Below are 72089 nucleotides of genomic sequence, written 5' to 3'. Positions count from 1 at the left end.
TAAATACCCCTCTCATCCCTGGTAAAAAGACACAAGCAAAGAGAGTTTAAAAGCGAAGAAACGCTATTGCAATCACTTGAGAAATCCCTCCTCTAGATCTAACCTTAGAGTTCTATTTAGGAGGTGTGTGAGTGCTTGTAAGGGTTGTCTCCTAAACCCAGTAAAAGGAGAAGAGGGGTGTAAGAAGGAGGTTGATCTTCGCCTATTAAAGGAAGATCGATAGTGGATGCCGGTGGCATCGACGGAAAAAGAATCGGCGAAGTGGATGTAGGTCACGATGACCGAACTACTCTAAATTCTGGTTTGCATTTTACTTTGAGTAATTTATCTTTATTGCAAACTGAATTCCTCCTTCACTACGTTTCCATACAATTTCAAGTTGACATCTTTACGAAACCGATTTTATCGCAATGAAGTTTTTGAAGAAGAAAGTTTTCCGCTGCACTAATTCACCCCCCATCTTAGTGCCGCTCTTGATCCTAACAATCAAGCTCATCCGAAGACGAGGAGAAAATCAACAAAGGCAAGGTGGCAAACTACGCTTTAACGGCTTTCGATGAAGAGGTAATCAAAACTCCTTTAATTTATTTTAAAATTACATGATGCTTTTCATGATGTATTTTTTTTTAATTTAGTTTAGAATTAAGTTTTTAAAAATTACATGTTTAATAATAAAAAAACAAAAATTAGGAATCATGCTTATCATTCTATTAATTTTGAAAATAATCATGAAAATTACATGTTTATGATAAATAAAATGATTTTGATTAAAAATGCCTTATGAAATCATGTTCAATGATATCATGCCTAATAAATTCATTTTTCTAAATTATGCATGAAGATTTTTGTGATTTATGAATTATCGATCTTTATCGTAATGAAAGTTCTTTTTTTATTTTAAATGTTGATGCATGTATTTACTTGGCAAAAATGAAATAAATCACATGAATTGAAACAACTAAAAAGAGGATAGCTTTCTCCTTGAAAGATTTCTTTATCGAGTTTTCCAAAAAGGAGATTAATGAATCTATTTGTATCACTTTTGTGAATCTTTTGAAAATGATTTTGATTTAATTATTTAAATTTAAATGAGCTTTATCTTGATTTTTTCAGATTTATAACTTGAGATTTCCTACGTATGAATCAAGATATTTTATCATTTGATCTCTAATGTTTCTTTTTGCTATTTATAAAAAGAAAAGATTTGATAAAATAAATCATGTCTTTTGTAATTCAAGATGTCTTATCTTTCATGACATGATGTCTTTGTATTTATGGCTTGTATGTCTTGAAATGATTGAAATATTTTATATTATTTTGTTCTTCCCTTATTCTTTCCTGTTTACAATGATAAAAGAGAGAAAAGTTATGATCATGGATGGTATGACGTAATTTGACGTTTTGATACCATCATGATTTGAAATATTTATGATTTGGAATGATGCATGCAATACTTATGCTTTTTATTATGATGATGTATGTGATGTATTGCATATAATGTATATCATGAATGCTCTAAATGATAAATGTTTGGTATCATGATCAAAATATTGATAAATACTTAAAAATTTTAATGTTTTAATATCATGTATGATATGCTCATAATGATGATTGAATTATTTTTCGATATTGTGCATGAAAAATGAAATGTAAGCTTTTGAAATTGTGCATGTTTTAATTTGAAAATATAATGATGCACAAATAAGATTGATACTTTACCTTTGTCATGATTTGAAAATTGATGTAAAGGGTCTTCCCTTCTATTTGACAATAAAAAGGGGGAGAAATGTTACTAGTTCAAGATGCAAAACATGCTAACTTGCACTTTGCAAAGGAAGCAAAAATGACTCATCTCAAAAGAGAAGCAAAGATTGCTAACTTGCATATTTCAAGAAGCAAAAGTTGCTTTCTTGAACATCTTAAATATTGCTAGCTTACATGATGTAAAACTCAAAATTTCTGCTAGCTTGCATGATGATTAAACTTGAGATTTATTATGCAATGATTTGAAACTGTTATGTCTAAACACATGAGGATTGAACTTCTCCTTTTTGTTGATGACAAAGGGGGATAAGTATGATCATGATGAAGTGTTACAAATATTCATGATGAAATTTGCAATGACTTGAATTCAACTTGAATTCAAGGTTCTATCAATATGGCATATTGATAGGGGGAGTTTGGTTAAACTCCGGGATTTAAGGTTAACTCCGTCATCAATTGGTTGTCATTATCAAAAAGTGAAAGATTGTTGAATCTCGTATTTTGATGATAAAACCAATTGATAATTGTTTATGATTTGATTTATGTTTTTAGTGATGCAGGATGCTTCAATCAGGATGAGACAATTAAAGCAGAAAGAATCATGTTGTGCCAGGGGAAAACATGTCAAAAGATTGGATGTCGAGCTAGAGGATCAGTCGATTCATCGATATAAGGCTTTAGGAGATTGATTCGGATATCGGGCCAAGAAGAATGGATGTTGTACCAAGGATATCAGAGTTGCGGAGTCAACTGGCCAATTGGGTAATAGGCCGTAAGAGAGGACGATGCGCCGAAGAATCGGACGAAGCGTCGAGGGACCAATGACATACCGGACAACATGATTAGTGCTTAGTATTAATTGTCTAGATTGAAGTGTATTTTATATGTTCAGAATTAACTACGATAGCAAGACATGAAGCAAAATGAAGTCCCGGAGTCAAGGACACGATTTCGTTGGGAGTTCGAGATATCGTTGGAAGTCCGGATGTTCATCGAAAGTTCTGACGGAACCAACTGAGAAATCTCATAGCTTGCCAGAGAAGCTCATCGAAACTCACCAAGAAGATCGTCATGAAGTCTAGGAGCTTGCTGGGAGTCCACTAGAACATTGCCGCGAGATCGTCGGAAGTTCACCGGAAGCTCGCCGGAAGAAACCAAGATATAGTGACTTATTTAGCTTAGCAAATGTCTTAGGAATCGTAGTTAGCACATAATTGGGTTTGGATTTATGCCAACCCAATTAGGGGCCGGCTAGGCCCATGTAAGGACTATGTTGGGCCCAATGAAAGGCCCAAACAGTGTCCTAAGAAGTGGCACCGTCATGGCATAGTCTTCGAGATTGTGTTAGGCGATGGTACCGCCAGTCTGGGCAGTGTGGTAGAACCCTTGCAGATTCTAAACTTGGGGTTGATCTCTTTAGGGGATCGGCCTCCTTGGAACTCTATAGGGTTCCTCCCTCCAAGTTGCTGCTCAAAGGCTGCAGAAAAAATTCATCTATTGCTTAAGAAAAGAGGAGGAATACATGGCTATTTATTGGGCTTCTAAACCCTAACTCCTAATAGGACTCCTACTTAAGACTCTTACTTCTAACCAACTCCTAATAGGACTCCTACTCAAGACTCCTATTCCCTTACAACTCCTAATTCTTCTCTAAGAAAAAACCTCCTACATGAATGTCCCTCTCAATTAGGACTCTCCTAACTAGAGTCCTAACATAATGTCCCTCTCAATTAGGACTCTCCTAGCTAAAGTCCTAATAGTTTTACATGAATGTCCCTCTCAATTAGGACTCTCCTAGCTAGAGTCCTAACAAACCCGCCCTCTTCAAATCAGCCTTGTCCTCGAGGCTGACGATTCATGAATTTTGGGAATTTGATCTTCAAGTCATCATAGTTCTCTAAAGTGGCATCTTCTGTTAGTAGGTTTGCCCACTGTATTAGCAATTCAGTAGTGGATCGTCGTCGTCGAGTCATAATCCGTCGATCAATAATGGCACTTGGCTGAGTCTGAAGTCCTCCTTGGGTAGTCATATTTGGTGGGTGGCTTTGGGCTATCTCCAAGCACCTATTTACAACTTCTGTCTGGCCGTCGGTTTGTGAGTGATATGCCATACTCCTTTTCAATTTAGTACTCTTATATTGTAATTCTTTTGAGTCCCAATTGTAATGAGCTACGGAGCTTGGTGCTTCCTGCCATTCCATCTTAATATCCTCAAGGAAGTCGCTGGTCGGAAGTGAAATGGCCAAAACTTCAGCTTGCTCGGGTAGCTGCGAAAGCGCATCTGCAAGAACATTCTCTTTCCCCTTTTTGTAAGTTATTTCATAATCAAATCCAAGAAGTTTTGTTACCCAGTTTTGCTGCTCAGGGGATGATATCTTTCGCTCCAAAAAGTACTTGAGGCTTTTATGGTCGGTTTTAATTTGAAATCGTCGACCAATCAAGTAGGGTCTCCACCTCGTTGCTGCGCGCACAATGGCGAGCATCTCCTTATCATATGTTGACTTATTTTGATGGGAGGGAGATAATGCCTTGCTAGTGTATGCGAGTGGTCGACCATCTTGCATTAGAATTGCTCCAATTCAGACTCCAGATGCGTCGGCCTCAATAATGAAGGGTCGGTTGAAATCTGGTAGTGTTAGCACCGGCGTCGTCGTCATGGCTGCCTTAAGTTTGTCGAAGGCAACGGAGGCTCTGTCCGACCATTGGAAGACATCTTTTTTCAGAAAGGAAGTAAGTGGTGCATTGATCTCTCCATAGTTTTTCACGAACTTGCAGTAGTAGCCTGTTAAACCCAGAAAGCCATGTAGCAATTTTATGTTCCTCGGGGTCAGCCAATTTTGCATTGCTCCAATTTTGAAGGGGTCTACTGTCACACCTTCCTCTGATATGATATGCCCAAGATATTCCACCTCTTTTTGAAGAAAGCAAAAATTCATAGTGGTTATTGTGTGTTCAAAAGGTGGTTTTCGGTATGTCTTCTTCGCATAATCGTATTTGATGATACCCGGATCGAAGGTCCAGCTTTGTGAAGATTTGTGCTCCCTTTCATCTTGCAACTCATCTACTACTGGAATAGGGTATTTATCCTTGATGGTTATGCCATTGAGAGTTCGGTAATCAACACATAATCGCCATATTCCATCCTTCTTTCGTATGAGGAGCACCGGTGAAGAGTAGGGGCTACAACATGGCCGAATAACTCCTGTTTTGAGCATCTCTTTTATAATCTTTTCTATTTCATCCTTCTGGAGATGTGGATACTGATATGGCTGAGCATTTGCTGGAGATTGGCCTGGAAGAATCGTTATACAATGATCATGCCGACGGGTAAGAGGTAGGTTGCGTAGTTCGTCAAATATATCTAAAAATTTAGCAAGCAAAGGAAGTAGATTTGGATCTTCCAATTTTGTTGGCTCTCCCTTAGTTTGCTGCTCAAGTTGTACCAAAAAGCCACTGCATGCTTTATGCAAAATCTTCTTCATTTGTTGTGTGCAAATCATCGTTACGTCGCCCCCACGTTTCCCGTGCAGTATCACCTGTTTCTCCTTACTATAAAATTTCATAATTAGTTTCATAAAATTTCAAGAAAAATCACCTAATGTTGTCAACCATTTAATTCTGAGCATGGACTCATGATCATCAAGAGGGAGAAGGAAGAAATCTGCAATTATCTGTTGGTCCTGCAGCAATAGTTTCTCCTGCGGGCGCCTACGATCACACTTCAAAATCCGTCTATCGGTGACCTTAACATCAAACCTGCAACAATTCTTGATAGGTAATGCCATTCGGATAGCAACCTTACTATTTAGGATATTATTAGTGCTGCCCGTGTCGATGAAACCAGTGATCAGTTGTTGTTTGAGAAGGCCTCCAACTTTCATCATTTGCGGGTTTGAGTAGCCGGCTAGTGCATGTACCGTAACTTCGGTCGGTTGTGGCTCTTCTTCTGCATCTTCTTCTTTATGTTCAATGCTCTCTTCTGGATGTTCAATGACCTCTTCTTCTACTGGTTCAATGATAAAAAGTCTCCCTTTACTACAGCGATGCTCATGGCTCCACGGCTCGTCGCAATGCCAACATAACCCCTTCGCAGATCGCTCCTGAAGCTCTTCTCTTGTCAACCTTTTTGGTGCAGGGACTCGGTCAACAGTAGGGGGGGCTAAGGGCTTCAATATTACTGGTTGAGGAGTGACCCTAGTCCTTCGAGCTTCATGGTTCAATTGCTCCTCTTGATGTCGTGCGAAAGAGATGGCTGCCATAAGCGTGTACGGTTGTCGCGCTTTAACTTCTCCTCGGATCTCCGGCTTCAAGCCCTCAATAAAGGTCCTCAATAGCTGTTTTTGAGACCAATCAAGAGTTTGATTAGATAACCTTTCAAACCTGGTTTGGTACTCCTGAATGGTGGAGGTTTGTCGGATCTTTGCTAGTTGTCCGTCAATATTCTCGTAATCGGTTGGTCTTAAGCGGATCAGCAGTCCTTCTTTAAATTGTTGCCATGAAAGGACTCCATAAGTATGTTCAAACCAGTCAAACCACTGTATAGCATCCCCTTCAAGATGTATAGCTGTAATTTTCACCATAGATGCATCCGCGGTTTTGTGGTACCGAAAATATCGCTCCGCATGCAAGATCCAACCAATCGGGTCTCCTTCTTCCCATCTAGGGAAGTCCACCCTTTTGTGTGGATAGTTGGGATCGATTATAGAGCCTCCCCTCCCTTGGAACTCATCTCTTCGGGCCTGGTGCGATTGGGCAAAGCTCTCTCCGTGATATGATTTTTTCGGGCTTAGTAGTCGGCCCAATCTGAGTTCGGTAAAGAGCGTCCAAATCTTATCCTCCATTCGCGCCTCCAAGGCTTCGAATTTAGCATCGATTGCCTCCTTAGATGCCATAGTATATGCCTCCAAATCTATGATGTTAAGATCTCTCTTTTGTTATCAGGTTAAAGGCATGTATAGGTTGAGAGAAGTGATGGTCGAAAGGGTTGGTGGATCGGTGGATGTAGGCTATGATTTAGGCTTGTTTTGTGGCTGTTTTGGGTGCAGTTTGAGGGTGTGGTTTGGTGACATTTTAGGGCTGTGGATGAAAGTTTTGGATCTGTGGTAGATGGCAGCAAAGGTTTGAGAGAAATCAGTGGAAGTTGCAGCAAGTATGTGCTGTCTTGTAAGAGCAGAATTGTCGTCGAAGAAACAGCAGTTTCTCGACGTAATTTCCACCAAAAACTTGAGAGAATTGAGGAGAGAATTGATAAAAAAATCACAGTTTATATGACAGCAAGGATGACTAATTTAATCAAGAAAATTTCGGCAGTATAATAGCAAGGAAATTGGTGCAAGTTGCGATAGCAGAATTCTCGTCGAAAAATTTCAGCAGTTTACGATGAAAATTTATAGCAACACAAAAATCGGTTTTAGAGATGAATTCCTCAATAGATCAATGTTAGATGGAAGCCAAGATGATCTATAAAGTGTATAAGAAATTTCATTCAAAAAAGATTGCAAATAGATGGGTTAAGGCAACAATATGCGGCTGAAATTTTCTGCAGCATAGATTTTTAAGTATAGCAGATTGGACGTAAAAGATCAGAAGTTTATATTGAGAATTTTTTGATGAAACCAAAGGGAAATCTACTACTAGGAAGTGTCAAAGCTATCATAAAAATTTCGTAGAGATTTGGATAGAATCAATGTAGTATCAAGATCAAACAAATAGTGCTATGCGGCTGAAATTTTACAGTGCAGATTTTCAAGTATAACAGATTTGACGTAAAAGATCAATGGTTTATATTGAGAATTTTTTGAAAAAACCAAAGGGAAATCTGCTGTTAGGAAGTGTCAAAGATGTCATAAAAATTTCATAGAAATTTGGATAGAAAAAGCATAGTAGCAAGATCAAACAGATGATACTATGCAGCTGGAATTCTGCAATGTATCTTTCGTCGTAGAGATGAAAACTTTGTGACGAAAGGTTTATGCAGCAATATAGGAACAGTTTTTTTTTTTTTTTTTGATTTTTGAATAAGGATAACTAAATTGCAGCAGCAGTAAGGTAGGAAACCAGAACCTGTTGCAATTCACGGGGAGATCAAAGGATGATCCGCGGTGGTGGAGATGATGGCGGAATTCGGCGACGATCTTTTAAGCAATTGTGGGAATTGCTTTGGGTGGTTGTGGAGGGCTGATGGATGGCTGTGGAAGGGCAGCGAGACGCCAAGAACGCTGCTCTGATACCAGGTGGTAGAACCCTTACAGATTCTAAACTTGGGGTTGATCTCTTTAGGGGATCGGCCTCCTTGGAACTCTATAGGGGTTCCTCCCTCCAAGTTGCTGCTCAAAGGCTGCAGAAAAGATTCATCTATTGCTTAAGAAAAGAGGAGGAATACATGGCTATTTATTGGGCTTCTAAACTCTAACTCCTAATAGGACTCCTACTTAAGACTCTTACTTCTAACCAACTCCTAATAAGACTCCTACTCAAGACTCCTATTCCCTTACAACTCCTAATTCTTCTCTAAGAAAAAACCTCCTACATGAATGTCCCTCTCAATTAGGACTCTCCTAACTAGAGTCCTAACATAATGTCCCTCTCAATTAAGACTCTCCTAGCTAAAGTCCTAACAGTTTTACATGAATGTCCCTCTCAATTAGGACTCTCCTAGCTAGAGTCCTAACACAGTGGTACCGCCCAAACACAGCCTCCAAGAGGTTGCAGGCGATGGTACCACTAGTATGGGTGGTGGTACCGCCCAGTGTCAGGTAATGGTACTACCAGACTAGGCTGTGGTACCACCCAATGCAGTGTTAGTGTCAAACTGACACTAGCAGGCGATGGTACCACTAGTATGGGTGGTGGTACCGCCCAGTGTCAAGCAATGGTACTGCTAGACTAGGCAATGGTACCGCCTAGCGTAGGCGATGGTACCGCCCATGCCCGGGAAATCCGGGATAAGATGTTTCTAGGCTCCAAGTTTGAATCAACTTGAAGCCTATAAATATCCTTCTCATCCCTGGTTAAAAGACATAAGCACAAAGAGTTTAAAAGTGAAGAAACGCTGTTACAATCACTTGAGAAATCCCTCCTCTTGATCTAACCTTAGAATTCTGTTTAGGAAGAGTGTGGGTGCTTGTAAGGGTTGTCTCCTAAACCCAGTAAAAGGAGAAGAGGGGTGTAAGAAGGAGGTTGATCTTCCCCTATTAAAGGAATATCGATAGTGGATGCCGGTGGCCTCGACGGAAAAAGAATCGGCGAAGTGGATATAGGTCACGATGACCGAACCACTCTAAAATCTGGTTTGCATTTTACTTTAAGCAATTTATCTTTATTGCAAACTGAATTCCTCCTTCACTACTTTTTCGTACAATTTCAAGTTCATATCTTTACGAAACCGGTTTTATCGCAACAAAGTTTTTGAAGACGAAAGTTTTCTACTGCACTAATTCACCCCCCTCTTAGTGCCGCTCTTGATCCTAATAGGGCCTTCCAATCCTAACTTAATTTACACTCTAACAATGACAATTAAGACACATTTACTGCACTTCTTATTTTGGTGTGTCAATTGCTCTTCCGATGAGCTTCCAGCGTACTTCCGACGAACATCCGACGAACTCTCGGCAATGCACTGGCGGACTCCCAGCAAGCTCCTGGACTTTGCGATGATCTTCTTAGCGAGTTCTGATGAGCTTCTATAGCAAGCTCCTGGACTTCTCGGTTAGTTCTCGCAGAACTTCCGACGAACGTCCGGACTTCCGATGAACTCTCGAACTCCCAATGTGATCTCGATCTTAACTCCAGCACAACACCTGCTTTATGTCTTACTACCATTGTAGTTAATCCTGCATACATTTCTCAATATATAGATTAGATCAAATAAATTACAATTGATATTATCATCAAAATCCGAGATTCAACAATCTCCCTCTTTATGATGACAATCAATTGACGACGGAGTTAACCTTAACTCCCCCTATCTATATGCCATACTTGAGAAAAGACATTCTTGAATTCAAGAGACATATTGATAAGTTAAGTTCATTTAAACTTATCAATACACACATCATGATTCCTATCATGATCTAACATTCTCAAAATGATGTCAAGGCATGACATCCATTTTCAAGTATGATATTTCAAATATGAAAAATGACAAAGATAGCAATTCATCATTCTATGGTAAGATATCAATTTGTAAAATTACAAGTTAAGCTCTAGATATCTTATCGTAATGAAGAAAATTTATCAAGCAAACATTTCAAGTGTATATGATGAAATACATTGCATACATTTGTCATCAATTTACCACATTTTGGTATTATTTCTCCCCCTTTCTCATCAACAAAAAGGAGAACGATTCAACAATATACGCAAGTGCGGTAAAAATTCATGCCACATATCAATTTGTATACCAATCATATTTCAAGCATTCATGACATGGTATCATTCAAAAGTTCTCAACATTAAAAGTTATAAACATTAAGGAGATAGCTTTCATTAACTTCTTCCCTTTTATTTATCATCAAAACGTTGCATGAAGAAGGAAAAAAAGGAGGAAAATCCATTGAGAACCAACTTTGAATGAAGTTAAAAATGATAAAAGAGTTTCATTAAACCATGCTTCAATTTTCACAAGGATCAAAATATTCATGTGAAATCAAATCCTCATTCTTGCAAGTGTTCATCTCATAAAAAAATCATAAAAATTCTTCCTTCATTAAGAAAGAATTCATGTGAAAGAATCATCATATGAAGGATAAAAGAAATTCCGAGAATTAATCTTCATAATGAGAGGAGCATTACATCATAACCATTTCTCAATAAAAATTCACAAGAGATAAATCCAAGAGATGCATTTGTCAATGACTTCCATGAATCAAACATCAAGATATGTTTAAATACTTCATGCATTTATAAAATATTTTGTCATAGCTTTTCATCACTACTTGCATGAGGCAATATTTGTAGTGCTTTGTAGTACTCAAGGATTAAGAATCCGATGTATGATTAAAACTTCTCAATATTCAATAGAAATCATAGTCATCAAAGTAAATTTCATGCTATTGCATCATTATATGATAACATGCTCATAATCATAGAAACTTTTAGCATCAAAGCACAAAATTTTCAACTTCAAAGTAGTCATGTTATTGAGGCACACAACCTTATCATCATGTAAAATTCACATCATAAAATTATCAGCATAGAATATAAATGAGTGATCAAAGAATTAAGAAAATCCAAAACCAAAATTTAACAGATTCATGCATTCGGACACATTAACATTCGTAACTCCGCAAATGCTCATCAAATAATACATCAAGTCATATATACCAATAGTTAAATATATCAAGGACTTTATCCATTCAAAAGATATATCGAGTCTAATTCTTAGAGTGATATATTCATTAAAGTAAGCTTCGAATTTAACCATCAAGGTAGTTAGCACAGAATTTTATTATCAAAGTAAGTAGCATAAAAGCACAGCATTACGATCATCAAAGTGAGTAGCATTTTAAGTTTACAACATTAAGGTAAACAACATAGTATTACAACATAACTTGGAGGAATTGTGTCCACTTTTTCTAAATACATACATAGCTTATTCAGGTGGTGGAAAGTTAAAATGTCTAAACAAGGTATCAAACTATCGGTGAATCTACTACAGCTCAGTTAAGATTTGATCTTGGTGTTGTTCAAGTCGATCTTGTCATTGTTCAAAACGATCCATCCGAATCCCTATTTCTTCGATAGATGAAGGAGGTGCTTGCTCTACTAGAGGTGATTCCTCAAAGGGACCAGTTGGAGGAGATTGATTACCCCTAAATATTGGTGTTTCCGGTTCTGGTTCTGGTTGGAGGGGATCGGTCCTTCTAGGCAGTCTAATCCACATACCATTTCCGAATGTACATCTCATCTGTCAAAGTATATTTTTATTTATGATACTAAATCTATCTAGTTTTATAACTTCTTCATCGGGTGGAATGGTAATATTGTAGGCATTGAGTATTCTTATGATTAAGCCACCATATGAAAGCATTATGTCCTTTTCTGATATTTCAATCATGTTTTATTAGATTAGGTAACCAAAACAATTGTTATATCCCTTCATGATCTAATACATGGTACCTAGTTCCATTTGGCTTACTTCATCATGATGATATTGCTTTGGGAGAATGATACTAATTAAGATGTGATGAAGTATTTTGGTGCTTAAAGATAGTAAATGTTCATAGTTTATTAGAAGTATCATTAAGTTAGGATTAACAAAAAATATTCCTAAGGCATCAACGTAAGTTGTCCGAACTGTTTCATCATCCCATTGTCCTCTATAATAACAACCTCTTTCTTTTACTAGGATTCCTATGATGTCATAAATTAATCTATCCGTAATGGATATATGATGTCCTAATAGATAGGTAGATACCCTTTCTTCTTCATCTACATGTAGATTGTTATAAAATAACCTAACAAGTCTAGGATAAATAGGTTCACTTATTTAAAAAATTGGGAGAATGTCTAGATTTCCAAACCATTGAATAGGTTCCAAATCATTTAGTTCATCTAAATCAACATATTTTCCCTTATGAGCATGTCTAGATTCTATGGATGCAAATTTTATGGCATATTGATTAGAATCGAAAAGTAGGGAGTCATAATTTTCTTCTAATCTCCTCTTCCCTTTATCCCTAGAGGATCCTCTAGAACCCATAAAGACTACTATTATGAAGATAGATAATGAGCAAGAGTAGATAATACAAAAGAGAAATCAATGCCATTTAGAGAATACCTTAGTTGTGATCTTCAAGAGGATGTAGGAGATTGATCCTTGATCTAGTAGGAAATAGGGATTTTTTGGGCAACTAGAGGGAGAGAATGATGTTCAAAGGGGGTTTGGAGTTGTTTGGAGGAGTGGAGAATGAATTGGGGTCAGTTCTACCGCTGACCCTAGCTTGGATTTATAAGGGGGCAGGTTACGGACATTGGCACCGCTGGCTGGGCGGTGCCATCGCCTACAGGTAGTGAGTACTGCTCACAAGGTTGTGTGGGGCTGATGTGGGTGATTTCAACGTGAAGGAAGTTTTGGTTTGTGAAGCACACAACCTTATTTACATCATCATGTAAAAATTCACATCATAAGAGGAGAAGATTTGTACTTTCATGATTAATCATATAACATGCATACCATACCCAAACATTATATAGAACTCATATGTTTAAAATAAGTTCATAATTCATCATATCAAATTTATACGCTAGCATCGTAAAACTCATATGGAAAAATGCATATGTCTCATTGCGCACACTATAAGATCATGATTCATATGAATGATCCAAAGAAGGTCCGAACACAGATTCATGATCTTGTTAGATAGAATTTGATCCGAAAAAAAAAAATTAAGGAATGTATCCAATAAATTTAGAAATCCAAAAGATGTGAGAAGGGGAATTCATGCATAAGAGTTCACAAGTTTCAAAATTTAAGAGATCAATGTTAAGTGTTTATAACACAAAATTGCATCATGAACTTTTAAGTATCATTTTGTAATTGATAGTTTTAATTCTAATGATCCCCTTTTTTTTGTTATTTTGGTTAGAGAGCTTTATGAGTTATTTTGGATCTCCGGTCATAAACCTTGAGCACCCAAAAACAAGATACCATCTCTTACTCCTAGCTTATGATGGTATACATTTTACAAAAGAGGATGATTTTTAATTATCCATTTGACCTTGGGTGCCTCAAAAATCGATCAGCTTAACTTATTATTTTGTATGGAGTTCTTTACTGTTTCTTTAGTAACCCAAATCAATTTGTGTAGACTACACTTTTTAAATGGACAATGATAAACTATATGTCTAAGTTTACAATAAAAGTTGTCTTTCTTTTTGGGTGAAACATGCAAGGTAGGGCATTTAACAAAGGTGGTTGGATTATGGTGATCGCTACGCATAAATCCGATTTCGCCTTTTTTATGAAAGTGACCCTTGTTGGCAAGGATCATGTTCAAGGATTTGCTACCAACCTCAAACTTCTCTAAAGTTTTCTTAAGTGGCACATTTTTCATTTGAAGAATTTCTAGTTTATGGCATTTTGTGCATGAAGCTAAGCTACTTTCATGCTCAATTTTTACTCTATCAAAATTGCTAATAAGAGAAGCATGTTCCTTTTTTAATAATTTATATTTTTTACTAATTATTTTGTATTCATCAAATAAATCATGAAATACATTTAATAGTTCATCAAATGATAAATTTGCATCTACTGAACTTGTTACCTCATCTCCAATGGCCATTAGCACATAGTGAGCAACTTGCTTGGTGTTGGTTAGCTCCTCTTCTTCGGATGCACTTGAGTCGTCCCATGTTGCTTTAAGAACCTTCTTTTTTTGTGTCATCTTCTTGGCTTGGAGACATTTACTCTTGTAGTGTCCCGGCTTCTTGCATTCATAGCATATTACTTTATCTTTCTTAGGTTCAAATTTATTTTTAGTGTCGTTTTTAAATTTATTTCTTTTAATAATTTTTTTTAATTTCCTTGTTAAAAGTGCCAAGTCATCATCAAAGTCTTCATCACTTGAGTTTTCTTTCAAGTGGTCTTCTTGTGTTCTCAATGCTATATCATTCTTGTTCTTTGGAAGGGTGTCCTCAAGCTCTTCATGAGTTTTGCATGTAATTTTATAGGTCATTAGTGACCCAATTAGTTCTTCAAGAGGAAAATTATTTAAATCTTTGGCCTCTTAAATAACCGTGACTTTAGGGTCCCAACTCTTCGGAAGGGATCTTAAAACTTTATTAACGAGTTCAAAATTCGAGAAACCTTTACCAAGTCCTTTTAGACTATTGATGACATCCGTAAATCAGGTGTACATGTCCCTAATGGCCTCACATGGTTTCATTCGAAAAAACTCATAAGAATGAACTAAAAGATTAATTTTTGACTCCTTCCCTTTATTAGTGCCTTCATGAGTCACTTCGAGTGTGTGCCAAATATCAAAAGTCGTTTCACAAATCGACACTCGATTAAACTTGTTTTTATCTAATGCACAAAACAAGGTATCTATAGCCTTAGCATTTAAAGTGAAAGTCTTCTTCTCCAACTCATTCCAATCATTCATTGGATGAGAAGACTTTTGAAAACCATTTTCGACAGTGTTCCAAAGCTCAAAATCCATTGGAATTAGGAAGATTCTCATTCTAGTCTTCCAATATGTGTAATTCATCCCATTGAATATGGGCAGACGCATAATTGAATAGCCCTCTAGGTTGCCAGCAAATGCTATCTCTCTTAGGTTTAAAACCAACTGAGAGTAAATCTTGCTTTGATACCAATTGTTAGGATCAAGAGTGGCACTAAGAGGGGGGGGTGAATTAGTGCAGCGGAAAACTTTTACAATTTTAGAAAATCTTTCGTACATTCGAAGGAAATCGATTCAGAAAGATAGTAACTCTAAAACATAAGAGAGCGTAAGTGTAGTGAAAGCAAGATGAGGTGAAGAAGCACTTTGCTATGAAATGATTTGCAGTTAAAGAAGATTGCTCAAAACGAAATGCAAACCAGATTTAGAGTGGTTCGGTCAATGTGACCTACATCTACTTTCGGATTCCTCCTTTGATGAGGTCTCCGACATCCACTAAGGGCCTTCTTTCAATGGGTGAAGACCAACCACCTCTTTTACAGTGCTTTCTCCTTTTCACGTGTTTAGGAGAAAACATTTACAAGTCTCACACCTCTCTTGAAAGATTTCAACACTTAAAAAGGGATGAGGAGAACTCTAGCACTTTTACAACTATTTAACACTTCAAAGACTCAAGAATATATCAAGTTTTCGTTCCCTTTCTTGCAGAAAAGGGTGGGGTATTTATAGACCCTAATGACTTTCAAAAATGGAGCTAAGAAGTGTCTCATCCCGGATTTCCGGAGTACTAGCAGTACCACCGTCATTACTGGGTGGTACTACCGCCTAACACCTAACACTGGGTAGTATTATCACTCAGTCTATGCGGTACCACTACCTGATAGAGCTCGGAGACCGAGCTCTGTTGGTACCATCGCTGGCAGCAATAACTGTCGACGGTGCCACTACTTAACAGGGGCGGTACCACCGTCCAGAATTCTTGGGAGACCGAGTCTCCCAGGTGGTGCCACTATCGGCCAGGAATTTAGGGGTTGAATAGGCTGCTCTATTCAACCCAATTTAGCTCTATCAAGGGCCCAGTTGCCTCCTAATTAAGTTAGTGGGATTACCTCCCAATCCTAACTTAATTTACACTCTAACTATGACAATTAAGATATGTTTACTGCACTTCTTGTTCCGGTGCGTCAATTGCTCTTCTAGCGAGCTTCCATCGTACTTCCAGCAAACATCCGACGAACTCTTGGCAATGCTCTGGTAGACTCCTGGCAAGCTCCTGCACTTTGGGATGATCTTCTTGGTGAGTTCCGACGATGAGCTTCTATGGCAAGCTCAAGCTATCATAGTTAATCCTGCACATGTAAAACAAAAGTTTGATCTAGATAATTACTCCTAAGCAATTAATCAAGTTGTCCGGCATGTCATTGGTCCCTCGACACTTCGTCCAATTCTTCGGCGCATCGTCCTCTCTTACGGCCTATTGCCCAATCGGCTAGTTGACTCCGTAACTCCAATATCCTTGGTGGAATACCCACTCTTCTTGGCCAAATGCCTGAATCCATGGCCCGAAGCCTTCAATCGATACGTCGATCGATCCACCGGCCCGACGTCTAATCTTCTAACATGTTCCTCTAGAACAATATGATTTTCCTGATTTAATTGTCTCATCCTGATTGAAGCATCCTGTATCACTCAAACCGTAAATTAAATCATAAACACATATGAAGTGGTTTCATCATCAAAATATGAGATTCAATAATCTTCCCCTTTTTGATGATGACAACCACTTGATGACAGAGTTTAAACAAACTCCCCCTATCAATATGCCATATTGATAGAACCTTGAATTCAAGCCAAATTCAAGTCATTACAAATATTCATCATGAATATTTGCAATACGTCATCATGCATAACATGATCATACTTATCCCCCTTTGTCATCAACAAAAAGGAGAAGTGTCACTTTCTATGTGTTTGAGAGATGAATTCAACTTATTGCATAAAAAACATAATATCAAGTTTTATCATCATGCAATTTGTAAGCTTGAAAATTTAGCAAATGCTACATCATGTAGGCTTGCAAAAATTTAGCAAATGCTATATCACATTAGAATATGCAAGCTATCAAGTTTTAGATATGCAAGATAGTAAAATAGCATGTCCTACTTTACAACATTTTAGAACATGCAAGCTTGCAGTTTTAAGATGTTCAAAAAGCTTCTTGAAATATGCAAGTTGCAAGCTATCAAATTTTGCTTCCTTTGCAATATTTGAGCTTGCAATTTTGCTTCCATTGCAAAGTGCAAGTTTAGCATGTTTAGCATCTTGAGATAGCAATTGTTTGCTTCTCTTTAGACTACAAGCTAGTAATTTTTATGATATGCAAGTTTTACTACATACAAGCTAGCAAAAATTTCGAAAGCAAATGCAAGATAGCTTTCTTGTGTAAGCTCATGATTCTTGCTTCCTATTGCAATGTGTAAGTTGTAAGTTTTGCTTCTTGAGATAGGTAAGATAGCACATTTGCTTGAGATTACAAGATAGCATTTCTTGCTTTTGAGATAAGCAAGCTAATAAGTTTTGACCCTTTTTGCGATGTGTACATTTGTAATTTTTTTTTGCTTCTCTTGTCTTGTGCAAGCTAGCTATCGCCCCCTTTGTCATTGTCAAAAAGAAGGGAAGACCCGACAAAGGTAAGTATCAATCTTATTTGTGTATTATTATATTTTTAAATTAAAACATGCACTTTTTCAAAAACCTTATATTTCATTCATGCACGATATTGAATAAATCAATCAATATTATGAGCATATCATACATGATACTAAAATTTTTAACTATTTATCAATATTTTGATCATGATACCAAACATTCATCATTTAGAGCATTCATGACACAAAGCATTAAATCAACATACATCATTTTAGCAACAACTCATAGCATTTTAAATCATGATTTACATCATATGCAATACATCACATCATAATTAGAAAGCACAAGTTTTGCATGCATCATTGCAAATCATAAATGTTTCATATCATAATGGTATTAATTTGTCAAATTGCATCCTACCATGCATGATCATAACTTTTTTCATTTTATCATTGTAAACAAGAAAGAACAAGGGAAGAACAAAATAGTGTAAAATATTTCAATTATTTCAAGGCATACAAGCCATAAATCCAATGGCATCATATCAAGAAAGATAAGGCCTCTTGAATTACAAAAGACATGATTCATTTTATCAAATCTCTTCTTTTTATAAATAACAAAAATTGTAGGTGTACAAAGAAGAGATTGTGATTAAAAAAGAATCTCAAGTAGTAAATCCAAGAAATCAAGATCATAATTTGAATACAAACTCATTCAAATTCAAATCGTCAAATTCATTATAATCTCAACATTACTTTCAAGAGATTCCAAATGGTATACATAGATTTATCATAATAATCATCAAGATCAATAAGATAGAGAAAAATAATTTTTCAAGGAAAAAATATTTTCCTCTTTTTAGTTGTTTCAATTCATATGATTTTATTTCATGTATGCCAAATAAAAACATGTATCATGTTTAAAACCAAAAGTGTGAGATTTATTACAACAAAAATCAATAAGGCACTTTTATTATGGTAAAAATTAATAATCCATAAATTACAAGATTCATCATGCATAATTTCAAATTTTATTAAGCATGATCATTGTGCATGACACGAAAACATGGTTTCAAAATGTTTAATATTTTCATTACACAATTTCATCATTATGCATCATCATATTTTCAAATTCGAACATGCACAATTTCAAAACTATATCTTTCATTTTTCATGCATGATACAAATAACTCAATCATCATTATGAGCATATTATATATGATATTCAAGCATTCATGATACATTATTTTGGCAACATGATCATAGCTTTTCAAATGATGGTATCTAAATGTCAAAGTTCATTACATCCTATCATGCATGATCATTAACTTCTCATTTGTATTTCATACATTATTCAAAATATCAAGAGAATTTTGGTGATGAAATATACATTTCTACAAGAAATTTTACATAATAAAATTCAAGTCATAAATTATCAAGATGTTGAGTAGTATAGGTTAATTTGAATAAATCATTTTTAGTGAATACCAAGAAGAATCACATCATGAAAGAATTTTGATTCATGGAAAAATTTCATGTATCAAGAAATGAAGATGATAATTAAAAAAAATATATTACAAGTTATATTCAAGAGAAAAAATCATCATTCGTTTTCAACTCATTCAATTTGTCAAATCAATATCATGATTTTGATATAATTCATTTCAAATTCAAATCATCAAATCAAAATCATTTTCAAGAGATTCATATAAATCAATAAGATAGAGAAAAATAATTTTCAAGAACAATGCTAGTTATTTAAATTCATGTCATTTATTTCATTTATGCTAGATAAATATGTACATCAACATTTAGGATCGAAAAAACCATCAAGATCAATAAACCACAAAAATTATTATGTATAACTTTACAATCTCATGTATAAAATCATCAAATCATAGTATCAAAATTTCAATATTTTCATTCCATCATTTTGCATTGGTTTCATTGAACATAATTTTGAATGATTCTTATAGACAACTAAAACTTATTTAGTTTTAATTTATGTGATTAACTTTATATTAGCATGCTCAAATTTTGTTCTTAAGTTAAAACCATACATCATGTTTGACAACTAAAGACAAGGTTCGAAAAGATCCTCAAGCCTTCCATTCAAAAGTCATACACCGTCATTGAAAATCAATATGGAAATCATTAAAATACACATTCTTGCTTCTCAAGCACATACATAAGATTAATCTTACTAGGTGTACAAGCATTAGATTTATATCTTATATTTTATTGCATTAACATAGAACATGCAATTTTCATTGTCATTTTTAAGATTACGAGCATGATCATATTTTTTACATTTTTATTTTTGAACATTTAATTTTAAAAAAAATTTGATTCATAACTAAATTACAAAAAGAAGTGCATTATGAAAAGCATTATGTAATTTCGAAGTAAATTAGGGGGATTTCGATTACCTCATAATTGAAAGTGGTTAAGGCATAGTTTGCCACCTCGTCTTTCTTGATTTTCTCCTCGTCTTCGAAGGAGCTCGATTCATCCCAATTCTTGTTCCTTTTCTTACGTTTAAAGCAAGTAGTTCCGTTCTTTTTGCTTTTTAATTTTTGTTTCATTTGTAGTTTAAGTTCAACATCACTTGAGCTTATGCTCGAGTGGTCTTCAAATGTCCTATGTCCCAAATCCTTCCTATCCTTTCGAAAGTTATTCTCGAGTTCCCTTTTTGTCACATTGTTCATTTCGTAGGTCATTAGAGACCCAATTAGTTCTTCGAGTGGAAATGTTTTAAGATCCTTGACCTCTTGAATGGCCGTAACTTTTGGATCCAACTATTTGGAAGGGATCTTAGAATTTTAGTTACTAATTTAAAGTTAGAAAAATCTTTACCAAGAGCTTTCAGTCCATTGATGACATCCATGAAACAGGTATCTATATCTCTGATGGACTCACTTAGTTTCATCCAGAAAAGTTCATAAGAATACACAAGAATATTGATTTTGGATTCTTTCACTCGGCTAGTGCCTTCATGAGTGACCTCAAAAGTTCTCTAAATATCAAAAGTCGAATCACAATTCGAAATGCGATTAAATTCATTTTTGTCAAGTGCACAATATAAGGCATTCAAAGCCTTTGCATTTAGAGAAAACATCTTCTTCTCCAAATCATTCAAATGGTTCATTGGAAGAGAAGAAATTTCAAATCCATTTTCGACTATGTGCCATAAATTCAAATCCAAAGAAAGTAAGAAAACTTTCATTCGAGTTTTCCAATAAGTATAGTTCATCCCATTGAAAAAGTGAGAACGAATGAGAGAGTAACCCTCTTGAAGGCCGAAAAGAGCCATCTCTATTTAGGTGTTCAACCAAAGTAGAAAACCGTGGCTCTGATACCAATTGTTAGGATCGGAGCGACACTAAGAGGGGGGGGGGGGGTGAATTAGTGCAACGGATTAAAACTTGTATATTTAAAAATAATTTTTTAAATGCGTAGATATTTCAATTCAACAATGAGTAGCTCGAGTAAAGTGAGAAGATGAAAACTGAAAGCTTCGTTGCTATGTAATAATGGTTTCAGAAAGATAAATACTCACACATTCAAGGGACACACCAATTTAAAGTGGTTCGGTCAAAATGACCTACATCCACTTGTGAAGCCTTCTTTGATGAGGCTCCCAACTTCCACTAGCAAATCACTTTGAAGGGAAAGGACAAATACCCCTCTTACAACCTTTTACAAGTGGTTCACACTCTTACAAATTTTCAATGAGAAAGAAGGAGGTGAACACTCAAGCAATTGAAAACAAGGCTTGCCAAAAACTTTACAAAGGCTTTTGTCTCAATCTAATGCTTCTCAAAAAGTTGTATTCTCTGCTAAGAATTAAGGGGTATTTATAGACCCCAAGAGGATTCAAATTTGGACTCCAAATTTTGAATTCTCTTGGATTCCCAAAGCTGGCGGTGCCACCGCCTGTCAATGTCACATTGACCGTATACTAGCAGTGTTATCGCTTGTCAATTTTCACATTGACAGTGTTCTGGCGGTGCCACCGCCGGAACTCTCGGGCTTTGGGCGGTGCCACCGCTGGAACTCTCGGGCTTTGGGTTGTGCCACCACCCAAACTCTCAGGTGTTGGGTGGTGCCACCGCCCAGTCCGGCAGTACCACCGCTTGATCCTTGGGTTCTGGGCGGTGCCATCGCCCAGTCCGACAGTTCCACCGCCCGACCTTACCGATCATTGGTTGGGCTTCAAATCCGGTCCAAACCAAGTCATATTTGGGCCCAATTAGCCCCTAACCAAGATATAGAATTATCCCTTAATCCTAACCCTAATTATATGCAAACTACGCAACTGAAAACATAGTCTTAAGCAAGTTTTTAACCAGCAAACGTTGAGTCTCCTTCCGGCGAGCTTTCCGTCGATCTTCTGATACACCCTCGAATTTCTTCCGGTGGACTCCCAACAGTCTCTCGATATTGTGGCAAGTTCAGTGAGTAGTTGAGCCTTCTCGGTGATCTCCGTGAACCTCCAACAATCTCTTCGATGAACTTCAGAAAACTCTGACAAGTCCCCGATTTTTTCTCGGTTGGTTCCGACAACATCTCCAATGAATCTTTGGACTCTCGAACACCCATCGAACTTGACTCCGATAGACTTGCTTTATGTCTTCAAGCTATCATAGTTAATCTTGCACATGTAAAACAAAAGTTCGATCTAGACAATTACTCGTAAGCAATTAATCAAGTTATCCGGCATGTCATTAGTCCCTCGACGCTTCGTCCGATTCTTCGGCGCATCATCCTCTCTTGCAGCCTATTACCCAATCGGCAGTTGACTTCATAACTCTGATATCCTTAGCGTAATACCCGCTCTTCTTGGCCAAATGCCCGAATCCATGGCCCGAAGCTTTTTGTCGATATCCACTGACCCCACGTCTAATCTTCTAACATGTTCCTCTAGCACAACATGATTTTTCTGCTTTAATTGTCTCATCCTGATTGAAGCATTCTGCGTCACTCAAAACGTAGATTAAATCATAAACACATATCGAGTGGTTTCATCATCAAAATACGAGATTCAATAGTGGTAAATATTGGTTTTTGTGTTATATAGAATCCCACACTTGGATTTAAGAGGTGGTTCTTGTCTTGGTGAGTTGGTTTCAGATTTTATGATTTATAGAGTGATGTGGTATATGAATTTGAATTGCATAGGTTTTATGAATTGGGAAATTATGGATGTGAATGACTTGAATGTTTTCTCAGTAGCCTCAAATATGTGATTGGATCCTAGAATGGAGTATTGTTGAATTATAATATTATCGATTCGATGGGGGGCCATGACACCAATACAAGTGGTGGTACCGCCAATACCCCAAAAACCCGGGATAAGATACTTTTTGACTTTAATTTTAAAGTCATTAGGGCTTATAAATACTCCCACCCTTTTCTGCATGAAAGGGCAACAAAGAGATATCTAAGTGTGGAAAAATCTTTAAGTGTTGGGGTGCAAAAAGTATTGTAAAAGTGCAAGAGTTCTCTTCCTCTTTCTCTTTAGCTTTGTAATCATCCAAGAAGAGGTGTGAGGCTTATAAGAGTTTTTTCCTAAGCCCATAAAAAGGAGAAGGCACTCTAAAGAGTGTTAGGAATGAGTCGGCACTAAGAGGGGGGGTGAGTTAGTGCAGTGATAAAAATTACGTCGGTTTGAAATCTCTCATTTGATTAAAACCGATTTTGGAAAGATACTTAAAATTGAAAGCATACAGAAGAGCATAGTGGATGTAAAGCAAGTAAGTTTGCAGTAAAGGTAAATTACACAAATAGAAATGTAAACCGAGTTTATAGTGGTTCGGTTGTCATGACCTACATCCACTCCACCAATTCCTCTTTGGTCGTGGTCACCAGCATCCACTATCGGTCTTCCTTTAATAGGTGAAGACCAACCACCTTTAACAGCACTTTCTCCTTTTACCAGATTTAAGAGATAACCCTTACACCCCCATTTACTCCTCTCTCAAACTATTCTAACACTTAGATTTTTTAGAGGAGTTCACACAAGATTACAATAGCGTTTCTTTTTCACTCTCAATTCTTATGTATGTTAACCAGGGATGAGAGGGGTATTTATAGGCTTCAAGTTGATTCAAACTTGGAGCCTAAAAATGTCTCATCCCATGTTTCCCAAGTCCTGCCAGTACCGTCGCCTGTGTTGGGCGGTACCATTGCCTGCAGCATTGATGCTAGGCAGTACCACTGCCTAGTCTGATGGTACCATCGCCTAGGAGACTATGTCTGGGCGGTACCACTACCTAGACTGGCGATACCACCACCTGACACGGTCTCGGAGATTGTGTCACGACGGTGCCACCTGTTGGATCACTATTTGGGCCTTTCATTCGGCCCAACACAGTCTATACATGGGCCCAACTAGCCTCTAAATGGGCTGGCCCAATTCTAATCTCAATTATGTGCTAACTATGAAATTTAAGATATTTACTAAGCTAAACAAGTCTGTAAGTCTAGGTTTCTTCCGGCAAGCTTCTGGCGAACTTCCAACGATCTCTCGGTAATGTTCCAGTGGACTCTCGGCAAGCTCCTAGACTTCACGATGATTTTTTTAGCGAGTTTCGATGAGCTTCTTTCGCAAGCTCTTGGACTTCTCGGTCAATTCTGATAGAACTTTCGACGAACTTCCGACCAACTCTCAAACTCCCAACGAAATTGCATTCTTGACTCCGGGACTTTATTTTGCTTTATGCCTTGCCATGTAGTTAATCCTGCACACATAAAACCTACTTCGATCTAGACAATTATTACAAAGCAAATCAAGTGTTGTCCAGCATGCCATTGGTTTATCGACGTTTCGTTCGAATCTTCGATGCATCGTCCTCTCTTGCAGCCTATTGCCTAATCGGTCAGTTGACCTCTGCAACTCCAATTTACTTAGCGTAATTTTCGCTCTTCTTGGCCCGATGCCCGAACTCATGGCTCGAAGCCTTCTATCGATATGCCGACTGATCATTCGGCTCGACGTCCAATCTTCTGACATGTTTTTCTCTGGCCCAACATAATTCTTCCTACTTTAATTTTCTCTCCCTGATCGAAGCATCCTACATCACTCAAAACACAGATTTAATCATAAATACTATCAATTGGTTTCATCATCAAAATCCAAAATTCAACAATCTCCTCCTTTTTGATGATGACAACCAATTGATGACGGAATTTAAACAAACTCCCCCTATCAATATGTCATATTGATAGAACTTTTAGATTCAAAAATCCAAGCAATATGTTATCATAAACTTATGCATAACATCATTCTTCTCCCCCTTTGTCATCAACAAAACCGAGAGGTTCAACTATCAAGTGTTTAGACATACAAGTTCAAATCATTGCATAATAATTATAATCTCAAGTTTTATCATCATGCAAGCTAACAATAATTTTGAGTTTTGCAAGTTTGTAAATTTTGCTAGATGTGCTAATTAGCATGTTTTGCTTTTTGAGATAGGCAAAATAGCACTTTTGCTTCTCTTGAGATTGTAAGCTAGTAATTCTTAGTGATGTTCAAGATAGCAAGTTCTACATCATGTAAGCTAGCAAATTTTTATAATATTTTTTTAAAAATAAGCTAGCAATATTTGAGATGTTTAAGAAGGCAACTTTTGCTTCTTGAAGTATGCAATTTAGCAATCTTGCTTCTTTGCAAGTTTTTCTCCTAGCAAATTTAGCAAGTGTTACATCATACGAGAACATGCGAGCTAGCAAATTTATATCATTTTAGAGTATGTAAGATAAACTATTTTTGCATCTTTTTGAAATATGTAACTTAGTAAACATTGCTTCTGTTGAGATTTACAAGTTAGCACTTTTTGCTTCTCTTTTGAGATGAGCAAGCTAACAAGTTTGCCTCTTTTCATGATGTGCATGCAAGCAATTTTTTTTCTCCCCCTTTGTCATTGGCAAAAAGAGGGGAATAATAATACAATGGTGCAATTCATTTTCCTTTATTTCAATTTATAAATTATGACAAAGATAAAGTGTCATTCTTATTTCAAAATGTCATAATTGAGATAAACCTTAAATTCAAATCAAGGTAATTTTAATCATGATTCACATCATATGTAATACAACATATACATCATCATAATAAAATCATAAGTATTACATGTATCATTCCAAATCAAAAATATTTCACATCATGATGGTATCAAATCTCGAGAAATCAAGATGATGATTCATAAAAAATATCATAATTTATAATCAAGAGAAAATTCATCATTCATTTTCAACTCATTCAATTTGTCAAATCAATATTTCTTGGGTATGCATGATATCAAAACATGATTTCAAATCTTCAACATATAACATGCATAATTTCAAACCATTACAAACCATTATCATGATCATAGTTTGTTTGTACAAGTCTCTTATTTAGTAAATGATAAGATGAAATAATCGAAGATAGAAAATTTTTTATTCTCATAAAAGATAGCTCAAGTAGAGAAATCAAAAAGAAAGTTCATGATTCGGTTGAAAATTTTTCATTCAAATTCAAATCATCAAAATCACTTTTCAAAAAATTCAATAAAGGCAACGTAAATAGATTCACATGAGAACTCGATTCATATATAATATCTCAATTTTTCATTAATGCCACAAGACATGATTTATTTCAATAAATCTCTTCTTTTATAAATAGATAAAAGAAACATAGGAGATTAAATGAAATAATATCTTGATTCATGCATAAGAAATCTCAAGTTATAAATCTTAAAAAATCAAGATAAAGCTCATTTAAATTCAAATCATTAAATCAAGATCATTTTCAAGAGATTACTTAAGATAGATTTATCACTAAGAATCACTTGTTGAAAAATCAAAAAGCTTTAGAGGTATTTTCAAGAAAACATGCATTCTCCTTTTTTGTTTTAATCTAAGTGATTTGATTTCATACGAGCATGCCTTTATTTTTTTATGCCAAACAAAAATATGCATCATCGTTTAAAATGAAAAAGAACTTTCATTATGGCAAAGATCAATAATCCATCATCATACATAATTTTGAAAGATAAACTCATTAAACATGATCTCAAATCATCATTACATTATTTTTTTAAAACATCAAGCATGGTTTCATTGAACATAAGGCATCTTCAATCAAAATAAAAAAATAATACGAAAATCAACATGATTGTATATTATTGCATCTTAAAAACATACATACGATTATTCTTATTAGGTGTACAAGCATTAGATTTGTATCTAACATTTTGTTATATTTTCATAAAACATACAATTGTCATTATTATTTTCAAAATTACTAGTATGATCCTAATTTTTTAACATTTTCATTACATCATTAAACATGCAATTTTCAAGAAAAATTTATATATAATTTTTCTAAAATAACTCATGAAAAACATCATGTAATTTCGAAATAAATCAAAGGAGTTTCATTTAAGTTATTTACCTCATCGTCGAGAGTCATCAAAGTGAAGTTCGTCGTTTCATCTTCATCTGTTTGCTCCTCGTCATTAGATAAGCTCGATTCATCCCAAGGTACTTCCTTCTTCTTGCATTCATAGTAAGTAGTTACGTACTTTTTAAACTTATTTTTGTTCTTTAATTCTTGTTTCATGAACATTTTAAACTTTAAGAGTTCAAGGTCATCATCATCATCACTTGAGTCATCACTCAAGTAGTATTCTATTGTTTGAAGTGTCAAATCAATCATGTTCTTTGGAATGTTGTTCTCAAGCTCTTCATGAGCATTGCAAGTCATTTTATATGTCAATAATGAACCGATAAGTTCTTCGAGAGGAAAGTTATTTAAATCCTTGGCCTCTTGAATGGTCATTACTTTATAATCCTAATTTTTAAAAAGAGATCGTAAAATTTTGTTCATAAGTTCAAGGTTCGAAAAACTTTTACCAAGAGCTTTTAAACCATTGATGACATCTGTAAAACGGGTGTACATGTCAATAACAATTTCGCTTAGCTTCATTCAAAAAAGTTCAAAATCATACATTAAAATATTGACTTTAGACTCTTTAACTCTGTTCGTGCCTTTATGTGTAATTTCAAGAGTGTGCCAAATATCAAAAGTCGTTTTACACATAAAAATTCGATTGAATTTATTTTTGTTTAAGACGTAAAATAAGGCATTCATAGCCTTTGCATTTATAGAAAAAGTCTTCTTCTCCAACTCATTCCAATCGTTCATTGGAAGAGAAGACTTTTGAAAACCAAATTTGATTATATTCTATAAATTGAGATTCAACGAAAGCAAGAAATCTCTCATTCGAGTTTTTCAATATATGTAGTACGTCCCATTGAACATGAGAGGACGAATGAGAGAGTGACCCTCTTAAAAACTGAAAAGAGTCATTTCTCTTTGGGTGTTAAACCAAACAAGAAAAATGTGGCCCTGATACCAACTATTAGGAACGAGTGGGCACTAAGAGGGGGGGGGTTAATTAGTGCAGTGGTAAAAATTACATTAGTTTAAAATCTCTCGTTTGATTAAAGCCGATTTCGAAAAGATACTTAAAATTAAAAGCGTACGAAAGAGCATAGTGGATGTAAAGCAAGTAAGTTTGCAGTAAAGGTAAATTACACAAATAGACATGCAAACCGAGTTTATAGTGGTTCGATCATCGTGACCTACATCCGCTCCACCGATTCCTCTTCCGTCGAGGCCACCAGCATCCACTATCGGTCTTCCTTCAACAGGTGAAGACCAACCACCTTTTACAACTCTTTCTCCTTTTTTCGAGTTTAAGAGATAACCCTTGTACCCTCACTTACTCCTTTCTTGAACTATTCTAACACTTAGATTTTTTAGAGGAGTTCACATAAGATTACAGTAGTATTTTTTTCTTTTTCACTCTCAATTCTTGTGTATGTTAACCAGGGATGAGAGGGGTATTTATAGGCCTTAAGTTGATTCAAACTTGGAGCCTAAAAATGTCTCATCCCGGGTTTCCCGGGTCCTGGCGGTACCACCGCCTATGCTGGGTGGTACCACCACTTGTAGCACTAACACCAGGCGGTAACACCACCTAGTTTAACAGTACCACTGCTTGAGAGACTGTGTCTGGGCGGTACCACTGCCTAGACTAGCGATACCACCACCTAAACTGATGGTACCATTACCTAATAATCTCGGAGACTATGCCACGACGGTGCTACCTGTTGGGTCACTATTTGGGCTTTTCATTGGGCTCCACCCATAATTGGGTTGGGCTAATTCCAATACCAATTAAGTGCTAACTATGAAATTTAAGATATTTACTAAGCAAAATAAGTCCGTAAGTCTAGGTTTCTTCCCGCGATCTTCTGGTGAACTTCTGACGATCTCTTGGCAATGTTCCAACGGACTCCCAATAAGCTCCTAGACTTCATGACGATCTTCTTGGCGAGTTCCGACGAGCTTTTTTGGCAAGCTCCTAGACTTCTCAATTAATTCCAGTAGAACTTCCGATAAACGTCCGGACTTTCGACGAACTCTCGAACTCCCAACGAAATTACGTTCTTGATTTCGGGACTTCATTTTGCTTTATGCCTTGCTATTATAGTTAATCCTGCACACATAAAACCTACTTCAATCTAGATAATTATTACAAAGCAAGTCAAGTGTTATCCGGAATGTCATTTGTTTATCGGTGCTTCGTCCGAATCTTCGGTGCATTATCCTCTCTTGCGGCCTATTGCCCAATCAGCCAGTTGACCTCCACAACTCCAATTTACTTGGCGTAATTTTTGCTATTCTTGGCCCGATGCCCGAACTCATGGCCCGAAGCCTTCTACCGATACGTCGATCGATCCTTTGGCTCGATGTCCAATCTTCTGATATATTTTTCTTCGGCCTAACATAATTCTTCCTACTTTAATTGTCTCTCCTTAATTGAAGTATCCTACGTCATTCAAAATGCAGATTAAATCATAAACACTATCAATTGGTTTCATCATCAAAATCTGAGATTCAACAAAGAGGTGGTTGGTCTTTGCCTATTAAAGGCGGACCATTAGTAGACGCTGGTGACCTCGACAGAGGAGGAATCAGAAGTGGATGTAGATCACAACGACCGAACTACTATAAATTTCGATGTGTTCTTTCCTTACTATTTGTTCTCTTTACTGCATTTACTTTACTTCATTGCAAATTGTCCAATCCCCTTTTCTCTACTCACTAATAAACTTATTCGAGTCTAATTAACGGTTTTCGTTGAACTTAGAATTTTATCGAACGAAGTTTTTTGAAATCGTTGAAATTTGTCGTTTTTATCCGCTGCACTAATTCACCCCCCCTCTTAGTGTCATTCTTAATCCTAACAATGGTATCACTGCCTACAGTACTGACACTAGGTAGTATCACCACCTAGTCTGGTTGTACCACTGCTTGACACACTAATATTGGGCAGTACCACTACTTGACACAGTCTAGGAGACTATGTCTAGGCGGTACCACCGCCCTGTCTAACGGTACCACTGCTTAACAACTTGGAAAAGTGTGCTCTTAACTTTTCCAGCTCATAGGTGGTTTCACCTAACCTTAGGTGACCGAATGAGCCTTCCATTTGACCCAAAATAGTCTTAACTCAAGCCCAATGGGCCCATAATTGAGTTGGCATGGTTATACATGAAACCAACTCAATTTGCCCTTTAAATTACTTTGATCTAGATAAATTATTACTAAGCTTGAATCCTTTATTGCCCGGTATGTCATTGGTTCATCCGGTGCTTCGTCCAACCTTTCAGCGGATCGTCCTCTTCTTTAGTGTATTGCCCAATCAATATGTTAACCTCCACTAAATCCGATCTCCTTGGTGCAATGTCCGATCATTCGACTCGATACCTAAACTAATGGCATAAAGTCCTTCTACCAATATGTCGACCGATCCTTTAGCTCGACTATTAATCTCCTGACATGTTTCACTCCGACCCAACGTTTGATTCTTCCTGCTTCAATGGATTTGCCTTTTCTAAATGAAGATAGTCCTGCGTTACTTAAACATACATTAAGATAGTAACTTTATCAATTGGTTTCATCGTTAAAATCTGAGATTCAACATAGATCATCGCTAGAAAGGAGGATGCTTGACCTCCTTCATCCTCTCCCAAAGATCTGTAGGGATTCGAGGATATACGATCTCCCTAGGTAACACTACTATCGCATACATGGTTTTCAGTTTTGTGGGTTTTTGTGCCCGAATCTTCACACGATGATGAATACTTTTTGAGAAATTTAAAATTTTTGTTTTATGTTCTTCCACTGCGCATGTGATGTCGCCCCTATATTTCCCTATAAATTGTGTTTCTAATATGGATTTATCGATCAAACTTTAAAATCAATTAAAATTTACTATAACACTAATTAACCCTCTCTCCACCCACCCACCCCCTCTTAGTGCCATTACGATTCTAACAACATCCCTCATGCTCCTTTTTTGTATAAGGGCTATAGGTGAGGCATGTAGGGGTAGGGTTGACGAGGTTTATGGAGGTGACGATGACCCTTGCACCCCTTCCTTTCTTGTGTGAGGGTTGCAAGTAAGGCATGTAAGGGTGGATCTAACGAGGTTAGTAGCGATGGTAGCCCTCACACAAGAGCTATAAGAAGTGGGCCTGATGGGGTAGAGAGGAGGGGAAGCAATTATTAGGGTTTGATGAGAGTGACGCCTTTATCGCTTTCGATTACATTAGTGTCATGAGTGAGAGACAATAATTATTTAAAGTGGTAAATGTTGATTGATGCAACTACGTGACAATTGATAGGGGTATAATCATTCTGGAAAATAGATGGTATACCATAATTTCTTCAAGTTGAAATGTCATTTGAAAAATTCTCAAAGTCAATTTTTTTGTAAATTTATCATATATATATATATATATATATATATATATATATATATATATATATATATATATATATATATATATATATATATATATATAGGCATTAGTGCACAGGGAAAACTACTGTTTGACCGAATCATGGTGAAAATTTTCTTTGGGTGATGTGGCCAACGAACACATCTGGTGGCAGTATCAACCCGGATAAGCTGAATGCGTGATTCGGCCTAACAGGAACGCGGATTCTATGTACAGAAATGGTAATTATATTATCCTTTGCGCACTTCTGATGAGGCTCCCCGTAAGGTTGAGATGAGGGCGGTAGTGATCACGAGCCCTGGCGGCCCCGAGGTGCTACAGGTGCAGGAGGTGGAGGACCCGGTGGTCGGCGACGACGAGGTCCTCATCAAGGTGGAGGCCACTGCACTCAACCGCGCCGACACCGTCCAGAGGAAGGGTTTGTACCCACTGCCAAAGGGCGCTAGCCCTTACCCTGGCCTCGAGTGCTCCGGAACCGTCCTCACCGTCGGGAAATCCGTTGCTTGCTGGAAGGTCGGCGATCAGGTAGTTCTCACCCTCCAACGTGGCTGAACTTGGCGATAGCTTTTGCGTGGAAGTTCGGATATGTTGTTGCTATTTGTGTTAAATGGATCAGGAAGTTTAGTCCCTTAGTCCGTTCTTTAGACAACTTTTTTCAGATTAAGCTACCTGTCTTTAATCAATTAGGTTTCATTATCTGGCAGATTTAGAGTTTTTTTTCTTGTGTATAGGGATTCCATGTTCTTTGATTCGTATAGGACATTCTTGTTAGTAGAATGGTTGAACAATGATCTACTCTTCGGATCACGGTTTTAGCAAGTAAATGAGGTTCCAGTTGTGACGAAGTTGGGATTTTAATGCAGAATTTGGGTTGTAAAAGTCCTTGTGTTTAGAGCTATGATTGCACGATGTATAGCAATCAAAATAGCTATTTATCCTGAAGTTAAGGTTTGAAAAATAGGTTCTATACTTTATGCACTTGTGCTATGACCTCATTTGTTTCCTCTGCAGGTTTGTGCCCTTCTGAGTGGAGGAGGGTATGCAGAGAAGGTAGCGGTACCTGCTGGACAGGTTCTTCCTATCCCGGAAGGTGTCACTTTGAGGGATGCTGCAAGTTTTCCTGAAGTGGCATGCACTGTGTGGTCGACTATTTTCATGACGAGCCAGTTGTCCCCTGGGGAGACTCTGTTGGTAAATCTCATTATATGTTGTCTTTGAAGATTCGTGCCTGTTACATCTTATCTAATTGTTTGTCATCAGTATTGTCTAATCAGATTGTAGGCCTTTCGTTTGGAAATATTCATATCATGAGGTCAAGTGGTTAACAATTTGTATCTAAATTATTAATACTTGGTCTAACAATCACAAAAGCTAGATTATGTCATATGTTATTACCACACTCCATTCGAGCTGTCAAGTGCTGTTTCCAATTGTTGACCAAACCAATGAGTATTCTCTTCCATTAAGTTCCTACATTTAGAAACGCTGGAGTACAGGTTGTAGCCTCATTAGCTTTACCACTTAAGGTAGCAATAACATTGTAGAGAATTATCCAAATAACATCAAATTCTTTAATTCTTGTTTCTTTTTTCCTATTTGAACATATGTTTCTCCAAATGGTTTTCCAGATTGAAATACATACAATTTTTTTACATTTAAATGATTATTTACTGAATCAAACATACATTTCCAAATTATTCACAGGTTATTTAAGAAAAACTGTGAATTAGAATTTGCCAAATATATTTATTGTCGTCTTATTTTTTATTTGTCCATGTTCTTTCTGTCTTAACATGATTATTCATTGCACAAAGAAGTAATTAATTATATAAAAAAATATTTTTTCTAATTTTTCTATTTTTTTACATGTAGGGTTAGATTTTGAGGTTCATTGTGCAGTGCATTTTGTTAAAGTTGTGTTAGATATAAATGATCGTATTATTTTCTTCTCTTTAAAACAAAAATTAATAGCGCACTCTAAATGTGAAAAAAAAATTCCAAAGAAGGATGTCTTCCGCTAACTTGTTGAGATCCTCTAATTCATTTGTACTTAGTAATTTACTGTACTAGTTAAGAGTGCAAGTGCATGGAACTATGTATGAACATAATAATTAACAACATGGAAAAATGACTGCATTTTCATTATTTCTGTAGAGTAGAAAAGCATAATCTTTCACCTGTAAGGTATCAGTTGTTGGTTTGGCTTGACATCATCATCATGAATTTTTGCTCATTTCTTTTGAGTAATAGCAGTGGAGTTCTTTTTTAGATGATGTTCCTATCAAATGACATATGCAATCCTGGAAAAGAAAATCTAAACTTTTGTCCGTTTGGTTAAACAGATATTCTTTACAAGATTAAACCTATAATACTTGGCCTTATCAATTATTTTCAGGTTCATGGTGGATCTAGTGGAATTGGTACCTTTGCTATTCAGATTGCTAAGCACGTTGGAATTAGAGTGTTTGTGACAGCAGGTATGCTAGCATGAATAGAAATAGTTAGAATTGCCCTATTGTGCTATAGAAGGTAACAAATCTTTCTGACATGTTACAATTCTTGGCCATGCCAGTCATCACAGCCCTATGTCGGCTGGCACAACTAAAAAGCACCCTAACTATGGCCAATATTTCTAGCATGGCACATGCCTATACTTTCCTGGCATCGTAAATCTCACCCATGCCAACTTGTGCCGCCTGTCATGGCAATCCTTGTAACATGTCACCTAAATAGCAATCAGTTTCAAGATATAATGTCATTGAATTGCATCGATCTAGGAAGTGAAGAAAAATTGGCTGCTTGCAAGAATCTTGGTGCTGATGTTTGCATTAATTACAAGACTGAAGACTTCGTCGCAAGGGTAGAGGAAGAAACTGGAGGAAAGGGTATATCCACTGTGCTCCAGCAGCTTGGACTGCAATGCAGATATCTGACAACAGAGTAACTATGATGCAGGTGTTGATGTTATACTGGACAATGTTGGCGGGCCTTACCTGCAGAAAAATCTTGATAGCTTGGGTATGGATGGTAGGCTTTTTATCATCGGTTTCATGGGAGGGGCAGCGACAGAAGTAAACCTGTCTTGCTTATTGGCAAGGCGCCTTACTATACAAGGTATAGCCTCCAGTTTCTTCTCTTATTCTGCATGTGCCTAAAAGTTGTATTTCATAGATGTTTGCCAAGTTTTTCATAATGAATGGACCTGACAAAAGTCAGAAGGGTTCTGGAAGCTGTATGTTGTAGTGTTTTGCTGCTAGTTGTTCTTATTATGAGTAGATCTCACAGAAGTTAGGAAGGTGGACTACTTAAGAATGAGTTGTAGTTTTACTTAAGTTAATATAAATGAAAAATCAGGAGCAGGGGACGTGAGTTCCATGCTTGTGTCTTGTCAATTACTTCCTGTTATTGTTGTCTTCAGTGAATAATGTTTCTTTTGCAGCATTTATACCATAAGTCCAAAGGTTATTTCCTTGCCATATGACAATTTGTGGTTATCAGGAACCGAAATCCTAATTATCTTATTACTTTCTATCATCTTATTACTTTCATCAAAATCTGGATTAATTGCAAAAGTTTAAGCGCAATATAAATTGCCAAAAACTTCTATAGGAAATGTTTGTGATAGGAGCTTTGCTGTGTGCTAACCTGTCTGACGTTGCAACATGATTACCGCATAAAGAGTTTGTACTTTAATCGACTATGAACCTTTTTTCTACAGCTGCTGGTCTGCGCAACAGAAGCCTTGAGAACAAAGCCAAAATAGTTGCTGAGGTGAAGAAGCATGTGTGGTCAGCCATTGCAGCAGGCAAGGTGAAGCCCATCGTTTACAAGACCTTTCCTCTGTCTGAAGCTGCGGAGGCTCACAGGTTAATGGAAGGCAGCTCTCATGTTGGCAAGATACTGTTAATTCCATGATCATGAGAGTATGAAATCTTTCACTTCTTACAATAAAAGGTATGCACTTTATGGTGGTATAAGACCTATTCCAGTAGCAGCTGTAAACTTCAATGATGAACATGCGAATAAACGCAACTAGTGTCACTACGTTGATCAATGTTTGAAGTGTTGTAAACCAAAGTATCCCTTCTCCTCCAGTGTGAAAGCTGCATGTAATATGAATCCTATGGGGTCATCTTCCCCGGCACACGAAAGAAAGGAAGGATGTGGAACTCTTGTATATATCCTTGATATGGTTTGAATTAGAATTGAATTGGTTTAGAATTGAATCAGTTCAACAGTTCGACGATTTCAAATTGAACTAAAACCATGACAATATGCATCGGTTCAAGTTTTTGAAAAATAAAATTATTTAAAAATTAAAATTAGAACTGATGGTTTCGATTTGATTTCTAATTATCTAAAAGGAAAATTAACATTTTAATAGTGTATCAGAAGGTTTCAATTCGAATCTCGTCTTTATCATTTTTTTTTATATTTTATTAATTAAAATATTCGAATTGGTACTGGAATCGATGGATATCGAAGGAACCTCGGATTTCGGTTCTAGATTTGGTTGGTTAGGGCTGCTTGTATACATGCACGAGTTCTCGACTTCATAGATGGGTGCCAACGGGGCCATTGATCTCAAATGTCCCATGTAAGCAACCAATGAAGGGTTCGCTATGTGTGTTTGCTGATGGAGCCGAGACACAGGATTGACCTACGCCCTCTTGGAGCTCCACGTATGGCGGTAGCCAGTTCCAAACCTTGAATTCTATTTGGGCTCCGATAGGTGAAACGTATAATGTTTCGTCTATGACGGAAATCTGTGTCATGCGGACGAGAAGAGGGAATAAATCGAGCTCTCGTCTCCCAGCCATGTTCATGTCGAAACTAGGGTTTCTGACGTGAAGGCGGGCCCTTTTCTAGAGCTCCATTCCATTGCTATTTGATCGTCTTCGGCGTTTCGGAAGAGCTCCTCTTATCGTCTGTCGATCTCGCTTAGGGATACATTTATCTCTTTGGCTCGCTCTCCTCTCCCCTTCGATCGTTCCGCCGCAATGATAAGAAGGAAGTTGTATAAGACAAAGCTCTGTACATTATTCCAAAGGGATCGATTGTTGGGAAAATACGACAAAGAAGAGGATAAAAACACTATGGAAACAAATAACAAACACAAGATCAAGAATACTTTAGGAAAGATATTTAGGCTTGAAATGTGTATAAGCACTTTCCTAAAAACGATTTTTGCATCCTCTTCTCAATAAGATTGCTATGGGTTTGATGCAAATAGTTTTAGTGGATATGACAAGCCTTTAGAAGATCTGTATTGAGCAAACAATAAAGAATCTTCAAAGAGGAATTAGAGAATATCTAATTCAATCACTTGAGAGTAAACTTGGAGAGTAAAGAAGAAGAATATGAAACAGATGTCTTAATAATTTACCCTTAAATATCTATTTATAGATATTTTCTTAAAAGACACAACCTTTGAAAAATAACTACCAAAATAACTATAAAAGAAAACACATTTTCAAATAAATCTTTTAAAATTTTTTTTTTCTTTTTAATTTGAACAATTTATAACAATCCCCCACTTGTTCAAATTTAAAATTTTCTCCAAGTGATTAAATAGTATTTATGAATAAAGTAATATATCTTTCGATTTGAATATTACCTTAGTGTAAGCATCACAAAGTGAAGTCGAAATCCCAAATAGTATAAAAACTTTGAATTTGTTATTCCTAATGACAACACTGGTGATACTACACACATAAATACAATATCCTTGTATTCCTCATAAAATTTTGCTCGGCCCTAATATGGCCTTGGACTCATCCAAGTTCATGAATTTTTATGAGAGAAAACTCCAACTCTCAATCGAAGCGGCACCACTTCTAAGTTCATATAGGTGAAGTTCTTATAGTATCTTTGTCACTCTTTGAGATACTTGTCCTAACTTGATTGAACTTCATTAAGAGTATAATTAACTCAACTCTCATTCGGTGACAACCAGCACTTTAACATCTTTAGATGAGACTCGTAAAATATTTCAAAGTGCTGAACCACTCCACATGTCAATGATTTGTTCTTACCCTTTGAACTCTTCATTACTCATTTCATAATGTTGAGTAGGGTTGCTATCATTGGTGGATCTTTTATTCAAGGAGTTTTAGCCCCATCCATTTTGATGTTGATCTTACAACTTCTCTTGTAAGAGGTTTGGTGAATGAATCATCTTTCACTTGTAAAACAAGAGGAATTATTTTTGCTTTTCGTACACGAGTGCTTCTCCTTAATTTATGAGATTGCTCTCCAACCTCTTGTGAACTCGATTGATGTCCAATCAAAGGAATATTAGGTTGCTCACCAACCTTTTGAGATGTCTCCACTAGTGATTCTTCACTAGTTAGAGGATGAACATTATTACTTGAAGTCAATAAATGTTCAAAGAACTCTACATCTCGAGATTCTATTATGATATTAGACTCCAAATTAAGAAGTCTATATGCTTTGCTATTTGAGGCATAGCCTATAAATACACATTTGATTCCTCTAGGTCCCAATTTTATCCTTTAAGGATCATTATTCTTACAATATACAAGACACCCTCACACTTTAAAATAACCAATGTTAGGTTGTCTTCCTTTCCAGAACTCATATGAAGAGATCTTATATATATATTTTTAAAGGGAATTCTATTTAAGATATGACATGTAGCCAATAAAGCTTCTCCCCACAAATTATAAGATAATTTAGCATGCAACAACATAACATTAATCATCTCTAGATAAGTTCTATTTTTTCTTTTTGCTAATCTATTTTGCTTAGGTGTTCATTATGCCATGTTGTTCACAAAACAAGTTAAATTCATTAGGAAAGTATTCTCCTCCTCTATCACTTCTTAAAGATTTAATTTTCTTCCCCAATTGATTTTCAACTTCTGCTTTATATGCCTTAAAAGCATTAAAAGCATCATTTTTATGTTTCAATAAGTACACATATGTGAATCTAGACATATCATCTATAAAAGTAATGAAATATCTATTACCTCCTCTCGTTAATATGCCATTTAATTCACATATATCAGAATGTATTAAGTCTAACAAATTAGTATATCTTTCAACACTTTTGAATGATTTCTTCATTATCTTTGATTTAACATAAATTTCACATTTATTAAGATCATCAAAATAATAATTTATTAAACCATACTTAACCATTCTTCTAATAGTGTTAGTTCCAATATGTGCTAATCTATCATGCCATAATGAATAAGAATCAATAATATAAATCGAAGCAACAACTTTATTAAATTTAAAATTATTGTCAACAATAGATAATTTGACTATTCTCTTAGCGGAATAATCTTTTCCAACAAAAGTTCCATTACGGGATGGAATTAACTTCCCGGATTCAAATACAAATTTAATTCTAGGTTTGCTAAGGAGATTCTCACTTATTAAATTTCTACTCATATCTGGTACATGAAAAACATTAGTAAGAGTGACTTTCTTACCCGAAGTGAAAGTGAGTTCCACATTTCCTTTGCCAATCACCTTAGAACGAACTTTATTTCCCATTTAAATCTCTTGCCCTTCTGTGACTTCTTTGTAAGTCTTGAAGAGTGCCTTATCATAGCAAACATGGACGGTAGCACAAGTATCGTACCACCCAAGGTCTATCGTACCGAAGCGTACCGCCCGGTACGGGCGGTACGTACTGGTCCGACAGGTTATCGGTACGTGGACCGCCCGGTACCGCTACAGTGCTATAGTGCTACAGTACTATACTGTAGCACTGCTACAGTATACAAAATAAAAAAATATTTGGTACACCAGGGCGTACCGCTTGGTACGCCCTGATGTACCGCCCGATACACCGGTACCGTACCGTACCGAGCCCGGGTCGAAATGTCGGTACGGTACGATACAACGAACCTTGGTACCACCAACCAGAAACCTTGCCAAATATGGCATTCACTTCGCTGACCATAGCAATTATATTATCATCTCCCTCAATGGAGTTGACTTTCGGTTTCTGGCCCTTTTTAAAATTGTAATCCCTAGCAAAATGATCAGGTTTTGTACACACAAAACAGCCTCCACTCTTTGGCTTCTTAAATTTTCTTTGATCCCTTTTGGGGCCAAAATGATTCACAACATTTTATATTCACAACATTTGTTTTTATATTCACAACATTTGCTTTTATATTCCCAAAAGAGTTCTCACTCTTTTTTCTTATCCTCGATTCCTCCTCGATTCGAAGATGTTTTTGAATTTGCTCCAAAGTGATATCCTTGGAGTTATGCAAAATCTTCTTCCTATACCCTTTCCAAGATGAAGGTAACTTAGTTATTATAGCCCCTACTTGAAAAGGTTCAGGAAGTTCGATTTTTTCAGCCTTCAATTGATTAACAATGACCTGCAACTCATGCACTTGTGCTAAGATTGGCTTGTCATCCATAAACTTGTAATCAAAATATTTAGAAATCAAAAATTTTTTTGTACCTTCCTCCTTGGCATGATACTTGAATTCCAAAGCATTCCAAATTGCTTTTGCAGATGGTTCTACCGTATAAAGATCATAAAGCTGATATGAAAGAGCATTGAGAATGTGTCCTCTACACATGACTTCATCTTCGATTCTCTTCTTTTGTTCAGCCTTGACTTCATCGGTGTTATCATCGGTTGGATCAGGAATTGGTTGAAGATTTGGATCAAGCACATAGAAGATCTTCAAAGCAGTCAACATGAATTTCATCTTGTCTTGCCAACGGGTAAAATTCGTTCCATCAAAACGATCCAAACGAACAAAATCTTGATTCAATAATTTGATGATATTTGTGGCCTCCATAGTGAATTTATATAAACTCACAAATATCGTTTTTAGATTGTTGGGAAAATACGATAAAGAAGAGGATAAAAACACTATGGAAACAAATAACAAACATAAGATCAAGAATACTTTAAGAAAGATATTTAGGCTTTAAACATGTATAAACACTTTCCTAAAAACGATATTTGTACCCTCTTCTCAACAAGATTGCTATGAGTTTGATGCAAATAGTTTTAGTGGATATGACAAGCCTTTAGAAGATCTGTATTGAGCAAACAATAAAGAATCTTCAAAGAGGAATTAGAGAATATTTAATTTAATCACTTGGAGAGTAAAGAAGAAGAATATGAAAAAGATGTCTTAATAATTTACTCTCAAATATCTATTTATAGATATTTTCTTAAAAGACATAACCTTTGAAAAATAACTACCAAAATAACTATAAAAGAAAACACCTTTTCAGATAAATCTTTTGAAAAGAAATTCTTTTTTCTTTTTAATTTGAACAATTTATAACATCGATGCCCTCGCCATAGCTGCAATTTCGCCCATGGTGAGGCGGAGATCTGCCGCTTCGGTGGATCTTTCAATGGTAATCGCTAAAGGTTCCGATCTATGGGTTGTTTCCTTTTCTCTCCTTTTTTTTCTCCACGAATGTTGGTAGAATTACACTCTTACTTGTCTGGTAGTTCGATAATACTGCTCTTATCTAACTCGCTGCTTCTTTTCGGCGATTAATTGAGGTAAGGGTGAAATTGTTGTGCCTTCTGATGCCTTTTTGATGTTCGGATACCTTTATTCGGTGCAACATTGACTTCGAATTTTCCATAAAATTGCTAATCATATCAGTTTTCATGCACAATTTCTCTATGTTTATGTAATTGAAACTATAGTTTTATATTTAAAGAATGGTTATATTGTCATGGAGCGATTGCTGATAGAATTTATTGATATGACAAAAAGTTTGAATTACTTGTGTCTCAAACTACACAAGTATTTGTGCTTGACATGTCATGGGCGGACATGTATGATATTACTGATTGCTTGAATAGCTACGGATCCAACTAACTAATATATGATGTTAAGCTTTACCCTCATCTAATGGTCAACAAAAGACTTCTTTCAGTGAACCTTTACTAGTTGGTGTTTGAACATTTTAGTGATGCAATTATACATTCGATATGGTTTCCCCTTCCTGTCCACCCCCAAAAAGATTTTCCCTTTTTTTTTTCACATTAGGTGGTTTTAGCTTCTCAGTTTCTTGCTTGAAACTTACTTGAACGCCGTAACATATGAATCAATTCTGCTGATTTAATTAGTCTGTGAAATAAATCAGTAGAAAATGGAGGTCAGATGAAAAATATATTCATAACAAATATAGGAGAAAAGCTGCTGGATAAAAATCTTCATCACTGGCACATATTTAGTCTGGTTCAATTTGATTGAATTTTGATTTGAGAAATCTTCAAATAATATCTTATAAGAATATTCAGGATACACCTTTTTCGGTTAGATTCATTTGGTTTACTCTATTTTGAAGCTGCATTGTATGATATCAATTCTATTTGTTCTGGGAAAATGATGAAACTCAGTTCAATTGCCTGCAGATGAAAACTAGCTTCTTATTTCTTGATCCAAAATCTTCTCAGGTGAAGTTTTTACAGAATATCTGCCATAATTCTTGGTTTCCTTTTTATAGTATAATGGAACAAATTATCAACCTCCAAACAGCTTCTTAGTATCACTTGCAATTGGAGAATGGCACATCTGCATTTTCTAGCCTCACAATTGGTGCCATGATGTTGATAATGACTAAATGAAGACATATCTAAGGGATCACATTTGCTAGGTTTGCTGCATACTTACTGCACCATTCTGCATGTGACACTCTTTACATTGTTAGCAGCTTCAGCAAGAGTAATTGATGACTCATACAGTTGATTTGATGCATTCTGTATCCAGTTTCATCAATTGGATCCTTATTGATGGTCTTTCTATATAGTTAGAGAAGGTATATGTTGGGATGATTCTTGGACATATCAGCATGGTTATACTGGATGGAAGGTCCTATCTTTACTGTGTCAATGGCTCTGCAGTGGAAAATCTCTCAATTTCTGTTGCTCATAGTTTCTTTAGCTACAGAAGGCATCTACAATAAATCTTATTGCTTACTTATGAAATATTCGAAGGATTCACTCAGTGATCTAAGATCCTTACATGGTATTGCAACTATTAATTTTATGATCTACTTTGTATGTTCGGTGGCCTTTTGCAATTGTTGAGGAGCCAATAATTATTCGTTATTGAATTTCTCGTATTGCTCATGGTGATGGTAAGCTTGACAAGAATTTATTGATTCTCCATTTACCACGGATCTTAAGCTTGGTATCAGAAGAGTATAGAACTCTATTTTGTTGTTTAAAATTTATTTTTCTTGGTTGTAGGTCGACGGAATCATAGAAGTGGGGACTTGAGAGATAAACTTGACAGAAGGCATTCTCCTTATAGGAGGCTATCAAAAGCCTCACCAAACTTGACAGAAGGCATCCCTGGTAGAGATGCAAGGGCTCACCAAACTTTCCGGTATCAAAAGCCAATCTATCATGATAGAGGTGAGCATTATCATGAACTTTTTGTATTTCATTTTTTTTCTTCATTACTGGTCTCACCTTTGTGATGACTTGTTTTCTGTTATATACGTATATCTTTGTAACCATTTTCATATTTGCATACTGATAATTAGGCTTTTCTCCTTCTCATTATTATTATGGAATACTGCTTGCAGGCTCTAGCTTTTCGAATTCACCTATCCAGAGAAGGTAAGTTGCCTTTTATCTTGTTCAAACTTATGGGAAACTTTCTTTTAATCTTGTCTACACAGAAACATAATATTTTCCATACTAGCTGATGTCCATCCAAAACCTTTTTGTTGCCTCCGATACTAAAAGGATAACTTATGGGCTAAGGGATTACTTAAAAGAGAAATAGCACTTAAATGGTTGTTTTTAGGCAGTAAATATCAGCAAAGACTTGCTATATTAGCAAGAAGATGATGATAACAGGTGTACAACATGAAAAAAAAATAAAATCAAGAAATTGGGTTATGGGAGAACACAAAGAGGATTAAAAATGGGACAAAAACCTACATCTTGATACAACTTGAGTCATATCAAATTAGGCACCTAAGCCTGATGGATATATGAATGATTTATATTGGCAATATCTGTGATTCTTTATAAGAAACACAATTCAGCCTCTTCCGTATAAGGAAAAAACTAATTTAGAGTTTTAGAAGTCTGGATTCAGATCTACGTGTGTCTAATTCCTGATAAGAATAGACCTATAATGTTAGTGATTGTGGTTTTTTTGGTGTATGATGTGGGATCATGGGATGCAAGGTTTTAAGCATGATATTGAGACACCCCTTAACGAAATGAATTTCCCTCCTACTTTTGCTTAATCATTTTCTGTTTGTGTTTCTTCCCCATACTTTTTGTTGTAAAGTTTTTGACAAGGACACTCTAGCTCTAAGGAGACTCTAGTATTTTCTGAGTTGTTTAACAGCTTCTTCCTAGGTCAAAAAACAAGAAAAGCTATGTTTTTACCCATCTTTGTCTCAGATCATATGTTAATATGCATTGGGAGTAACAAGACATCTTGTACAAAATTCATACATTTATGCCAATCTAATAGATTAGTCAATTAGCCTTGAAATATTTCAAAATTTTAATACCCCACCTGAATGGATCTTAGAAAGAAAAAAAAGTTGTTTGATACCAAAAAGATTCTGTGGGATGCCAGTCCTAGACATCTTCTTGGAAAGGACCTAAAAAACAACAGAAAAAGAGAAACAAGAGTGTAAATTGGCTTCCAGAAAGAATTATATTCTGCTGGCAACTTGGTTCCTATTGATCTTTAATCCATGTTTGCTATTTGAACTCTGTGTTTGGTTGTCTTTTCCATTTTGGTTAACATCTAAAAGGTGATAAATCTTTTTGAGGTGGCTAATGGAGAAAGGGATGCACCTTGTGGCTTTCTAGGACATATCTAGGCTTAAGTTTAAAGGCATACCAATATTTAGTGACCTCCATTTGTTGTTTACTTGACATATTTAGGTTTACTTTCTGGTGTTGCATTTATGGTTTTACTGTGAGAGAAGGAATAGGAAGAAGCAGCACATGAATAGAGAAAGTGATGTTTCTGAAAGCTCTGAAGTTTCTGATAGTCCTGAAGATAGGAAAAGGGAAGAAAAAGCTTCATCTTATGATGACAAGGATGGCCTTGAAGAGCAGGTTTGGGATATACTTTTGCATACTGTCAAAATACTTCTATAACTGCTGGTTGTTTTCTCTTCCATCTTCTGGTGTTTTCTTTCCCTTATAAAACTTCATGCAGATAAGGCAAATTCTGTTAGATATTGAGATGCTTGATGACCATAAATCCCAACTTGAGGTAAGTTATAATTCATCTTTGAAGTGTTGCCAATATTTTTCTTCTTTCATCTCCATCTTTAATTCAGTCACATGGCAACTGGCTTAAGTGGTCTTTTTTTAAGAGTTCTGAGGCAATCACTTTTTGCATACTATGGATGATAATTATTTTGACTGATATTTCTTGCTATTTACTACAGTCTCATTTATTTCTGCACATATTAAACCAATACAGTAGCACTATGTTAACATTCTATGTTATGAATTTATACAGTCGGACTCATGCACATACATAATTACTGTCACTGCTTCAGCTTTGTTATATATGAAAAAAGCATCATCTAACTTGGTGATCACTGGTTCCATCACTAGTTTTTCGTCGTTCTAGGTCGTGGTATGGTTAAAGAACTAATGCATATTTTTGCTTCATGTACAATGTGATGTATGGATTGTAAAGATATACTGGAGAGTAAGAGTGGTGATTCTTATCTATTATATGGCACTAGGGTTCTTCTCCTTGGCTGAAGTAGTCTCATCTTTGATTGCGTACTTGACCTTATACCAAATTTTCATTTGCTATATAATTAATCAAGAGAGTCCTATTGTCTCTCTTTGATCTCTCTTTCCTCTACTAGGTTCTAGGAAAAGAGGCCTATGCTAAGGAGTTCTTGATTCTCAATGAGTTTAGGGTGGGGTTTCTCAATAATACAGACCCTTAATTAAATAATTCTGATGGTGTTTTATACAGGAGGGCTTTATTTTTTTCCTTTGCAAACAGACATGTTTTTTCCTTGTCATCTTGTTGAATTAAGTAAATGTGATGGGAATTTTAGAGGGAGTATTTCATGCAGATTGATTGGATTTAGATATTCAGCATTGTTTCTGAAAATATCCAGCTTTCACTCTTCCATAGTTATATTGCAACTTTTGATTGTAACTGATTTTCTTTAATTCTTCCTTTTATTTTAGTGTCATACTAGATGCTTGCACATGATCCACCTTCAGTTCTCCATGCTGAATCATGAGAAGTCTATGATATTACAGCAAATACTGACACTTGGTTGTCACTGTTTTCGAAGATTGAAGATTTAATATGGAGAGAATTACCAAGTTGAAGTGAAACTGTACTTTTTCCATATTTGCACACTTTCCATGTCTTATGGAATCGAACAATAGGCTGCTCATGATGAATGGATTTGAGGAGGCTGAGTGCAGCCTGTGATGGCAATAAAGCTTAATAAGAGATTGTAGAATGCTTGATTTTACAGGAAAAGATTTGGCACGTACTACCTTTAGTGTTAAGGAGTGGTTGTATTTAATTGTAAAATAATGCGCCAAATGATGGCAAGGAATAAATGATTCATTTCTATCAATAGGCTTGCTAAAGACCCCAACTATAGAGTAGCACAGGTGCTATGAAGTGGTCCAAGTGGGGCTTTTCTTAAAATCGAGACCAAGAGTTTGCCATCAATCAAGAGTGGTCTGCCATCGGGAAGAGGTTTGGGCTTTAGGCAGGACTCCCTAGTTCTAGAACTTGGTCTGCTTGATTGCTTGCTGATTTGACCAGTAAAGAAAGGAACGACACTCAAACCATCTCCTATGACTCTTTTTGATCTTATTGCCATTCCAGAAGCTGATGAAAGACATACTGTATTCATTATTGAGACCCATGGTCAGAGACTTGAGTTTATTCCACAGAGGTTGCATGAACAAGGTTAGAGGTGAAGTTTGAAGCAGGGCATTTAGCTAAACGAGACAGGGGGAAGGGCAACGAGGCCCTGCAACATAGGCTACAATCACCATGAAATCATCCTAGACTAATCATAATGTACCAAAGTCTCGTTTAGCTATTCATGCCTATACAGTTCATAGAGGGGTCATCCACCATAATATGGGAGAATGCACTAGTTAATGCAAGTGGTGATATACTCCACCATCCAAGTCGAGGAATGGTGACAAGTATGTTTGCAATTGATGACACTTGAATGGAAAACCTGTGATCAAATTTGAACACAAAAAGGAAGCGAGGCATTTGCATCATGCACTGTTTTTCTTCCCCCAGAAATGTTCTATTGTCTAGGTTACAGGCATATGGTCGAGTATAATTTGGATATCATATCCGGATTCACTCTGTTTCTGCTGTATTTCCACCCTATGTGAATTACCTGGCTCATTTGTTTCCATTGTTGAATTCTGTGCAAGTCATTTTTTCTTGGTGTTGACTCTGTCTACAGATCTTTTTGGATGAGAAGGCTGATGAAGCATACAAGCTTTTTAGTCAGATAGAGGAGCTTGAATCACAAATTAACAAAGAGCAAGAAAACTGTAGAAGGTTACAAGTTCAACCAGTAATATAAATTTGGACAGGAGCATAGTGTCTATATCTGATTGTGAGGAGCCTTATGTTTTTTGTTTAATTTTTCTATCAACTTTGTTGCAGGATCACTTCAAAGATTAAAAAAATCATTAAAGCTCATGGATGGTATATAAAAGCACAGGAGGAGTAAAGAAGGCAAATGTTGTTTGTGGAAATAAGAAATGTTATAGCATTTGTTCATTTTATTGGCTTGCATCTGTTTTGATCTTGGTTGGCCCATGACAAGGGAATGTTGCTCCATCTCAACATGGGTGTTGCATGTTCTAACAGTATAGACAGCAGCCTCTACATGTGGAGGGATCAGATTTCCCTCCCCGGACATGCAGTGGCAGGAGCATCTGGCACTAGGCTGCTTTTCTTTATCATTTTTGTTTTGAACTTAGCAGACACCTTGTTTTTTAAGCATCTGAATATGGAGACGAGACATCAATTTTACAGGTTGCAAACCCATCTACAGAAGATTGGTTGTCAGCTTAGTTCAGATACCTTAAGAACTTATGCCAACGAAGATGATCCAAGCATCAATGTCACCAGTGATGGAGATCCTATTGATGATGGGAAATAAAAAAAATATGATCATATGAGTAATATGTTATCAATCAAGAAGAGATCACTTGAATATCCAGCCACAAGCAAAGAACTTAAATTGGTAATCTAAAATTATTATTGCTGTTACTGTACTTTCTAGTAGTGTTTGTGGTGATTTGTTTGACTAATTTGTTTTTCTTGTCATCCTTGAATCTGTTTTTCATATATAGATGTTAGGATCTGTTAGCTTTTATTTCTTCTGTACATTTATTATTTGCATCATTTACAGCACACTTTATCTTCTGCCTGATATTCGTTGTATTCTAGCTATGCTATGTAGCAACTGTAGCATGTAACTTTGCAATTGTTATGCTTTCTAATGTGGAAAGTTTTCTGGGATTTTTGGTGTCTCCTCTAACAGTGAAATTATATTCTTGAAGTACATCATAGCAAATTGTTTTGCTTAATGATGTGGAAGGTTTATGGGATTTTTTCAGTTTTTTTGACAGACAAATTATTTCCTTAGCTACCTCACAGCACTAGCATGAATTACATGCTGCATATATTCTTTATCTTAGTTGATAAGTGATCACTTAAGTTCTTTCTGGTTACTGAAATTAACTAAATATAATCAATCTTAGGAAAAACTTCTGTTTTGTTGATTGTTTATTCTAGACTTTTATATACAATCTCGAGAATAACATTTTTCTTAATTTTAATTGTTGTTGTATAGTGCTTCTGTTGGCACAATTCACTTATTTTCTTTGGATGCAATCACCTGGTTGTCACAGGGATTTCACGAAAGAGAGAGATCCAGATGTGATATTTAAACCTGATAAACTTCCAAGGTTTGAAGGACCTGCCTATCAGTCGGAAATTATCAGTAAAGGAACTGATTGAACGAAAGCAATCCTGACCAAAAATAAGTCAGCGGTAGAGGACTACAATCACAAACAAGGAAGAATTGATTCTTCTACCTTTGCCTCTTTGAATAAGGTTATGTCCAACTATTCACTATTCTTGCATGTCTTGAAATATTTCATGGTTTTTGCTGCAGTGCTTGTTTGTTACATGGAGAAAATTTTGCGATCATGACCAAAATAGTGTAGATCTGATTGGTTCTCTTGACTGTTAAAGATTGTAGTGCTATTTGGTAAAAGTCTCCAAATAGTTTTCTCAAACCTTCTTGCTGAAGATCTAATTTTCTTTTCTAAAATAAATCTTTTAAAATGTACTTCCTGTAAGTTTTTCTTCATTTAGTTCAGCATGTTCAAGCTACATCTGTAACCAACAGGGGAAGAGTTCTTAAGTGCAACATTCCTTCCGTTTACTGGTATGGCTGCTCCTGCAGAGGAATTTATAGAGGCTACTGAACCTGATGAGAAACCTGAAACTATAGAAACTAGTGCGGTCTTTGAAATTGATGATGTGGATTATGTGACTAAGTCTACTAACATGCCTCCACCACCTCCAGTCACGCAACAAACAAACAAGCAGGTGAAATTTCAACCCTTGTTCATACCTACAGATTCTGTTGGTTAACTGCATTCTGTGTCCATTTTTTTTCCTATATAGGTTTCATTTAGCTAGTTTGATGAATTCAGTTATCGAATGTTTATTTTATATGTGCAGAACCAGTGATTTAAAAAGCGCTAGGCGCCAAAAGGCGCCAAGGTCCAAAAACGCCCGAGGCGCTAGGCGCTCGCCCAGGCGCTCGCCCGAGCGAAGCGAGGCGCTAAAATATAAAAATATAAAATATAATTAATAAATATAATTATTTAAAATTTTAAATAAAAATATAAAAATATATAATATAATTAATAAATATAATCACATTAACAGTATAAACCTGCTGACGGAGAAACGAGGAAGCAGCAGCGGCGGCGAGCGGCGGTAGCAGTAGCGGCAGCGGTGAGCGGCGGCAGTGGCGGCAGCGGCGAGCGGCGGCAGCGGCGAGCGGCGGCAGCGGGAAAGGGAAAGGGAGCGGAAGGCGCGAGCAGCGGGAGGCCTCGAGGGAGGCGCGAGCAGCGGGAAGGCTCGCGGGAGGGCTCACAGGAGGCGAGAGGGCTCGCGGGAGGGCTCGCGGGAGGCGCGAGCAGCGGGAGGGCTCGAGGGAGGCGCGAGCAGCGGGAAGGCTCGCGGGAGGGCTCGCAGGAGACGCGAGCAGCGAGAGGGCTCGCGGGAGGCGCGAGCAGCAGGAGGGCTCGCAGGAGGCGCGAGCAGTGAGAGGGCTCGCGGGAGGCGCGAGCATCGGGAAGGCTCGCGGGAGGCGCGAGCAGCGACAGCGGCGAGCAGCGGCAGCGGGAGCAGCGGCAGCGAGCGACGAGATCGCGATCGGGATCGGCAGCGACAGCAGGTTAGGGTTGGGGTTATATCGGTTTAGTTGGTTCGATTGAACCAACTAACAACCGAACCAGGACCGAACCAGACCTAAAATTCTGGTTCGGTTTACCCAGGCGCTCGCCCGAAGCGCCCAGCGCCTGGGCTCGGGCGAGCGCCCAGGCGGCGCCTGATTGAAGCGCGCCGCCTGGGACATTAGCGAGGCGCTCGGGCCTCGCCTCGCCTCGCCCGAGCGCCTAGGCGAGCGCCCGAGCGCCTTTTGCAATCACTGTGCAGAACTGGTGGAAATGACACTATATTGATTCTATTTTATTCATATGTGGTGGTCTTATCTTCTCTAGATATTATATTAGATGTCTACTTAATTTTCTCTGAACTTGCAAGGACAATTGCTTTTGTCATATATTTTTATATATTTTCTTGTAACACCTCTCATTTTATATACAGAGATGAAATTTATTGCGGTACTTCCGTCATCTGTTTTATAAATGATCATTTCCTCTTAATTATTTATTAGCTGTTCATGTTTGTTTTCTAAATCATGAATCTTATATGCTGTTTTGGTCTTTTAATTTTGTTTTTCCAGCACGAGGGTGATAATGAGGAATTTGATGGGGGAAAAGGTAGACCCTGAAATGCTGGATAAAGACTATGAACAGTGAGGTGGATATTTGAGCAGGTATGACTCATGAGCTCTGGGAAGAGGCGGAGGCTGTCTGCATCTAATTTCCTGTGACGAGACTAGAAACATGGTGATCTGATTACCTCTTTGTACCTTCAAGAAACCTCCAGAAGCTGGGCGTCTTGGTTATTAAATTTTCTAGGACCCGGATTGGTGCTCAGTTCTGTTTTTTTGACTAATACAACAGAATAGGTACTCATTTTGCTTAGTATTGTTGATGAAAGGGGCATAAACCTCAGCAATTTCTCGGTATCAGTGTCCTCAATTGGTATAGCAAATGCATCCTTGTAGTTTTTTCTTATTCCCTTAAGCATGTGTCTTTGCCAACAGTGCTTTGTGGATTTTTTTTTGTTTTCACTTGCCCTCTGAACTTAGAGCTTAGTATTCTATTGATGTGAGTATCAAGTTGTTATTTGGTGAAATGTATGCGGATCTGGATGACGTTTCGTTTGTATCAGTTACGTGAATCTGTAAAAAGATTAGGTGTCCTTTCATTGTCTTCTGTGTATGCCCTGTTATCATAAGTGTTTATATGTAATCAATCATTCAGTAATCAGACAGTAAACAGTGACTGATTAGTATTTGGTCCAAATGTGGGTGTATATATGTACTATTTACTGTCTATACAGTTTGTAGGATAAATACGCATAACATCAACTATGTCTTATTTATTTATATAGTATTTAAATAATCATAAAGAAATAATGGAGTATATATTTATATAGCGTCCTGAAAGTTTGCGTTGAGCTTATAATGTTACACACGTAAGTAAATCATTATACTTGATTTCAGAATCAAAGATAGAAATGTATTAGATTGGACACAATCGAACAAAAAAAGAAATAGAAAAATAAAAGAAATAACTTAGGCATTACGCCATCAATGCAATTGTTACAGGGTTGCCTTCCTAACTCTTCGGCTTCTCGATACCGTAGCATGTGTCAAGTGTAGAAATGAATTTTGATTGGATCTGAATTTTTTTGAACAACCTAAATATTATTTAACATATTTGTCATTGTTCCTTTGACCTCGTACTGCATCGTTCCGTGTTGGGTCCAAACTTTCTTCGTGTGTTGGATAATCTCTTCGGTTTTGTAGTGCATCTTTTCTTCATGTGTTGGATAATCTCTTTAGTGCATCTTTAATCGAAAGATCAGATTGAAGACACCAATCTAACTATTTTAGAAGGGTTAAAAAGAGTAATCGAGATAAAAAAAAGCCTGGATAAATGAACTCCTAAGCATCCTCGAGCAATCAAACTAGAGTCTCCCCTTGCCTACAGAACCGAAGCTATCATTCTAGAGATTGTCTTTTGGGTAATCAAGACCCAAAACTATGGTAAGGTGTTAGTCTAAGGACTATGGGCAAACCACGATCTAATTGATGAGACTTGACTAAGAGCTCATCTACAAAGTTTAATCTACAAGCATTCTTTGGTAAGGCACTACAATTGAAAGGTTCGACACCGATACCTAAAGGCGCATATTTTAGAAGATAATATCCACAAGGGAGATTTGGTCTCTGAAGTCTAACAGAGAATTCATTCATTCTTTGTAAAAAAACTGTTCAGTTATTTATCGGATTCTCCTTCACATATGAGACTTAACAAAAAGGTGGAGAGACCTTGATGGGCTCCGTTGTCTCCTCCTTTATTACCCCCTTGACTTCTTCCTCGGGTTTGATGAGATCAAAAACATCGTTGGCTGCAACTGAGACTGACAATTCATTACTGTCGTCAAGGCCATTGTTCTCGACCAACACCACTTGGTTGTCAGAGAGGCGTTGATCAATAGGATCATCGAGGATCGTTAATCTCGTATAGTCATGGAGGACTTAAGAAATCATCAATTGGTACCCATTGTTACAGGTGTTGAAACCTAATCCAGTGAATCTCCTTGACTTCTTATACTCGATAATGCCCTCCACTTGCACTCGAGGTGGCGTGCTTCCTCTGCACCTCCAAGGAGTCCCCAATGCTTGTACTTGACGATACCGCTTATGTTGTTCACGGATTCGGCCCTCAGTGTCATCCCATAGTAGCAATGTCGCTATGATCGGACTTCACTCGTCGGATGCCTCCACCACAAGCTACTACTATAGCTTCAAGAACCTTGCAATTATCGAGGCACTCGTCTACTCCGACTCCTTCGATCAAACTTGGAGTCAAGCAATTTGCTCCTTGGTTCCAATTTGCCTCAACTGCCTTATTCTGGAGTATCTCACACTCTTTTAGTAGGACCATCATGTGCGGCTGAGGCATTGCGGGCTTGGTAGAGCAACATAGAAAGAAACTAGATTCAAAATTAGGATGGAAACTAAAAGCGAAGTAACCAAAAAGGCTTCGGATGCTCACTGTCACAATATGTTTGTGTGCCTCATTCAGAAGGGATTCCATAAAGACTGGTGGATAGTCCATTTCACTAATATGAAATTATGGATGCATTACTCTATAATTCCATTTAATTGTTTCTAATGGAATCTCCCATAGGCAATTATCTATCAAGAGCCCCCCATTCAACCTCCTCATGGAGCCATTTATGGGCTCGAGAAGGTAGACCACCAACTCATCTAGGAATGTGTCTCGTTTGATGGGCAAAGTTCGTATATCGAGATCATAGGGAACTGGGATGCCTTGAAGGTGGAGTAGCTTAATGTTGTCACTGCCACTATTATTGTTGTTGTAGATGAGACCCTTTTGAATGAGGAGTGTCGGGCTCGTGCTCGAGTTTTATACATGTAAAATTATAATTAGCATGTCAATACAAGTACAAATAATATATATATATATATATATATATATATATATATATATATATATATATATATATATATATATTATCCTCGATATGATTTGTGATATCTTTATTTTATAAATATAATAAATGATATGCTCATGTTTTCGACTTTTAAGATTAAAGTATATAGTTTTTAAAAATATCATTCTCTCGGTGTTCTACCAAATATTGGTTGAGCATATATAAGTATTAATATTTATATTAAGTATAGTACAACAAGCCTAGGAGACATAAATATAAGGTTAAATTATAATAATAAACATGCATAAAGTGATTAGAAGTTGTGATTGAATTTTAATCGATCTTAATTGAATCTCAATGCTTGAATAAGGTTCAAGCTACTTATGTTAGATCAATACAACATTAAGAGAGGGGGTGAATTAGTGCAGTAATAAAAATTTCGTTGATTTGAAAAATTTTGTTCGATACAATTGTTTCGATAATGCTTGTATCGGAAAGTAACGACTTAGAGTAAATGTAAAGTGTAGAGTGTAGCTAAGTAATGAAATAAAGTAGTAAGGAAAGAACACACCAGATTTATAGTGGTTTGGTTGTTGTGACCTATGTCCACTTCCGATTCCTCCTTCGTCGAGGTTATTGGTATCTACTAATGGTCTTCTTTCAATAGGCAATGACCAATCACCTTCTTACAAAACTTTTTCCTTTTTATGGGTTTAGGAAACAACTCTTATAAGCCTCACACCTCTTCTCTAATGATTACAAAGCTGAATAAAGAGGAGGATCCTTAGCACTTTTTATAATATTTTTACACTCCAACACTTAAAGATTTTTTCACACTTTGTCACTCTTTTTGTTTCCCTTTCATATAGAAAGGAGTGAGGTATTTAAAGCTCCAAAGGTTTTAGAATTGGAGCCAAAAAGTGTCTCATCCCGGATTTCCGAGGTACTAGCGGTACCACCGCCATTACTTTGACACTAGGTGGTACCACTGCCCAGTCTGGTGGTACTATCGCATGACAGAACATCGGAGACTAGGCTCTAGTGGTACCACCGCTTGACAGGGTGGTACCATCGCTTAACTAGGCGGTACCATCGCCTGGTAGCGCTAATTATCGATAGTTCCACCGCCCACCTTGGGCGGTGCCACCACTTGCCATGGCTCCAAGTGGCCAAGTGGGCCTTCTATCTGGCCCTACTTAGCCTTAAATCAGATCCAATTGGCCCTAACTAATTTAGTGGGATTACCTACCAATCCTAACTCAATCTAAGTTCTACAAGTTATAGTTGCCCAACAAGCCAATCACGTGAGTGATGGCATGTGTGACTTGACAAGTAGTCTTTTTACTTATTATGTTTTAGCATTTATCACTTTATATTGACTATTTCATATATGCATGTATATATTATGATGTCTTTGGATTTATGTAATGGGAATCGGATCATGATGAGATCACGATAATGAGACCGATTCACCTTTAAACATATATCCTAAATAATCCCGGTCATTGGTTACTCGAGAGGGATATCGAGATAACTAGATAGATTGGTGTGCTATATACCCATCCATATGATAGATATAGTTGGTCTTATAGCTGCTCGTGTGGGGACACTAGGGATACAATACAAGTGCTCATTGGAGAATGAGTTCACTGATTGATCCACTTACGAAATACTGGATGGTTGATGATATTTTATTGTCAAACAACGATTCCGTAGTCCTAGTGGTGTATATGGTCCTTAGACTTGAGACACTAAGGATGTCCTGTATGAGTGCTCTATTCTTTGATACCAGACTTATAGGTTTGGATGTCCTAGATCTAGTACAGCCAGTCATCGAGAGTGGCAGTTAACCTTACGAGAGTTATTGAGTGTCGATAGAGGATCATCCACTCTTAGTATCATGAGAGGAATATCTTATGCGTTCTTGCTCAAATAAATCCTTAGCCAGGGTCATTCGGATTGAGAGAGAAAGAGTTCTCCGGAAGAATCCGATTAGAGCAAGACTAGAGTATAAATCGTATGGGTTTGATAGCACCATGCTCGGTATACGGTCTCTGGGATATTAGATGGATGAGGGACTATAGGTACATGGTAACTGAGGACAGACAGGTTCAATGGATTAGATTCCCCTGTATCGTTTGGGGACTGCGGCGTAGTGGCCTAGTATGTTCGCAGTCGATGAGTCGAGTGAATTATTATAGAGATAATAATTCACTGAGCCAGAAGGAGTTCTGACAGGTATGACTCACAACTAGCTTGATATTGGGCCTAGAGGGTCACATACATATGGTAGGCGTTACGATGAGTAGAGGTTCAGATATGAGATATCCGTTAGACCCCCTATCTTATTAGATATCAAATAAGCCCTTGAATTATTGGATCCTATGACGAGATCCAATAAAAGCCCATGAGAGATTATTGGATAGAGATCCATTAATCTAAGAGGCTTAGGTAGTTGGATGAAGATCCAATACCCAATAGGAGAGAATCCATTAGGGTTAAGTTAATAGGAGACCTCTATAAATAGGAGGGATTCAATGATTCATAGGTTAGAGCTTTTGCTTGCCTCTCCACCTCAAAGTAGGCCTGGAGTTTTAAGGAGCATCGTCGCAACCCTACTATATGTATCATCGCTAGAGAGGAGAGTGCTTGACCTCCTTCACCATCTCCTAGAGATTTGTAAAGATTCAAGGATATACTATCTTCCTAGGTAACATAATCTTTACTATACACAGTTTTCTATTTCACCGATTTTGTACACCAATCTTTACACGACGACGAACATCTCTTTGGGAATAGGAAATTTTATTTTCTGTCCTTCCACTATGCATGTGATATCGCCCTCAAAGATTTCCCAACAAGTTCTAACTACGATAATTAAGGCATTAACTATGTAATCTTTGTCTGGTATGTCAGTTGTTCTTCTAGCTAAGTCTTGACGAACTTTTGGTGAACTCTCGGTATGCTTTTGGAGAACTTTCGATGAACTCTTGGCGAGCTCTCGATGAACTCTTGGCGAGTTCCCAACGAACTCTCGGCGAACTCCCGACGAACTCTCGACGAACTCCCGATGAAATCTGAATGAACTCCTGACGAACTCTCAGTGAGCTCTTGATGAACTTTTGGTGAGCTTCTGTCACTCATCCAAATCTTTGATGTATACTCTCAGCATACTTTTGGCAAACTTCCAATGAACTCTTAGCGAGCTCCTGATGAACTCTAGGCGAATTCCTGATGAACTCTCGGCGAACTCTCGATGAACCTTCGATGAACTCCCGATGAACTCTTAGCGAACTCCCTACAAACTCTCGGTGAACTCCCGACGAACTCTCAGCGAGCACCTGATGAACTCTCAATGAGCTCACGATGAACTCTTGGGAAGCTTCCGGTATATTGTCCAAATCTTTCGATGAACTCTCGGCATGCTTTTGGTGAACTTCCAATGAACTCTTGGCGAGCTCCCGATGAACTCTCGGCGAATTCTTGACTAACTCTCGGCGAACTCCTGATGAACTGTCGGCGAACTCCTAATGAACTGTCAGCAAACTCTTGACGATCTCTCGGCGAACTCCTGACGAACTCTCGGCGAGTTCCTAACGGACTCTCAGCGAGCTCCCGATGAACTCTCAATGAGCTCCCGATGAACTCTTAGGAAGCTTCCGGCATATTGTCCAAATCTTTCGATGAACTCTCGGCATGCTTTTGGCGAACTTCCAATGAACTCTTGGCGAGCTCCCGATGAACTCTCGACGAATTCTTGACTAACTCTCGGCGAACTCCTGATGAACTGTCGGCGAACTCCTGATGAACTGTCGGCAAACTCTTAACGATCTCTCGGCGAACTCCTGACGAACTCTCGACGAGTTCTTGATGAACTGTCGGCGAGCTTTTGGCACATCATCTAAATCTTTGATGTATTATCCGATCTTTGACTCCGGCCATTCATCTGCTTTATGCCTTATTCATTATCATAGTTAAACCTGCAACACTTATCTCAACATATAAATTAGATCAATAATTTATCAATTGATTTTATCATCAAAATCAGAGATTCAACAATCTCCCCCTTTTTTATGATGACAACTAATTGATGACGGAGTTTACTTTAACTCCCTTTATCTATATGCCATATTGAGATAAGAAAATTTGAATTCAAAAGGAATCATGACTTTTGAATTCAAGTGAAATAATTTCGATCATAAGGATCACATACAATATATTAAATCAAAATTTCATATGTTTGTGCATCATTATAGTTTCAAATTAAAACATGCACAATTTCAAAACCTTATATTTCATCTTCACTTCATGCATGATATTAAAAATAAATCAATCATTACTATGGGCATATCATATATGATACTAAAGCATTCATGATACATCTTTTTGGGCATAACATTCATGATGCTAAGACATTAAAATTTTTAAGTATCTATTACTTCATGCATTGAATCAACATTTTGATCATGATACCAAACATTTATCATTTCTGCCATGTATGTTGAATCTCGGATTTTGATGATGAAACCAATCGATACATGTTTATGTTTTAATCTGCGTTTCGAGTGATGCAGGATGCTTCGATCAAGATGAGACAATTAAAGCAGGAAAAATCATGTTGTGCCGGAGGAAAACATGTTAGAAGATTAGACGTCGAGCCGGAGGATCGGTCGATGTATCGAAAGGAGGCTTCGGACCATGGATTCAGGCATCGGGCCAAGAAGAGCGGATATTTTGCTAAGGATATCAGAGTTACGGAGTCAACTAGCCGATTGGGCAATAGGCTGCAAGAGAGGACGATGCGCCGAGGAATCAGATGAAGCGTCGAGGGACCAATGACATGCCAGACAACATGATTAATGCTTAGTATTAATTGTCTAGATCGAAGTGTATTTTTATATATGCAGGATTAACTACGATAGCAAGGCATGAAGCAAAATGAAGTTCCAGAGTCAAGGACGCGACTTCGTTGGGAGTTCGAGAGTTCGTCAGAAGTTCGGACATTCGTCGAAAGTTCTTACGGAACCAGTCGAGAAGTCTCAGAGCTTGCCAGAGAAGCTCATCGGAACTCGCCAAGAAGATCGTCGTGAAGTCTAGGAGCTTATCGAGAGTCCGTCGGAACATTGCCGAGAGATTGTCGGAAGTTCGCCGGAAGATCGCCGGATGCTCGCTGGAAGAACCAAGACTTACGGACCTATTTAGCTTAGAATATATCATAGGAATTATAGTTAGCATGTAATTGAGTTTGGAATTGGGTCAACCGAATTAGGGGCTAGCTAGGCCCATGTAAGAATTGTGTTGGGCCCAATGAGAGGCCCAAACAGTGCCCCAAGAAGTTTCATCGTCATGGCATAGTCTTCGAGACTGTGTCAAGCGGTGGTACCATCAGTCTGGGCAATTGTACCACCCTTGGCAGGATGCCAGGCAGTAGTACCATCCAGCACTACCCCCCAAGCAGTGGTATCGCTAGACCTAGGCGGTGGTATCGCCCAGGGCAGTGTCAATGTCACACTGACACTGGACGGTGGTACCGCCCTACGCAGGCGGTGGTACCGCCCATGCCCAAGGAACCCGGGAAGGGAAAGTTTTAGGCTTCAAGTTTGAATTAACTTGAAGCCTATAAATACCCCTCTCATCCCTGGTTAAAGCACACAAGCATAGAAAGTTTAAAAAGTGAAGAATTGCTGTAGAAATCTCTTATGAGAATCCTCCTCTAGTCTAAGTGTTAGAATTCTATTTAGAGAGGAGAGTAAGTGCTTGTAAGGGTTATCTCCTAAACCCAGTAAAAGGAGAAGAGGGGTGTAAAAGGTGGTTGATCTTCGCTTATTGAAGGAAGACCGATAGTGGATGCTAGTTGCCTCGACGGACGAGGAATCAGTGGAGTGGATGTAGGTCACGATGACTAAACCACTATAAAACTATCGTGTTCTCTGGTTTGTATTTTATTCTTGCTATTACCTTACTGCAAACCTCCTTAAGTGCTTACTGCCTTCAATTCATTACGTACGCTTTCAAGTTCAGTTTTTGAAATCGATTTTTCATCGGAAACGGTTTTTATCGTTTGAAGTTTTTCAAACCAACATAGTTTTTACCACTGCACTAATTCACCCCCCCCTCTTAGTGCCGACCTCTTGATCCTAACAATGCATGATACTAAAGCATTTATGATATCAAACATTCATCATTTCTTCCCCTTTGTTATCAACAAAAATGAGAATGATTCAATAATGCAAGTGTTTTAAACTATTCAAGTAAGTTTTACACCAATTTATCCAAGCTAGAAAAAATGAGAAGTTAAGCAAAACTTTGCATGATAACTGCTTTTGATTTTTGAAATGGGCAAGCTAGCATTTTTGCTTTAGATGTGCAGGAGCTTTTTGGTTCTTCTTGAGATGTGCAAATTTCTTTCTTCCTTTGTCATAAAAATAAGAAGAAGAGGAAGAAGAGTAAGGGAGGAATTCATTTTCCATAAAGAATCAAGAACCAAATTTATGAAAGTTAAGTTTCATTGAATCAAACTTCTACTATAGAAAAGAGAGAGAATTCATCATAAAGGATCAAGATGTCCATACAAAAAAAAAAAAAAAATCAAAATCAAATCCCTATTCTTGCAAATGATCATCACAAACTAAAAGTCCATGGATAAAAATTCTTCTTTCGTGAGTAGAGTGTGGAAGAATTCATGGGAAAGGATCATCAAATGAAAGATAAAAAATCAAGGCTCTTCTTGTTAGGATCAAGAGCGCACTAAGAGGGGGTGGGGGTGTGGGGTGGGATGAATTAGTGTAGCAGAAAACTTTTACGATTTCAATAAACTTATTTCGATTAAAGCTGATTCAACAAGAATGGTTTCAACTCAATCCTTTTCGGAAGAACTTTGAACTTGAATCCTTTGGTGAAAGAGCAAGAAAAGACTAAGGTGATTTGCAGTAAAGTAAAGTGCACAAATGAAAAGCGTCGATTTTGTAAGGTCTTCATATGATTAAAGCCGATCTCGAAAAATGTTTACGTCAAAGCGTAAGTAGACGTAGTTAAGGCATAATAAAGAGGAGAGGCAGTTTGCTATAAAAGAAAGTTACTCAAAGTAAATGCAAACCGAGTTTTTAGAGTGGTTCGGTCAATGTGACCTACATCAACTATCGGCTTCCTCCACCGACGAGGTCACTGGCGTCCACTAGAGGCCTTCCTTCAATAGGTGAAGGCCAACCACCCTTTTACAGCTTTTCTTCTTTTGTTGGGCTTAGGAGACAACCCTTATAAGTTTCACTCCTCTCTTGAATGATCTCAACACTTAGAAAGAAGGAGGAGAACTCTAGCTTTTACAACACTTTAAGGCCTCAAAGACTCAAGATAATGTCAAGTTTTCATTGCCCTTTCATGCAAGAAGGGGTGAGGTTTTTATAGGCCCCAATGAGTTCAAAAAAGGAGTCTAAAAGTGTCTATTCTCGAATTTTTGGGGTCTTGGCAGTACCACTGTCATTACTGGGCGGTACTATTGCCTGTTATAGGGTACTGGGTGGTACTACCGCTTAGTTTGGGCGGTACCACAGCCTGACAGAGCTCGAAGACTTGCTCTGGTGGTACCATCGCTTGACAGGGGCGGTACCACCCCTGGCAGTAATAACTGCCGATAGTACTACCACCTGATAGGGGCAGTACCACCGCCCAGAATTCCTGGGAGACCGAGTCTCCCAAGCGGTGCCACCGTCGGCCAGGAATTCAGGGGTCGAATGGGCTGTTCCATTCGACCCAATTTGGGTCTGTTAAGGGCCCAATTGGCCCCTAATTAAGTTAGTGGGATTACCTCCCAATCCTAACTTAATCTATACTCTAACTACAATAATTAAGATATTATTACTACAATTCGTGTTCTGGTGCGTCTATCGCTTGTTCCGGCGAGCTTTCGGCGTACTTCCGGCGAACATTCGACGAACTCTCGGCGATGCTCTGGCGGACTCCCGACAAGCTTGGACTTTACGACGATCTTCTTGGCGAGTTTCGACGAGCTTCTATGGCAAGCTCCTGAACTTCTCGGCTGGTTCCTGCAGAACTTCCGACGAACGTCCGGACTTCCGACGAACTCTAGAACTCCTAACGTGATATTGATCTTGACTCTAGCATGTCTTACTATCATGTCTTACTAACACTTGCTACATGTCTTACTATCATCATAGTTAATCCTGCACACTTTTCTCAACATATAGATTAGATAAATAAATGACAATTGACTTCATCATCAAAATAAGAGATTCAACACTTCTTTTGCAAATAGAAGGAGGAAGGATTCATATGAGACGATCACGATTTAAAAGGAAAGTTCAAGTTATAAAAAAAAACCGAGAAATCCGAAAAAAAATGTATAAAGGAATTCATGCATTTGGAAGGTTTAACATGCCTAATTCTTTTCTAATAAAATCAAAATGTTCCTCATTCAATGGTTTTGTAAAGATTTTATAATGTAAACATTTCAAGTCTAAAATTGCATACATTTATCATCAATTTACCACATATTTCTCCCCCTTTGTCATCAACAAAAAGGAGAGATTCAACAATATATGTAATCGTGGTAAAAATTTATGTCATTTTTCAACTTATAAAAAAATTCATAACAATTATTTTTCAAGCATTCATGACATGATATCATTCATTAACTTCTTTCGATCATAAAGAAGGAAAGAAGGAAGGTAAAAACCATTGAGAACCAACTTTAAATGAAGTTAAAAATGATAAGAGAGTTTCATTAAATGATGCTTCATTTTTCACAAGGATCAAGATATATGTGTGAAATTAAATCCTTGCAAGTGTTCATCTAAAAAAAAGAAAAATTCTTTCTTCATCAAGAAGGAATTCATATGAAAGAATCATTATATCAAATCCATTTCTCAATTAAAAAATTTACAAGAGATAAATCTATGAGAGATGCATTTGTCAATTAATTCCATGTATAAAAAATCATTAAGTGATGGAGCATGGATATGAAATAGCTTTGATATGGCATAGGCTCATAAAAGCTCCATTCAAGAAATACATTAAGTCCGGAAGAGAAATACAACAAAATCATGTATTGGACATGTTTTGTCATAGCTTTTCAATCACAATCATGAAGCTAAACATGATATTGCATGATCATAGAAACTTTTTACAAACTTTCCAATGTGAGCATGTTATTGAAGCACACAATCAAGTAAAATTCTCATCATAAAATTATAAGCACAGAATTTAAATGAGTGATCAAAGAATCAAGAAAGTTCGAAAACGAAATTTAACAGATTCATGCATTCGGACAAATCAACATTCCTAATTCTCTTCTAATAAAATCAAATTATTCGTCACTTAAAGGTTTTGTTAAAATATCGACCAATTGATGTTTTGTATTAATAAACTCTAGGATCACATCATAATTTGTGACATTATCTCATATAAAGTGATGCCTAATGTCAATATGTTTTATTCTAGAGTGTTGAATGAGATTCTTTGTTAAACATATTGCACTTGTGTTATTACATTTTATGAGAATATTTTTAAGATGAATCTTATAATCCTCTAAAGTGTGTTTCATCCACACAACTTGTGCACAGTATGCACTAGCTGCAATATACTCAGCTTCGGTTGTAGATAGTGCAACCGAGTTTTATTTCTTAGATGACGAAGAAATAGGTGTGTGTCCTAAAAACTGACATGTTCTGGATGTGTTTTTTCTATCGAATATATATCCAACAAAATCCACATTAGAATATGCAAATAGTTCAAAGTTCTCGGATTTTGGATACCATAATCCTAGATTAGTGGTACCTTTAAGATATCTAAGTATTCTTTTAACTGCTTTGAGATGAGATATCTTAGGATTATATTAAAACCTAGCACAAAGACCTATACTAAACATGATATCCGGTATTATTGCGGTGAGGTATAGTAGACTTCCTATCATACTCCTATAAGTTTGTTGATCAAAGCTTTTTCCACTTTCATCAATTTCTTACTTAGTAGAGGTGCTCATGGGAGTATTGATAGCTTTTGAGCTATCCATATTGAACCTTTTTAGCAAATCTAAAGCATATTTTGTTTGATTAAGAAATATACCATTACTTAGTTGTTTGATTTGTAAGCCCAAAAAGAAAGTTAATTCCCCCATCAAACTCATTTCAAATTCAAGATTCATACTTTTAGCAAATGATTCACAAAGAGACTCATTCGTTGAACCGAATATAATATCATCAACATAAATTTGAACAATAAGAAAATTATTTTCAAAATTTTTGATAAAAAATGTAGTATCGACCTTGCCTTTAGAGAAATTATTTTCAATAAGAAATAAACTAAGTCTCTCAATCCAAGCCCTTGGGGCTTGTTTTAAACCATAGAGAGCTTTAGTCAGTTTAAACACATGTTTAGGGAAACTATTATTCTCAAATCCGAGAGGTTGTTCAATATAAACTTCTTCGGAAATAAAGCCATTAAGAAAAGTACTTTTAATATCCATTTGAAAGAACTTAAAATTATTACTACTAGCATAGTCAAGGAGCATCCTTATGGCTTCTAATCGAGCTACAAGAGCGAAGGTTTCTTCATAATCAATACCTTCTTCTTGGTTGAAACCTTTGGCCACTAATCTAACCTTGTTTCTAACCACGATACCAGATTCATCTTGCTTGTTTCTAAAGACCCATTTAGTACCAATAACTAAATAGTCATTTGGCCTAGGAACAAACTTCCACACCTCATTTCTCTCAAATTGATTTAACACATCTTGCATTGCGATAATCCATGAATCATCTTTCATGGCTTCGTCAATACATTTAGGTTCAATTTGGGAGAGAAAAGCGGCATTGGCATAAAAATTTTTAAGAGAAGAACATGTTTGAACCCCTTTAGATGTATCTCCTATGATTAGCTCCTTAGGATGAGCATCTACATACTTTCAATCCTTAGGTAAGGATGTTCGGAAGTGGATGCATCCAAGTTGCTAGTTGGAGAAGGGGTTTCATTTAAATTTTAAGTATCAAAATTAACATCATCATCAAAATCATTTTTCTTAATTTCAAAAACCTCATTAAAAATAACATGAATGGATTCTTCTATAATCAAGGTTCTTTTATTAAAGATATGAAATACTTTAGAAATCAAAGAATAGCCAAGAAAAATTCTTTCATCGGATTTAGCATCAAATTTTTCTAAGGCATCTTTTTCATTCAAGATAAAACACTTACACCCAAAAACTTTAAAATATGAAATATTGGGTTTTTTGTTGTTCCATAACTCATAAGGAGTTTTGGTGAGTAAGGGTCTTACTAGAACTCTATTCATGATATAGCATGTTGTGTTTACGGCTTTGGCCCAAAAATATTTAGGTAGGCTATGTTCATTCAACATGGTTCTTGTCATTTCTTGTAAATTTCTATTTTTTCTTCCCACTACTCCATTTTGTTGAGGATTTCTTGGAGTAGAGAAGTTGTGGTTATATCCATTAGATTCACAAAATTCTTAGAAATCATGATTTTGAAATTCACCACCGTAATCACTTCGAATTGACGAAATCATAAAACCCTTTTCATTTTGAACATGTTTACAAAACTTAGAGAAATACCTAAAGCATTCACTTTTGTGTGCCAAAAATTAAGTCCATGTGTATCTACTATAATCATCTACAATGACAAAAGTGTATTTCCTACCTCTTAGGCTTGATATAGAAATTGGTCCGAACAAGTCCATATGGATCAATTGCAAAGGTCTAGAGGTGCTTATTTGATTCTTAGGTTTGAAGCTACTTTTTATTTATTTTCCTAATTGACAAGCATCACACACATTATCTTTGACGAACTTGATATGAGAAATTCCTCTTATAAGTTCTTTAGATGAATTTTGGGTGATTAGTTTCATGCTAGCATAACCTAATCTCCTATGCCAAAGCCAAGCATCGTTATTCAAAACCGAAAAAATACATTTCATTGCAAAGATCATTAATGCCAATGGTGTATACGTTATTTTATTTTAATACAATCATATATGTATTTTTGTGTGGTTTTTCAATAATGCAAGCATTAGATTCAAATTTAACAATATATCCTTTATTACATAATTAACTAATGCTCAAGAGATTATGTTTTAAACCGTCAACTAAAAAAACATCTTCAATAAAGAAGTTGGATTTGTTATCTATGGTTCCTTTGCCAATGATTTTACCCTTGTTGTTATCTCCGAAGGTGACATATCCTTCGTTTATGCTAGTGAGCTTAAAGAATTGAGATGGATCTCCGGTCATATACCTTGAGTATCCACTATCAAGGTACCATCTCTTGCTCCTAGCTTGTGATGGTATATGTTTCTACAAAAGAGGATGATTTTTAGGTACCCATTTGACCTTGGGTGCCTCAAAAATCGATCTAAATTGCTTATCATGTTGCATGGAATTCTTTGCGGTTCCTTTAGGAACCCATATCAATTTGTGTGGACTAACCTTTTTAAATGGACAATGATAAGCTTTATGTCCATGTTTGCAACAAAAGTTGCATTTGTTTTGGGGCGAAATATGCAAGATAGGGCCTTTAATGAAGGTGGTTGGATTATGGTGAGAGATGCTCACAAATCCTATTATGCCTTTCCTATGAATGTGACCCTTGTTGGCAAGGATCATGTTCAAGGACTTGCTACATATCTCAAATTTCTTCAAGGTATCCTTGAGTAGCAAGTTTTCCTTTTGAAGTATTTCTAAATCATGATATTTCGTACATGGAGCTAAGTTATCATTATACTCAAATTTTAATTTATCGAAATTACTAACAAGAGTATCATGCTCCTTTTTTAATAATTTATATTTTTTACTAATTATTTTGCATTCATCAAATAAATCATGAAAAGCATCTAATAGTTTATCAAATGATAAATTTGCATCAATTGAACTTGTTACCTCATCTCCAATAGCCATTTGCATATAGTGAGCAACTTGCTCAGTGTTGGTTGGCTCCTCTTCTTTGGATGTGCTTGAGTCGTCCCATGTTGCTTTGAGTGCTTTCTTCTTGGCTTGGGGACATTCACTCTTGTAGTATCCCAATTTCTTGCATTCGTAGCAAATTATTTGATCTTTCTTGGGTTCAAATTTATTTTTAGTATCATTTTTAAATTTATTTCTTTTAATGAATTTTTTGAATTTCCTTGTTAAAAGTGCTATGTCATCATCAAAGTTCTCATCACTTGAGTTTTCTCTCAAAGTGGTCTTCTTGTATTCTTAGTGTCATATCCTTCTTGTTCTTTGGAAGGGTGTCCTCAAGCTCTTCATAAGCTTTGCATGTCATTTCATAGGTTATTAGTGACCCAATTAATTCTTTAAGAGGAAAGTTATTTAAATCTTTGGCCTCTTAAATGGCCGTGATTTTGGGGTCCCAACTCTTTGGAAGGGATCTTAAAACTTTATTAACAAGCTCAAAATCCGAAAAACTTTTACCAAGTCCTTTTAGACCATTGACAACATCCGTAAAACGGGTATAGATATCTCCAATGGTATCACTCGGTTTCATTTAAAATAATTCATAAGAATACACTAAAAGGTTGATTTTGGACTCTTTCACTCTACTAGTGCCTTCGTGAGTCACTTCGAGTGTGTGCTAAATATCAAAAGCCGTTTCACAAATCAAAACTCGATTGAACTCGTTTTTATCTAGAGCACAAAACAAGGCATTCATAGCCTTGGCATTTAAAGTGAATGTCTTCTTCTCCAATTCACTTTAATCGATCATTGGAAGAGAAGACTTTTGAAATCCATTTTCTATAATATTCCAAAGCTCAACATCCATAGAAATTAGGAAGATTCTCATTCTAGTCTTCCAATAGGTGTAATATGTCCCATTGAACATGGGTGGAAGTGTAATTGAGTGACCCTCTTGGTTTCTGACAAATGCTATCTCTCTTGGGTTTTAATCTAACTAAGAGTGAACCTCGCTCTGATACCAATTGTTAGGATCAAGAGCGCACTAAAAGGGGGGGGGTGAATTAGTGCCGCGGAAAATTTTTATGATTTCAATAAATTTATTTCGATTAAAGCCAATTCAACAATAATGATTTCAACTCAATCCTTTTCAGAAGAACTTTGAACTTAAAACCTTTCGTGAAAGAGAAAGAAAAGACTAAGGTGATTTGCAGCAAAGTAAAGTGCATAAATGAAAAGCATCGATTTTGTAAGGTCTTCGTACGATTAAAGCCGATCTCGAAAAATATTTACATCAAAGCGTAAGTAGACGTAGTTAAGGCACAGTAAGGAGGAGAGGTAGTTTGCTATAAAAAAAAGTTGCTTAAAGTAAATGCATACCGAGTTTTTAGTGTGGTTCGGTCAACGTGACCTACATCCACTATCGGCTTCCTCCTTCAACGATATTACCGACGTCCACTAGAGGCCTTCCTTCAATAGGCGAAGGCCAACCACCCTTTTATAGCTATTTTTCTTTTGCTGGGCTTAGGAGACAACCCTTACAAGTTTCACTCCTCTCTTGAATGATCTCAATACTTAGAAAAAAGGAGGAGAACTCTAGCTTTTACAACACTTTAAGGCCTCAAAGACTCAAGATATTGTCAAGTTTTCATTTCCCTTTCATGCAAGAAAGGGTGGGGTTTTTATAGGCCCCAATGAGTTCAAAAATGGAGCCTAAAAGTGTCCATTCTCAGATTTTCGAAGTCCTAGCGGTACCACCGCCATTACTGGGTGGTACCATCGCTTGACAGGGGCGGTACCATCGCTAGCAGTAATAACTGCCGGCGGTACTACCACCTGACAGGGGTGGTACCACCGCCCAAAATTCTTGGGAGACCGAGTCTCCTAGGCGGTGCCACCATCGGCCAGGAATTCAGGGGCTGAATGGGCAATTCTATTCGGTCCAATTTGGGTCTGTTAAGGGCCCAGTTGGCCCTAATTAAGTTAGTGGGATTACCTCCCAATCCTAACTTAAAATATACTCTAACTACGATAATTAAGATATCATTACTACAATTCGTGTTCCGGTGCATCAATCGCTTCTTCCGGTGAACTTCCGGCATACTTCCAGCGAATATCCGATGAATGTTAGGATCGGAGCGGCACTAAGAGGGGGGGGTGAATTAGTGCAGCGGATTAAAACTTCGGTTTTAAAAAATTCTTTAGTACGATAAGAACGGAACTTGAAAAGCTTAACTTGAAAGCGTATTTTTAAAGTTGCGCAGCAAAGGTAATAAGGAACTAAAGCATGTAAGAAGATTTGCAGTAATGTAAATGGCAATAATGAAATGCAAACCAGAGATTACGCCGATTTTAGAGTGGTTCGGTCAAATGACCTACATCCACTTGCGAGGCCCCTCTTCGATGAGGCTCCCACCTTCCACTAGCAAATCTCTTGAAATGGAAGGGTGAATACCCCTCTTACAACCTTTTACAAGCAGTTCAACCTCTTACAAATTTTCAATAAGAAAGAAGGAGGAGAACTCTCTAGCAAATTAAAAACAAGACTTGCTAAGACTTTCTAAGACTTTTCTCTCAATCAAAATGCTTCTCAAAAAGTTGTAACCTCAGCTGAGATTTGAGGGGTATTTATAAGCCTCAAGAGGATTCAAATTTTGGGCTCCAAAATTTGAATTCTCTTTGGGTTCTCGAATGCTGGAGGTGCCACCGCCCAGCCAAGCGGTGCCACCGCCCAGCACTCGGGTGCTGGACGGTGCAACCGCCCAGCACTCGGGTGCTGGATGGTGCAACCGCCCAGCCAAGGAGGTGTCACCGCCCAGCCAGGCGGTGCCACCGCCTGGCTCTCCGGTTCGCTGATTTGGCTTGATTTTAGCCCAAACCAAATCGGACTTTGGGCCTAGTTGGCCCCTAACCAGGACATAGGATTATCTCTTAATCCTAATCCTAATTATAAGTGAACTACATAACAAAACACATCCTAAGCAAGTTTTCTACCGCGAACGTCGAGTCTTGTTCCGGCGAGCTTTCCGACGAACTTCTTCCGACGGACTCCCATCAAGCTCCCGAACTTGTGATGACTTTAACGAGTAGCCGAGCCTTCTCGGTGATCTCCGTGAACCTCCGATAACCTCTTCGGCGAACTTCCGAAAATTCCGACAGGTTCCCGATTTCTTCTCGTTTGGTTCCGGCAGCATCTCCAACGATTCTTCGGAGTCTTAAACGTCCATCGAACTTGACTCCGGTATCCTTGCTTTATGTTTTCTGGTTATCGTAGTTAATCCTGCATACTTAACTCAATAATATGGATTAGATCAATTAACCCACCAATTGATTATATCATCAAAATCCGAGATTCAACAATCTCCCCCTTTTTGATGATGACAATCAATTGATGACGGAGTTAAACATAACTCCCCCTATCTATAGGCCATATTATGAGAAGGTAAAAAACACTTGAATTCCATCCCATTGGATTCAAGCATAACCCGATAAGTTCTAACCGTAGAGCTTATCGTAATCCTTATTAAACAATAGTAAGTACGAAACTTTGATGAAAATCATAAGTTAAATGATAAGGGACAAATTTTACTACGACAGAAGATAAAGATTTTCAATATAAATTTCATGATATAGATGTAAGGCATGCTTTCAATATTATCAATCAATCTTGTGATATTTTCAAGGATTTTGCAAGGCATATATCACACAAGTTTTTGTAATTCATATAAGTCATGCTATCGATATGGTGTAAGTCATCACTTCTCCCCCTTTGTCATCAACAAAAAGTGACAAGCCAGCTAATTGATGATCATAGAATTTGCTGAAAATGATCATTGAATCATTAAAAAAGGTTTAGCATTTAAAACAAAATTCATCATTCAAATTTGCCAGAAATAGTTTGTCATCATTAATGCAGATCAAAACATTTGTTATCTAAAAGGAAGGATCAGTTATCGTTCAAACGATGACAGACTTTGAACTTGCTGTTAAAAGTAAACAGAACAGAATAAAAAGATACATCAATTTAATCCGTAGGAGGTAATCCACAGTGCTGATACATGATATCTATTTTTTCATTCATTTGTCGTAGTGTCTTCAAAATTTTAACTTGTTGATTTTGAATTTGTTCCTGCTGTGATTTGATCTGAGATAGTTCCGCCATAATGAGATCTTCAGAGGAGGAAATAGGAGCTGAAGGTGCTGCGCCAAAGGAACTAGGAGGAGGAGATTCATTTCCCATAAGAATTGGTGTTTCGGGGTGTTCTATTGGTGGAGGAATTGGATCAGTCCTTCTAGGCTACCTAACCCATATGCCATTGCTAAAAGTGCACCTAAGCCTTTTCAGTAGGTTTTTATTTATTATGTTATATCGATCATTTTGAATAGATTCTTCATCGGGTGGGATGCAAATGTCATAGGCATAAAGAAATCTAGTGATTAACTTCCCATATGGCAATATAATATCTTTAGCCATAATATCCTGCATGTGTTGCCGAATTGAGTACCCAAAACAATTATGCTGACCGGTCATAATCCAATACATGGTACTCATCTCTATTTGACTTATTTCGTCAAGATGAAATTGTTTTGGGAATATGATGCTTGTGATAATGTGATGAAGGATTTTAGAGTTGAAAGACAGTAAGTGTTCACAGCTCTTAGGTAGGAAGTCAAGGTTTGGATTTGCAAAAATTGTTTCTACGGCTTCGGTATAGGTTGCTCCTATTATTTTGACGTCCCATTTTCCTTTAAAATAGCATCCCCTATCTTTTTCAGTTATGCCAATTAGCTCATAAATGGTGCTGTCAAATATTCTAATGGGTGTTCCTAGAAGGTAAGTGCTTAGGCTATCATTGTCTTCATATAGGTTGGCATAGAACAATCTCACTAACCGTGGATAGATTGGTTCCTCTATTTGTAGTAGAGGTAGAGCTTCTAGGTGTGCAAACCACCTAATGGGATCTAAGTCCTCTAGTTCATCCAGATCAACGTATTTTCCTTTATGGACACATCGTGTTTCAAATTTTGGAAAGCTAAGGGCTACCTCTTTTGATCTAAAAAGGTCATGGTTATATGAATCTCCTTCAATCCTTTTTCCTTTTGATCTCTTAGGAGCCATTTTCTAGACAAGATGATGATGAAATTGTGAAAATAAGCAAGAGAAAGAGAAAAGAAAAGAGGGATTTCAAGTGTTACCTTGTGGAGATTATGTTGAGAGATGGAAAGCTTGGACCACCAAGAATCCTTCTCCAATGCTTCTAAGAGTTAGAATGAGGGTTAGAGGGAATGAGAGAGGGTTTTTTGAGAGGTTTTTCTTCGGGTTGGGGGCGGTGTCACCGCCGGCCCTAACCCCTCGGGTTAAAAGGGTCTCTCGGTCGGTGTCACCACCAAACCGGTCGGTGTCACCGCCGGATCTGGCGGTGCCACCGCTGGCATCCCAAGGAGGAAAGAAAAAATTTTTTCTTCCTCCCTTTTGTTTAGCTTCTCCCTCAAGATCATAAGTTATACTTTAATGGATCATTTTGAATTGAAGAAGAAGGAAGAAATCAAATCCACAAAGGAAAAGGACGAGTCATTTTTCATGAAGCTCATTTTAGGGACAATTTAACATGCCTAATTCCCTTCTAATAAATTCAAATTGATCTTCGTTCAAAGCTTTTGTAAATATATCTGCTAATTGATGCTTTGTGTCAATGAATTCTAGAACAATATCATTGTTAAGGACATGATCGCGTATGAAATGATGCCTAACGTCGATGTGCTTAGTTCTAGAGTGCTGAATTGGATTTTTAGTAAGACATATGGCACTAGTATTATCACATTTTATGGGAATGTTTTTAAAGTGAATTCTATAGTCTTCTAATGTATTTTTC

The 72089-nt window shown here is 37.0% G+C and overlaps 2 protein-coding genes across 2 annotated transcripts; both read left to right on the top strand.

Moving 5' to 3' along the window:
* The first annotated feature begins 31610 nt into the window (after nt 1–31610).
* Nucleotides 31611–35584, top strand: LOC135650386 (uncharacterized). Its single transcript, XM_065169650.1, has 6 exons — nt 31611–31930; nt 32417–32596; nt 33801–33882; nt 34183–34290; nt 34361–34519; nt 35124–35584. The coding sequence occupies exons 1-6, from the start codon at nt 31679–31681 to the stop codon at nt 35318–35320; spliced, it is 978 nt and encodes a 325-aa protein (XP_065025722.1). The 5' UTR covers nt 31611–31678; the 3' UTR covers nt 35321–35584.
* A 130-nt stretch (nt 35585–35714) lies between these two features.
* LOC103981756 (zinc finger CCCH domain-containing protein 13-like) lies at nt 35715–50895 on the top strand. The gene is made up of 10 exons (XM_065169664.1): nt 35715–42516; nt 42629–42796; nt 42970–43003; nt 44300–44476; nt 44580–44636; nt 46849–46946; nt 47055–47640; nt 48311–48515; nt 48814–49016; nt 50446–50895. The coding sequence occupies exons 4-7, from the start codon at nt 44363–44365 to the stop codon at nt 47119–47121; spliced, it is 336 nt and encodes a 111-aa protein (XP_065025736.1). The 5' UTR covers nt 35715–42516; nt 42629–42796; nt 42970–43003; nt 44300–44362; the 3' UTR covers nt 47122–47640; nt 48311–48515; nt 48814–49016; nt 50446–50895.
* The last annotated feature ends 21194 nt before the right edge of the window (nt 50896–72089 follow it).

This window comes from Musa acuminata, chromosome BXJ1-4 (assembly GCF_036884655.1).
Source record: "Musa acuminata AAA Group cultivar baxijiao chromosome BXJ1-4, Cavendish_Baxijiao_AAA, whole genome shotgun sequence".
Classification (NCBI taxonomy): domain Eukaryota; kingdom Viridiplantae; phylum Streptophyta; class Magnoliopsida; order Zingiberales; family Musaceae; genus Musa; species Musa acuminata.
Note: the sequence above shows the minus strand (reverse complement) of the source record. Positions and strands in the feature narration are given on the sequence as shown.

Excerpts from the sequence above, each read along its gene's own strand:
- LOC135650386 (XM_065169650.1), top strand. The coding sequence starts at position 31,679 with ATGAGGGCGGTAGTGATCACGAGCCCTGGCGGCCCCGAGGTGCTACAG. Across the intron at positions 32,597-33,800 it reads CCCCTGGGGAGACTCTGTTG|GTTCATGGTGGATCTAGTGG; the intron begins GTAAATCTCATT and ends AATTATTTTCAG. Across the intron at positions 33,883-34,182 it reads TAGAGTGTTTGTGACAGCAG|GAAGTGAAGAAAAATTGGCT; the intron begins GTATGCTAGCAT and ends GCATCGATCTAG.
- LOC103981756 (XM_065169664.1), top strand. The coding sequence starts at position 44,363 with ATGAATAGAGAAAGTGATGTTTCTGAAAGCTCTGAAGTTTCTGATAGT. Across the intron at positions 44,477-44,579 it reads AGGATGGCCTTGAAGAGCAG|ATAAGGCAAATTCTGTTAGA; the intron begins GTTTGGGATATA and ends AACTTCATGCAG. Across the intron at positions 44,637-46,848 it reads ACCATAAATCCCAACTTGAG|ATCTTTTTGGATGAGAAGGC; the intron begins GTAAGTTATAAT and ends CTCTGTCTACAG.